Genomic DNA, 63,690 nt, shown 5'->3' with positions numbered 1-63,690 from the left:
AACTGGACAGCGACTTGTATACGTGCTATTAACCAATATTTTTATTTTCAGGCATACTCGCCTCTCAAGTAGCACTTCTTTCCCACCCATTCCTCGATACTCATGAAGAGAACGTTTTAATCTGAGAAGTTGCAAGATACGTGTTCCAGGCGTTGGACCAATCCTTGATTCTGAAAGGTAACGTCTATGCATGTGCTTCTGGAGGTCGTCACAGCAGTGGCAGGAGTTGCGATGGAGAGAAACTACGCTGCCACACGTGACGTCACAGGTTGGGAGCACGCAACATATGGCGAGTTGCCATGGCCGCGTTCCAGTGGCGTCAACCTCCGCTTACGCCGACTATTGCCACGACGCTCGACGCAGGCACGGATATTCAACAGCTGTCGCTGTAGAAATCTAGTTCAGCCTAACGCCTCCAAGGTGCCCTCAATGCCAGCGCAGAAAGGTTTAACTGGGATGTTTTGATGGCAGTGACGCTGGGGCTGTTTGTAACGTAGTTTCAGTTGTTGCAGCAGATTGTAGCACGCATGCTGTTTCGGGGCTCGATTTTCGTAAATTTTTATCCAATAGAATCAGGAAAATAGAATATACAGTACGGGCATGCACGGTCACTGTGTTAGGTTAATTAGGTTACAGGGGTTTTAACGTCCCAAAGCGGCTCAGGCTGTTAGGGGCGTCGTAGTGAAGCGCTCCGCAAATTTCGACCAGCCAGGAATCTTTAACCTGCACTGACCTCGCACAGTACATAGCCTCTAGAATTTCGCCTCCATTGGAATTCGACCGCCGCGGCCGGGTTGGAACCCGCGTCTCTTGGATCAGCAGCTGAGCACAATGACGACTGAGCCACCGCAGCGGTGTGGTTTATATACAGGGCGTCCCAGCTTCTTTGGACGAAGATCTTGAATAAACTTAAACGTTATTCAGAAATGATTAGTTTGGTTTATTAGGGTTTAACGTCCCAAAGCAACTCAGGCTATGAGGGACGCCGTAGTGGAGGGCTCCAGAAATTTCGACCACCTGGGGGTCTTCAACGTGCACTGACATCTCACAGTACACGAGCCTCTAGAATTTCGCCTTCATCGAAATTCAGCCTCCGCAGCCGGGATCGAACCCGCGTCTTTCGGGTCAGCAGCCCAGCGCCGTAACCACTGAGCCACCGCGGCGGGGCTCGTCAGAAATGAAATCGCGCGGATGTTGTTAGGGTTTATCTACGGTTCCAGTACCGTTTTTTCCGGGCTTTCGTTTTTCCCGAATAAAAACGGCCACGCTAAGTATATCTCGTTGGAAGTGCCTGGGTTGGACAATATTTGTGGAGCTCCACAACTTCCCTATGGACGCCTGAATGTTACAAGCTATATTAAAAGTTAATTTATTTATCTCGACTAATTCTTGAAATAGGACGAGCAAACAAATAGTACTATAACTTTAGATAAACCCTAAAAACATCCACGCAATTTCAGTTCTGAAGAACGCTTAGGTTTCTTTTTTAATCTCGGTCCAAGTTAGCTTGGACACCCTGTATATATGGTGTTCCGTATTTATCTGTCTGGGCTGTAAAAATGTCTCCTGCGCGAACTATTGGCTTATTTGGTCTCAAGCACAGGACAGCTTATGATAGTCTTTGTTTTCCGATTAATAATTATCATCGGAATTTACCTGGATTGATTGAAATCGGCGAAAAACTGCAGTTGTCTGCTTGGAGAATATTTGTCAAGGCGAGCGGAATAGAATATTTAGAGCTACATTTAGTAGCATATACAGAATATAGAGTCAGGTTGTTGAGGGCAACCTCATGGTAACTCTAAGCAGATTTAAGAGGCTACGCCATCTTGCGAACTGAGAGGCAACCAATAAGACTGCTTGGAGCTCGGGCAGGTCTCGCCAGTTCCATGCAGGCTTATTGCTTGCCCCAGATGGCGCATCCTCTCAAATCTGCGGCTCCCATCGCCTCCACGAAAATTCTGCGCGCAGACGTCTACAGTTATTCGCCGATTCCGAACAGTCCATAGAAGTTCAATGTTAAATTACTTATAAAACAACACACTATTAAGAGGCACCTTGTGGTCTGTGGTTGAGCCCAAATAGTCCAGTAGTTTGTGCAAGATAATTTTTTACAACCCGGACAGATAAATACCAAATATCCTGCGATAGATTATATTATCATACGACTTTCCATCTTGAGTCTCATATGCGTCGTAGTCTACTTCGATAGATATAGACAAACCGCTCGATAGACAAGCCACTCGCGTACGAATGGCTTAAATATTGCTTGCACTGATGTCATGGCGCCCGCCGAGTAGGAGACTACGCAGAAAGTACGTGAAATATCTCTTGCATTTTTGTGTTCCCATACCCAGTAATTCTAGACAAAAGCATTTTACAACGGGAAACCGTTTATGAACGCAATTTTTTCATATTATGTAAGATTTTATATATCCGCAGATAACCCCACGGCAGTCTCGATTTTTTTCTATTAACGAATTTGCTATTGTGAAAAGCCTTCCCCATTGGTTTTCTATGGCCGTCCCAACTATGTGATACAATCGTTAGAAACATCCTGAACATGCAGCGCTGGCAGACGAGGGACGAAGGAAAGCCGACACACACAGGGCTCTGAACCAACAACTTTAGTTTCGAAGGAGGGCGATCCGCACGTTTTATACTGCACCCAAAACCCGCGATTGTAAGGCACTTGCGCAAGTCAAGGCAACTAACAATAAAACCAAAGAAAACAGGGTAAGCGCGCAGGCGCGTATTGACCCACACAGCACAAAGGAAAAAAAAACGAAGAAGGATTCAGTCATTCTGGTCGGCCAGGTGCCAGGTACACCGCTGAGGACACAAACAGCAAAGATCGGCAGTGAAGGGGGCAGGGTTAAAGACATAATGACAACACTTGGTGAAAAAGGGAGATTACACGCGCCGGGAGTCCTGTGCAGCTTAGTGATGACAGAGATAAAAAGATAAAAAACGATAAGATGCAAAAGTCAACGACACGAAAGACCTTAAAAACTCATAAGACGGTGTGAAGACGCACATAAAGGGAATGAAGTGAAAGGGTGGTTGAAATGAAATGGGGGAAGAATTGATAGTCTAAAAGCATGCGATGAAAGCCAACCGAACAAACACGGCCTAAAAAGATGCGATGCAAGCTAACAAGGAACTCGGCTAAAAAGTGGGGATGACGGTAAACCATAAAATCGGCCTAAAAGAACAAAGATGGCTAAGGCGAAGAGAGGAATGAAAGCTACGATAAAAGAATAGAAGTGGTGTCCCCAAAATATTAAAAGAGAAGTGGCGAAAGAGCTGTGGGGTGACAATGAGCCGCGTAAGGAACCAAATCGCTAAATTAATGTCCTGTTTCGCAGTAACCCATCCAGGAAAAGGCCTCCCCTTGACATGGCTGTGGCCTACTTCAGAAGCAATAATCTATCCCTTCTAACCGCCGACAAGGAGGGTGGCTTCGTAATTTTGCCTAAAGATGTGTACTTAGCGAAGGCTTTTAGTGCGACAGAATCGGGCTTTGTAAAATGTCAAGGTGTATCATTACCGAAGGTTAAATGCGCTGAAAAAAGTTTATGCAAACGATTAAACCTTGATAAACTCTCCCGCCTGATAAATGATAGCAGCAAGTTGTCCCTTACTATGTCTTTCAGTGCAAAAAAGCATAAACCTGAATGCCCACTTCGCGTAATTGTTTCAGAAGCCGACACTTGGCAAAAATGTGTTGCAAGGTTTCTGCAAACAAAACTTGACTTGCTCTCGGTTAATGATCCTTTTCTTGTAAAAAATCGAACGACACCATTCAATTTCGGCAGCAAAACCGAGACAAAGCCTTCCTTGGGTTCTCCATAGTTGTGAAAGACCTGTACTACTCGATTCCTCATAATGACCTCATCCAGTGTGTAAATGATTCTATTGAACATCATAGTGATATTGCCTTTCAAAATGCATGCGGTTTTTCTGTCGGTGGCTTTTTAGAACTGCTTTCTACCTACCTGAAATCCACCTACACCTACTGGAATGGGTCTCTGTTCATCCAAAAACAAGGCATTTGCATAGGGTCTTGTATCGCACCCATCCTGAGTGATCTGTACCTAGCTATGCATTACAGAGCATTAAATGAGAAGTAAGTGCCGTTGCCGCTTACGGCAGAGTTTCGTGAGACGTACCCGCCGTCTGCTATCCCAGTGTTGCCATACTGTAGTGTTGCCAGACTTGCGCGACTCCCAGTGTTGCCAGGCTATAAGGTTGCCAGATTGTGAACTAAAACCCAGTGTGGCCAGACTATTTGTTCCCTCTCCCTTTTACATTCTCCTCCGCCTACAGCTACGCTGTCGCGCCGGAACAGCCCAGCTCGTAAGAGCAGCCTTGCCCGGAGTGGCCGCCGCCTGTTCGCCAAGCGAAAGAGCACGTCCGCGGCGGTTAGGAAATTGTTTTTTAGAGCGCAGCTCTTTGGCGTCCGTTCCTGGGTTTCGCGTCGTCGTCGGCGTTGTCGTCGGCGTCGGCCTCGTAACCAGCTCCGCCCCCCTTTCATCCGCAGCTGGGGTTGACTCACTATCGTCGTCAGCGGCATCAGTCAGTCGCTGCTATCTCTTCCCTCCTCCCTTTATCGTGTTGTCCGCTTGCTGCGCGCGCTTCTGCCCCCATCGTTTGCCGCTGGGTGTACACGCCGCCCCCCTCCCCCCTCTTCCTGCGAGTCTCCGGTTGTCAAAGCGCCGGCTCGAACTTAATTCCTTTCTTTGCTCCTCCTCCAATGCAACCCCTGTGCGGTGGCAATCAGAGAGCCAGATCGGTGGCGGCGGATCTGTATATGTGCACCGCCCGAGCCGAAATTGCCGCTGCCGTTCGCCCTGTGCGGTGGCAATCAGAGAGCCAGATCGGTGGCGGCGGATCTGTATATGTGCACCGCCCGAGCCGAAATTGCCGCTGCCGTTCGCCACTGCGAAATTATCTGCCAGTTCTTTCTGAGCCATGAGCGAGACGACCGATGGAAGTCCTCCGTCTGCTAAAAAAAAAATTCTGTGATAGCGCATACACGTGTTGCTCGATTTCTTTGCCTCAATCTATCAAAAAGGTGAAACAGCTTATTTGCTGCGCTCAAATTTCGCATTAGGAAGTAACGTAATCGTCGGTAATTTTTTTAGTGACTTGTCGAGCAGACGGGTACCACAGACGAAATCTGCCGATGCGTGGCCCCAGTGATCGTATTAAGACGAGAAAAACGCGCGATTTTCTTGAAATAAGCGTGCTATGCTCAATTCACTTGTCGAGCAGACGGGTACGACAGACGAAATCTGCCGATGCGTGGCCCCAGTGAGCGTATTAAGACGAGAGAAACGCGTGATTTTCTTGAAATAAGCGTGCTATGCTCAAATTCACTTGTCGAGCAGACGGGTACAACAGACGAAATCTGCCGATGCGTGGCCCCAGTGATCGTATTAAGACGAGAGAAACGCGAGATTTTCTTCAGATAAGCGTGCTATGCTCAAATTCACTTGTCGAGCAGACGGGTACAACAGAGGAAATCTGCCGATGCGTGGCCCCGGTGAGCGTATTAAGACGAGAGAAAGGCGCGATTTTCTTGAAATAAGCGTGCTATGCTCAAATTCACTTGTCGAGAAGACGGGTACACCAGACGAAATCTGCCGATGCGTGGCCCCAGTGATCGTATTAAGACGAGAGAAACGCGTGATTTTGTTGAAATAAGCGTGCTATGCTCAAATTCACTTGTCGAGCAGACGGGTACACCAGACGAAATCTGTCGATGCGTGGCCCCAGTGAGCGTATTAAGACGAGAGAAGCGCGTGATTTTGTTGAAATAAGCGTGCTATGCTCAAATTCACTTGTCGAGCAGACGGGTACACCAGACGAAATCTGCCGATGCGTGGCCCCAGTGAGCGTATTAAGACGAGAGAAACGCGTGATTTTGTTGAAATAAGCGTGCTATGCTCAAATTCACTTGTCGAGCAGACGGGTACACCAGACGAAATCTGCCGATGCGTGGCCCCAGTGAGCGTATTAAGACGAGAGAAACGCGTGATTTTGTTGAAATAAGCGTGCTATGCTGAAATTCACTTGTCGAGCAGACGGGTTCAACAGACGAAATCTGCCGATGCGTGGCGCCAGTGAGCGTATTAAACGAGAGAAACGCGTGATTTTGTTGAAATCAACTTCTGTTTTTCCGTATCTTTCCTTGCAATAACAATAGCAATAACACTAGATTCTCTGAACAAAACAATATGCTTCTACCAAAAGTGAGTACAAATTATGGAAAACAAACTGCTTATATCCCGGAATCAAAACCTGGAATTCATTACCACTAGCAATCAATTCCGCACGTTCGCAGTCCGCTTTCTACACTTTACTAAAAAAACATCTCTCATCAACCCATTCAGCTTCATGCCATGCTTAAGTTTGCCTTAATCTTATTTTCTGTTCCCCACTCTGACAGCAAACGGTCATATTCTTACTCATCTGGAACCTCTTTTTTTTTTCGTCCGCCTATGTTTTATATCTGCATTTATTCAATGACCATTGCTATCCGATGTCTTTTTGTGTTCTTTCTCTTGCTCTTATGCTGTGCTGTTTTATGGCATTTTTGTTAAATTATGCCCGCTAACTATTGTATAACTTATTAATTGGCGCAAATTACACTAATAGGTTTTAACTTAATTGTATACTTTTGTTCCATCTCCCCTGCCAAACTTGTGCACTTTCTTATGTATTCCTGATGGGAGGTCCCCCAGACAGTTTTCACTTTGGGACCTCCTACTGTACTAACTTTTTTATGAAACTTACAACTCATTTGTATTTCGTTTTAATAAACCTTTAAAATCTGCGCGAAAAAAAAAACCGTTCAAGAGGCGACATGTGGAGTCATGGCACATCCGGTTCACAATGGCGGCGATGAATAGGACTCCAGGAACGCTTCCCTCCTCGTGCGTTAGTGCACTGCGCCACGGGCTAACAAAGGCAGAGCGAAGGCAGCACCCCGCTGCTGCTGGCACACTGTAGTCACCCCTGAAGAAGGGACCAAGTTGGTCCCGAAACGGTGGGCAAAAAAGTAAAAATATTGGTTGGCGTCAGTTTCCTCTCAACTATCTCAAAAACCCATCAAGACGGACTTCGGTCGAAGATGTTTTCGTTCCTACAATTACTGTTCTGAATGCGGCTTTCAACGCAGCACGAGCTGCAGAGCATTCTTAACTGCCAGAAGAAAATATCTAGCCACTACGAAGTGACTGGGCAATAATAGGATGCGCGCACATGAAGTAATTATTTCTGCAAGGCTGCTTCTGACGACGCCTGAATTTCGCACTTTTTTCGAAGCTCACCAAGCACAGCCTACAATTTCGTTGTTATCAGTTATTCAGTTCAACACTGCCTACCCCAATTAAAAGTGTTAATGTTGCGTGAATCTGAGCACACGTCGTTGGTACCTGTTAAGCTAGACGCCTACGGCGCCAGTAGGTTCCTTCCCCCTCTCGAGGGTAACTACCGTGTCCATCGGAAGTCTAGAGGGGTTAGGAATGGTGACAGCGCGTCGCGCGCTTCGGACGCTCTCCAAGGCCGCGGGAAACGGGGACCAAGGGGCCGACGACCGTTTCCTATTAAAAAGAGATTAGCTCTCAAGTGGGTGGGGGTCAGTAAGGTCGGCGACTTCTGAAAACCCGGACTGTCTAGCTAAGCAGCGGACATTACTGGCGCCTCTAGAGTCGGGTTCTGGCGAGCACTGGCCGCCGCCCACTTGTACCTACAGTGCCACTCCAGCAGTATTGATTGAAATTGCGCGAGAGCAGATTTAATAAAGCTCCGCCCAATTATCGACGGTATTAAAACCAGCTGCAAACAAAGAAGAGGAGCGCGCCGAGTCCCAATCTCGGCCGCTTTTCTACAGCCCTTTTTCAAACCGCCTTTTTTTTAACCGCCTTTTTTTGTCCTGTTGCGTTTATTTTTGTTTCCGTCTTCAAGAAACTAGTTTTGCTTCTCAAGAAGTTTGGAGTTGCTGCCCCATCCGGCAACGTGTCGCCGGACGAGTGGACGAAGGCGCGAAGCAGTGGCGGTCCGAAGGGCGGAGGGGGCGCTCGCCCCCCCCCCCCCCCCCCCCTTCCCCAAAAGCCTTTGCATATCTTCCCGAACGTCCGTTTTCGGGCTCTCACAGGGCGAGATGTGATTTTTGACGTAAATCAGCAAACCTTTTTCGTCTGTGATGTGTCCAGTAGTCCCCTACCTTGTACGTTCAACGTGTTAGCGGCAGTTTTATTCCACACAATTCTAAAATTCGTAGTTATTGTCGAGGCATCGGGGCCCTGCCATGCCCCGCTGTTGTCTTGCCTTGGCGCCGGCGCGGCGACGACGGCGGTGCCATTCACATGCGGTTGCGGTGGCCAGCAACCTCGTCGGGGCGACGTGGAGCCACTCATTCATGTCTTTATCCCACCGTGGGCGGGCAGGCGGGCTTGACTTCCCGCTTGCTCTTCGGTAGGTAGTGCACGCGTGGCATGCACGCTCCTTAGGTGATACCTCGGACTCTACGAGGCCGGGCGCCCCACCCCGGCCGCTCGTGCAGTGTGCCACGCGCGCGATTAGTTAGAGACAGGACGCTACGTACAATTTGTCGTTTTCTGCAAACGATTGTGCACAGTGGCCGCTCGCGTGCTCTTGCTTTCGGACAGAGCCCGGACATTTGCGCGCGAGCGGCGCGGATTACTTTTTGTATTTTATAAATAGCATACAAAGCTCTTCCCTGTCCTTCTCCTCGCTATATTTTCCCTTTCACCTCCGCCGGCTGCAGCTCGCGTGCTTACGATACTAGATGGCAATTGACGCGGCCGGCAACCTTCTTTTCCTTCGCCTTTTTTATTTTTTCTTTAAAATAAACCGCTACCACCTATCCCACCATGAGACGCAGCGACGCCAGCGTGGGGATCGTCCCTTCGGTTGGCTTCACAAGACGCACCGCCCAGCCGCCTTGTCAGAGGTGACCAAGGGCGGAACAAAGCCCCTTCCCCGAACTGGGTAATGAGGGCCGCCAATCGCACTCGTGAAATGCCCGGACAGGTGCATTGACCTTGCTAGACCCACCGTGGCGGGATGTTTCATCCGACGACCTGTTTCCCCCTGGCATCGAAATGAATATTGCTCACGTAGCCGTTAACATTCAAGGCAAGAGTTATGGTATAACATTTATATCGTTCATCATTTAATTTTCAAAAAAAAAAACGCGCAAAAGTTGTACAAATAAAATGTAGATAAAAAAAATGTTGTGTCTATTTTTTTTTATACGAAAGTTCGTCCGCACCCCCTAAAACCAATCTCTGGGACCGCCACTGGCGCGAAGTGCCCTTCGAACTGCTAACCACATGCATAGACGAGCCGGTCATTTCGACGACAATCCGGAGGAGAAACTTAACTGGCGCCGTGACCAGGAGGATCAGAGTTTCAAGTTAACTGATGCCGTGACCAGGATGAGTATGACCAGTGTTTCAAGTTAACACGCTTATTTCACCAAAATCACGCGTTTCTCTCGTCTTAATACGCTCACTGGGGCCACGCATCGGCAGATTTCGTCTGGTGTACCCGTCTGCTCGACAAGTGAATTTGAGCATAGCACGCTTATTTCACCAAAATCACGCGTTTCTCTCGTCTTAATACGCTCACTGGGGCCACGCATCGGCAGATTTCGTCTGGTGTACCCGTCTGCTCGACAAGTGAATTTGAGCATAGCACGCTTATTTCAACAAAATCACGCGTTTCTCTCGTCTTAATACGCTCACTGGGGCCACGCATCGGCAGATTTCGTCTGTCGTACCCGTCTGCTCGACCAGTGAATTTGAGCATAGCACGCTTATTTCAACAAAATCACGCGTTTCTCTCGTCTTAATACGCTCACTGGGGCCACGCATCGGCAGATTTCGTCTGGTGTACCCGTCTGCTCCACAAGTGAATTTGAGCATAGCACGCTTATTTCACCAAATGCACGCGTTTCTCTCGTCTTAATACGCTCACTGGGGCCACGCATCGGCAGATTTCGTCTGTTGTACCCGTCTGCTCGACAAGTGAATTTGAGCATAGCACGCTTATTTCAACAAAATCACGCGTTTCTCTCGTCTTAATACGCTCACTGGGGCCACGCATCGGCAGATTTCGTCTGGTGTACCCGTCTGCTCGACAAGTGAATTTGAGCATAGCACGCTTATTTCACCAAATGCACGCGTTTCTCTCGTCTTAATACGCTCACTGGGGCCACGCATCGGCAGATTTCGTCTGTTGTACCCGTCTGCTCGACAAGTGAATTTGAGCATAGCACGCTTATTTCAACAAAATCACGCGTTTCTCTCGTCTTAATACGCTCACTGGGGCCACGCATCGGCAGATTTCGTCTGGTGTACCCGTCTGCTCGACAAGTGAATTTGAGCATAGCACGCTTATTTCAACAAAATCACGCATTTGTCTCGTCTTAATACGCTCACTGGAGCCACGCATCGGCAGATTTCGTCTGTGGTGCCCGTCTGCTCGACAAGTCACTAAAAAAACAATTTCGTAACCGCCGCGGACGTGCTCTTTCGCTTGGCGAACAGGCGGCGGCCACTCCGGGCAAGGCTGCTCTTACGAGCTGGGCTGTTCCGGCGCGACAGCGTAGCTGTAGGCGGAGGAGAATGTAAAAGGGAGAGGGAACAAATAGTCTGGCCACACTGGGTTTTAGTTCACAATCTGGCAACCTTATAGCCTGGCAACACTGGGAGTCGCACAAGTCTGGCAACACTACAGTATGGCAACACTGGGATAGCAGACGGCGGGTACGTCTCACGAAACTGTGCCGAAGCTTACAGATCTGCCAGTTCTTAAAATATTTCGATATGTGGACGATTACCTGATATTCTTAGATTGTCAAAATGATGCCTTTCTGCCTGGTCTTGCCGCACGAAGAACCAGAAAATGGCTCTATCCGCTTTATCGAGCTACAGCTGCTTTTTTCGCCGCAACATGTCTGCTGCTTGTTCCAGCCTAGGGCGAACAAGCCAGTTCTGCCATACGACTCCGCACATTCGAAGCTTTTTAAGCGAAACATAGTCCAGTCTGCTTTTAACAATGCGCTCACCAAGTCCTGTGAGCACTGTCAGGAAACCAGTTTTCGGAACCAGGTGCAAAGACTGAGTCAATCCGGATACTGTCACGATATGTGGGCGGCTTGATTTTTGGTTGGCGCCGAAATTATAATTAATCGGGCCAACCTGCCCACCACTGCACTCTCCGTAAGTTAGGAGGGGGTGGAGCGACAAACTTCTCCACCCCGTGTGCGGAAGATGAGGTTTGACTGCTGACCGGCGATAGGGGCCACGCCTGATTAGGCGTTGACCGGAGGCATGAGGCGTATAGGCAAGTTTCTTTAGCAACCCTTTTACTTGGGTAAGAACAAGAACCAACGGTTACAAAACAAACCAAGCAATATTGTGAAAATACACAAGCGCGACGAAAATTACAAACACAGAATGAGAAAGCAACACAAACAACTATTAACAAGAAGAGGAAAACAGCAAGGCGAGACTATACAGCAACGCTACACAATTAAAGCAATGTACAGAGAATAGGACGAGAACAGCGACAGAACAAAGAAAAGAGTAGAGCGAGTGGTGACAGACGGTGGCTTAGCTGCGTAGTGGCAAGGTCCGGTCGCAGGGAGCGTCGGGCTGCGGAAGCGCGCGGTGCTGATGGGGGGTTGCGGATACGGGCGAACTTGGGCCACGGGTCACGCGTCTTCCACGCGTGTTTCGGGGCCACCGTCGCCGCGCTCTACGCGTCAGACACCCGCCTAGGCTCGCTTGCCGACCACTTCCCTGGCTGACCACACACACGTCCGCACGCACCGAAATCTCCAGGCCAACTAACTAGGCCGTAATTTTCCCGCCACCGCGTTCCCGTGACAAACAACAAAAAACAAAAACAAAAGCAAACGATTCCTCTCGGCCCCGTGCACCAACGATTTACAGATGTTGAGAAGGGGGAGAAGAAACACGGAGAAACTGAAGGGGACGTGAAGGAGAGCTATGGTCCTAACGAAAAGCCTTCGAAGGTCGGGAATAGGGGGTGGGGGCATTCAACCGGCCGCTTACCGTCTGTATCTCGTGAAAGCACTCGCTTCCCGGCGATCTTGAGGAGGGGGCGGGCGTAGCCTTGACCCCCCACCGTCGCGAGGAGTCAACCGCTCACGCGGGGGGAGGCAAAATCATCGCGGCTGCGTGGCGACATGCCCGCATACAACCGGCACCGTGGCCAGCCGCGGCCACTTTGGTCGGAGAAGAAAGAAGAAAAATAAGGCATGCGCGCACTTTGTGACAGATACCCACCGTTGCTTTTAGTCTCGGTGGCTGAAAAAAATTAAAAAAAAAAAGCAGTGTACAAACGCTTTGTGCACAATGGTACACAATGGTGTACACAATGGTGTACAAAATACCCCTCACATGTGGGAATTGCTACATAGGGCAAATTGGACGTTGCCTGAATGTCAGACTTCAGGAGCATCGCGCTGCTTTTGAATCATTGGCGGGGGGCGGGGAACTGGCAAAACATTGTCGCCATCGTAGTAACTCCACCCCCAGGTTCCGCGGCACTATTGTCTTGAAAATTTGCCGACCCAGCTTAGCAGGGAAATTTTCGGAGCCTACTGCATAAAAAAACAAAATCCCGTTGCATTACCTCTACTTCAGTATCTTTATCCAAGAAAGAATTTAACTATCTAATGCCAGCTTGTCCCACGCGCGCCCACGTGCCCGTGTTATTTGATGCTGTCGGCTGTTTATCAGGTGTTATTACGATTCCTGTATAAATGTGGTTTTCCTGTAGTAAACTTTAGTTGAAGTTCCGCGTCTTGTCCTGTGCTTTCCTCTCTTCGTCCTGCGTCGTTTTGCGCGGTTGCAATATGCACTCCATTATTATTAGTTGCCTTGACTTGCGCATGTGCCTTACAGTCACGGATTTTTGGTGCGGTATAAAACGTGCGGATCGTCCTCCTTCGAAATTAAAGTTGTTAGTTCAGCGCCCTGTGTGCGTCGTCTCTCCTTCGTCTCTCGTCTGCCAGCGCTGCATGTTCAGGATGTCAAACCAACTTGCCCAGCAACACACCCTGCTCACGTTAGAAACACTTTAAAGGACTGTAGACCTCAAATCTTTGCTTATGTGTTTTCTTCTTTCAAATTATGCGTTAGACATTCCTGTACGTGGAGGAACCTGTGGTATTCGTGTACGACCGCTAAAAAATAATTTATTGTTGAATTTCTTCGTGACGCTGTTTTGATTTCATCAGTCGAACAATGAATGTGACGTGTAGTTGGTGTTCAGGTCACATGAGGCATAAAATCGGCTATATAAATGCTGACAGGTTATTTTTTGTCATTCCAGGTCTTGGAAGAGGCTGGATTAAATGCCGTAGAATGAAAACTACATATCAGCGATTATATTAGCTTTTCTAGTAGATCACGTGACAAAAACATCAACTTGACGTCAAGTCGTCGTTCGGTCGATGAAATCGAAACAGCATGAGAGAAGAAATTAAATTACAAATTATTTAGTCGTTGCAGGCAAATACTGCCGGTAATTCATGTATTTTAATGCCTAATGCATCGTTTGACAGAAGAAAACGTGCAAAAAATTAGTTGTCTATAGTACTTTGAAATAAACATTTCGCTACCTATCAGAAGAGAGGACCATTACCTTCAATATTTTCATAACCATACCTTAAAACATTCCAATATTCAAAATGTTTGCCCAAGAAAGCTGGATTTGAATCTGAAATAAGGAAGCTATGCCCAGTGCATTATCGTGCCGCCTGCAACTTAGCGTGCAGGCCATCTGGAACCAATGCACAGTGGCTTGGCGTCGACTCCAGCGGCCACCGCAGCAAGTATCAGTGTATCACGAACTGTTCAGCGCGCTTGTTTCCCGAGAGTCGAAACGAGAAGACCTTGACGCTACCAGAGGGTTATTAGACAGCTCGCGGGGAAGTGAGGGGCCAGGAGGGGAGGAGAGAGCGGTCTAATCTTGCACATCTCCAATGGTGCAAAGCTTCTTCCACAAAGCCGGGCTGGGGGAGATGCAGGGACAGGGGGAGGGAAGGTTGTCGGTTGCGGCATCCCAAAGCAGACGATATGTTCCAAGCGCAAAGGGTTACCGAGCACCACGCAAGCTGTTATCTTTCCCGACTTTCAGTAGGCGCGCTCCCAGCTGCAGGGTGGGTGTCTTGTCGAACACTGCTCGTATTCTCCGGTGCGTGTGTGTGTCAAACGCGGCGAGCAGCGCGCGGAGAACGGTTCGGTATAGACGTCTTTGCGGGAGCGCCCTTCCGGAGTTGAAGCTTCTTGGCTCGCGGCTCGACGAATATTTCGACGGTCGCAATGGACAGCCTGCCGCGATATCCGTACGAGCCTCTCAACGAGGAAATTATTAGGCTCCTGGGTACACCAAAGCCAAGCGTCAAGGGTAAGTGCTCTACTGCTTTTATTGATGTTTGGTGCTTGTGAAAAAGTGCTTGTCATAGCAAATTCACGGGTGCAATTTCTCACGTCAGTGGCGCAGACGGCAACGCCGCGAAGTAACGCGGGGGGGGGGGGGGGGGGGGGAGAAAAACAACACTTTATTTAATATTTGATGTTCCGAAAGCTAGGCCCATTGTCTATAGTGCCTGTCCCGTTATTTTTAGCCCTGCTGTAGTTGTAACGCCCGCCTAATGTGTTTAACCAAAATCGGCCGGTCTGCCAGAGGAGCTGTCGGTACAGTCCGCCGCACAGGTCCGAAAGCCAAGACTGACCTTCCCGATTTTGGCAGTTATGTTCTTCGATTTGGGGTAATACCGTAAAATATGTCACGTGGGAAATAGCTCATTGAGCAATTGACATTTTAGAAAGTTCTTGAGAAATGTATGCAAAGTTCTCTTTTATGCTTGTACCAATTATGCTTGTACGTCAGTGATGTTATAGGTCACATGAGGCATGGAAAAACTGCAGTAATAATCGGTGCTTCTACATTCGTTGTCATTCCGGCTCTTGAAGGCTGGCTTCAGCACTGTAGTGAATTAACACAATGAAGCAGCGATTATATCGGCGTTCTTCCATGCCTCAGGTGACCTATACCTCTCTTTGACGTCACAGCCATCGTTCGGCTGTTGAAACCAGGGTGTCGAACCGGAACTGAACCCGAACCCGAAACCGGAACCGAACCCGAATTTTCGCCTGGAACCGGAACCGAACCGAACCCGTATTTTTTTCGCCATCTTGTAACTGAACCGGAAGCGGAACGATTCAAAGGAACCGTTTCGAACCGGTTCGGGACCCGGTTCAGCCCCACTTTTTTGCATCCCGGCATACGTCTTGTTTTCCGACAAAAAGAGGTGATCTATCGCATAGATTTACCCACCCGTAGCTGTCTACGCTGGGAAGTGCGAAAATGGTACAAAGTATATGCGGCAGCAAACTTACAGGAGGTCTGGTGCCTGGGAAGAAGCCTAATTGACGCTTTTGTGATGTACTACCGCCAATTCTAAACACTTGTACGTCAGGTTTATGTGAAATCTTGAGTTATTACTCCTCCCCTTTTACATATTTGCGTAAATCTTTAACCAAATGTCAAGACTGCTCTTACTCAATAAAGTACTATAGACACCAAACTTTTGTTTGCGTGCTTTCTTCTTTCAAACAATGCGTTAGACGTCGTATACATTTAGCACCGCGTGGTATTCACCAGCACATAATAAATAATTTATATTTGAATATCTTCTTAACCCTGTTTCGGTTTTACCCACATTACGATGGCTGTGACGTGTAGTGGAAATTAGGCCGCGTGAGGTGCTATAAAACGGCAATATAACTGCTGATACGTCGTTCGTTGTAACTATAGGTCTTGAAGCCGGCTGATTTAACTGCTACATTGAGTCAAAACATCGTGTCAGCGTTTGTATTACTTTTCCCGTGCCTTATGTGACCTAATGTTGAACTCAGGTCACCGCCATCATTCGGTTGATGAAACAGCATGAGAGAAAAAATTATTTTCTAAATTATTTAATGGCAGTAGGCGAATACCACACGGTGATCCATGTATTCTAATATCTATGGCGTCATTTGAAAGGAGAAAACACGCAACAAAACTGGGTGTCTATAGTCATTTTAGTACCGATTGAGAATGCCTTCATTTTCTTTGCGTCATTTCCCACCAATAGACGAAATATTAGCGCAAGGGCCCAACAGTGTTGTGATGGTGGTTTTTGAGGAAAGGAAATGGCGCAGTCTGCCTCATTTCTTGATGGACACCTGAACCGCGCCGTAAGAGGGGGAGGAAGGTGGGAGCGAAAGAAAAAAGAGAAACAGGCGCAGTAGGGGAGGGCTCCGGAATAATTTCTACTAGCTGGGGATCCTTAAAGGGCAATTCCATAGGTTTTAGAAATCGACGAGCTTAAAAGGGTCGAATGTGTGAAACTTCCAGCAAAATTATGCGAACTCCTTTTTGTCTAGCATTTGAAACGGTTACGTAATCACCAATTAAAATTGCGACGGCCTTCAAGCTTCTCCGCAGCGCACAACGCTAAGGGGGGGACGCATGATGGCGTCATCGAAAGCATCCGAACATTTCCAACGCATAAACGCCTGCTTTGAAGGAAAAAAAACCTACGCGACCGAAGTCCAAACCCGCCGAACGTTGTTTGGCAGCGTCCAACGCGGCCCGGCAGGGTGTGGCTGACGGCAGCAGTAATTTGAAATCATTTTTTCCGTGACATCACACTGGACTTCCCCGCAAGCCTTTGTTGCTTTGAGGAGAAGTGCAAAATTTAATCGTCGATTACGTCCTTATTTTAAATGGTAGTGCAAAAAACTTAGCATGCTTTACCTACAGCCTGTATAGATTTAAATTTTTGAGTATCGCGAAATTCTCAAGAAGTGGCGCAGTTGCCCTTTAACGTGCACTGAAATCTCGCAGCACACGGTGCCTTTTGCGTTTCGCCTCCATCGAAACGTGGCCGCCGGGGCCGAGTTCGAACCCGGGTACACCGGATAAGTAACCGAGCGCCTTAACCACTGAGCAACCGCAGTGGGTGGTGCAGCATTTACTTTTGTAGGCGCTCATTGTCTTAGACAGCAAGTTCTAAATAAAACTCCTTACGATGGGTCTGTAGGGCAGTAAAGAAAAAAAATGGCTTAATGACTGTGGAGCTCGGCTTATAATTCCAAAAATACATAACCAGGGTGCTCTGTCGCACGTCGAAAATCCCCAGCTGGTCTGGAGCCCCACTACACCGTCTGTCATATAGCCCCAATGTCTACTAGACACGTTAAACCCGAGATATTACTACTAGTATTAACAAAACAAGGATGTATAAATTTGGTGCAGCTTCTTTTTTTTTTATAGAATCCGCATATTTTTGTTTGCGCGCGACGGAAATAAGCAACGAAAGGCGGGTTCTTGGCAACGGTGGCGATGTATTTAAGAAAAAAATTGGCATGGATCCGGCTAGCGTAACTTAAAGATGGCCGCCAGATCAGTACCAATGTTGCCAGACTGCATGCGTCCGAAAGTGCAGACGAGTTTGACGACCACAGTGTTGCTCTCAGCGACCGCGCGGCGTCCACCCCCACTTCCTCCTCTCCACCTTCCTCCTCATATACCATGTTAGAGACTACGTAATGGGCGCGCCCGCTCCCTCCTTTCCCTTTCAGATACCCCGTTGGGCCATGTTGGGCGCGCTCGCTCCCTTTGAGATACCGTGTTGGTCGCTACATAATGGGCGCGCCTGGCTCCGGCCCCCTTTCAGATACCGCATTGGGCGCACTCGCTCTCTCCGTCCCCTTTGAGATATCGTGTCGTACTCTACGTAATGGGCGCGCCCGGCTCACGGCCGTGTCCGGCTGGCGTTGCATAATTCTACAACGCTTCCGACCGCCTTGGGAGCTCAGAATTTCGGCTCAACTGCTCTGCCACGACTGAAACACTGCCTATTCGCGGCCAGTACAGTCGGCATGCATAAGTGTCCGGCTGGCGTTGCATAATTCTAGAACGCTTCCATGCATGCCGACTATGCCGAAGCGTTCTATGCAACGCCAGCCGGATACTGGCCGCGAATAGCAGTGTTTCAGTCGTGGCCGAGCAGTTGAGCCGAAATTCTGAGCGACCAAGGCGGTCGGAAGCGTTCTAGAATTATGCAACGCCAGCCGGACACGTATGCATGCCGACTGTACTGGCCGCGCATAGGCAGTGTTTAAGTCGTGGCAAAGCAGTTGAGCCGAAATTCTGAGCTCCCAAGGCGGTCGGAAGCGTTCTAGAATTATGCAACGCCAGCCGGACACGTATGCATGCCGACTGTACTGGCCGCGCATAGGCGTGTTTAAGTCGTGGCAACGCATTTGAGCCGAAATTCTGAGCTCCCAAGGCGGTCGGAAGCGTTCTAGAATTATGCAACGCCAGCCGGACACGTATGCATGCCGACTGTACTGGCCGCGCATAGGCAGTGTTTAAGTCGTGGCAAAGCAGTTGAGCCGAAATTCTGAGCTCCCAAGGCGGTCGGAAGCGTTCTAGAATTATGCAACGCCAGCCGGACACGTATGCATGCCGACTGTACTGGCCGCGCATAGGCAGTGTTTAAGTCGTGGCAAAGCAGTTGAGCCGAAATTCTGAGCTCCCAAGGCGGTCGGAAGCGTTCTAGAATTATGCAACGCCAGCCGGACAAGTATGCATGCCGACTGTACTGGCCGCGCATAGGCAGTGTTTAAGTCGTGGCAAAGCAGTTGAGCCGAAATTCTGAGCTCCCAAGGCGGTCGGAAGCGTTCTAGAATTATGCAACGCCAGCCGGACACGTATGCATGCCGACTGTACTGGCCGCGCATAGGCAGTGTTTAAGTCGTGGCAAAGCAGTTGAGCCGAAATTCTGAGCTCCCAAGGCGGTCGGAAGCGTTCTAGAATTATGCAACGCCAGCCGGACACGGCCGTGAGTCGGGCGCGCCCATTACGTAGCGTACAACACGATATCTCAAAGGGGACGGAGAGAGCGAGCGCGCCCAGCGCGGTATCTGAAAGGGGGTCGGGAGTCAGGCGCGCCCATTACGTAGCGAACAACACGGTATATGAGGAGGAAGGTGGAGAGGAGGAAGTGGGGGTGGACGCCGCGCGGTCGCTGAGAGCAACACTGTGGTCGTCAAACTCGTCTGCACTTTCGGACGCATGCAGTCTGGCAACATTGGTACTGAACTGGCGGCCATCTTTAAGTTACGCCAGCCGGATCCATGCCAATAAATTAAATACCGATTACGCAAATGGGCAATGCGGAAATACATACGCTCGCTGGCATGCGATAGTGATTACGCCCATAGAGATGCTACTGCGATGAAATGTAACTACGATGAAGTGATTTCGTTATGCCGATTCGCTGAAACCGTTCTGCTTCTAAGAAAAAATTGCTGCCAGTCGCCAGCGTGTGGCTCCATCTGCTGTTCTCGCACTGCTCGATCTTGAATTCTCTGTCTGGCGACTTATATCTACTTCTCGCAGTCATATTTCCCGTTCTTAGTGTCTGACACGACAGGCATATGATTGTTAGCGTTTTTTTTTCGTGGAACGCTTGGGTGACTGAATACGTTGAGCCTTCACAACAATCTGCCTCGGCTATACCGGGTACAGGTGGGTGATGGGGGGTGGGGAGATGGGTGAAAGTTTTTGAAGGTGCACTTTTACCAGTGAATACCCTGATGTGCACCCACGTGAGTGTGCATCAAGGATGGAGACTGCACGCACGCAGCGCGGTTATTTTTAGGAAAGCAGGCTATACTGCTTACGCAGTAAAAAGAAGAACTAAAAGAGTATGCATAGTCGAACCTCTGACTCCGAGCGGGATTCGTACTAATGGCGGCGCAACAGAAAACTCTGTTTGCAGGTGCTTTAGGCTATTTGGCTATCTTGTAGGCTTCTTTTTATGGTTGTTGCATGGAATATTTGGAACCTCTCTGACCCTCCTCATGCCTTACTTGACCGCTTCGAATTCAGCGATCTCGGCATAAGGCCTCATGCCACCATAACTCCCTGCCTCCGCCCGCGCATGAAAATTCCAGACGGTGCACAGGCCATGAAAGGGGAACGAGTCAGGAGGTTGAACTTGCGCAGCATATTCCTCCTGCGTTCAAGTGCACTGCTGTCTGAACAGTGACCTCGTGGAACGCAGCGGTTCTGCGTCCTATGAACACGAAGAGTTCGCGCGGAATTCCCGAGTTTTTCATCGCAGACATAAATGTTATAACGAAATGTATGATTTCAATGGGTTTTTTAAGAGACTGCTTAAGTATGTCCCAAAAGAATACAGCATCATGACAAAAATGTCATTTTATTGCTGAAATTGCTTCTCGTTGCTCGCACAGGTAGAAATGCACTGACCACAGCACAAACGCCCCTTTGGCGCGGAGGTACAGTGGTGAGCAGCCTTGTCTAGAGAGCTCGGGCGGTGCACTTCCTTGCATACAAATCCAGATTTTGTGGCAGCCTCTAGGGTCCAGCTGGAACGATTGCACGGAAGTAGCGCCAGATAGCCTCGTAAACAAAGCAGGCATGAAAACTTTGCCCTGTAATGAGGGGCTGCTCTCTAATTTCGGTTTTTGTTACCAAGTGCGCACTGCTCAAGCGCTCTAGACAAGGCTGCTCACCACTGTACGTCCTAACATGTAAGGTGCATGTCTGAAGGGTGAAAAAGGTTTTTGCGGCCGATTGAAACTACAGTCGAGGCCACTTATAATGAACCTGACGGTCACGTGGGTTCCATTCGTTATATCTGATGTTCGTAGCAAGTGGATTCTTCTTACAACAGCCAAAAATACTAAGGCCGCTAAAAGTGGCAATTATTTCTTACAACACTCCGTTATGCGTGCCTACTTGTGCAAAGCAGAGCCTGCCGCGGCTGTTTACAGGCTATCTAGGGCGGTCATTTAATCATCGTCGAGACCTTGCTGCCAACTATCAAATTTAGGGAGGGGTATAACTAATCGTGGTTGAAGTATACACGGGAACTGGTGGCAGGTTGGCCACATAAATGAGATTGCTGGCAGTAGGGAAAGCTCGCACTTGGTGTTCAACGTCTCCGTCAGAGCAGGCGCTTCTGCGATTTTGTGGTCTGCAGGAACGTAGTTATCCGAGGAAACATTCGGTCGGCTATGGATCAACGAATCGTTGCCAGAAATCTGCAAGCATCTGGTCACGCGTGTTTTCGAGATTCTTCTGCCGTTACTATGCTTATGCAACGACGAAGTAGTGCAGCGCTTGTAGCACAGAATGGGTCCGTTGCACTGTGCGCTATATAACAATGCCTGCACATGGCAGCGCTGCAAAACATGGAGACGACTGGGCAGGCTATGCATACCACGTGACTGGCATGGCCAGCAAGGATTTCAGAATTATCTAATCGCTGCTGTTAGTTGATACGCGACCATGGTCAGTAGCTTCGCTTTTGACGATGCCCCTTTCTCACGCGCACCGCGCTTCTTCTACTCGACATGCTTTGCCGAGCCGGCGAACGCGTAGGCAATGATTGCCCTCGTTGGCCATCGACGCGGGCTTGGCCGGCGGTTACTTACTATTTCAATAGAGAATTATAACATATCGTTACCGTGTTTACTTTAGCGTTTACAGTGTTACCGGAGGACGGCTTTCCGATTAGCGCTGCGCACAGCAGTACCGCTTTTTACTTCCAGTTCTGGGTTGACATGTTCTTTCCGAGGCGGTGTCGTCAAGGTTGAGAGGCGCTATTTCATCTGCGTGCTGAGCGGAAGGACGACCTCTACAACCCCGTGGTAGTTCACCAAGCCACCTCGTTCGCTATAACCAAGTGGTGTGGCCAGAGTTGTTCGCTGTGTCTGCGACGAATTTCCGTTGCCCTTATGCATATTTTCACAGTAGCACCACACCCGCTCGTAATAAGCGAGCGTTCGTTATATCTGTGGCCATTAAAGTGGGCTCCACTTTACATCCCTGACTTCGCTGTAATACACTAGTATCAAGAAAGTCTAAGTAAGGCTGTAGATGTATGGGTAGAGGAAGTAATGACCGATCGCAACATTTGTCATCTGCCTTGTGGAGAGGCCGTACAGGTAAGTAAAAGCCAGTGCTCCCACGAGGCTCTCGTTGGATGGGGGAAGGGCGGTGGAGGGATTCTCGAACATTTTCTTACCATGTAGTAAAGGAGGAGGGGATGGCTAGTCGGTTTCGGGTTGACGCTAAGGTATCTGTCTGTATGTATACGTGCCGATACATGACAGTTTCATTTCTCAGTAGTGCGCGGGAACGTAGAAGGCGAGTGCGGCAGGAATTTTGGGGCCCCGTAAGTACACTGCATACGAAAAAGTCCCAACTGACTAAAGCTTCAAGGGAGACCTATTACTCGCGCTACGGGGTCTCCCTAACTGCTCAAGCAGGAGGGTCTTGTAGATGCAAAATCCATCGGCTTTTCGTCCTACACCTCATAAGGTGTATTATAGCGTACATACATAGCCGATTTTCAATAATTTCGAGTTCATTTCATTTTGCTGCTCTTACCATAAATTGGTATTTTTGCTGCGGACAATAAAAAAAATTGGTAAAGTGAGAACATCTCGCATTAAACAATTTTTTCCTGCTCAAGTAACGCAGTGAACACAACAAAAGGAAGCCGGGAGACTACACGAGCGCTGACTAACAACTGGTTATTTTATTGTGGGAAAAGTATATAAAGGCGCAGGACACAGGAGACAACCCCAAAAAACAGAACAAACGTGAAAACTTAAAAACCATACTGCGCATGCACATCACAGTCGAGTCGTGACGTATTTTTCAACGAAATTCGAAGAGTATCTTTCATAGTAGATGGCACTCCCCTATCTCCTGGACCTCACACAATGCCACGAAAGCCTGACTCCTTATGGACCAAATTGATAGATGGTGAAGCAGCCCACTCATCTGCTTCCTTCCTGATCCCATTGGCCTCGACCATTTGCCTACAAATGCAAACAGGGTTATTAAACAGGACACTTGTCTTATCTACTGGAGGGAGCAATCGTTGCACTCGCTCCGATGGAAAGCCAAGTTTTACGACACCGCTAATTTTTTCACCCATCTTTGATGTTCGCACAAATGCTCATTGCTTCCCCACTTAGAAAGACAAGTCTCCTGTTTAATCACCCTGATTGAATTTGTAGGGAGACGGTGGAGCCTTTTATGATCAGGAAGGATGCAGATGAACGTGTTGCTTCACCATACATCAATTTCGTAGATAAGGAGCCAGGCTTTCTTGGCAACTGTGTGAGGTCCAGGACAAGGGAGTGCCGTCTACTGTGTATTATAGTCTTCGAATTTCGTTGAAAAAGATTTCATGACTCGACTATAATGTGCATGCGCAGTATGGTTTTTTAGTTTTAATCTTTGCTCTTCTGTTTTTTGGATTGTTGACTGTGTCCTGCGCCTTCATATAATTTTCCGAGAATGTAATAACCAGTTGTTAGTCAGCGTCTGTGTCGTCTCCAGACTTTCCTTTTCTCCTGTTTACTGCGGTGCTTAAGCAACCGTTACAAACTAGCCTAGTTTTATGTTCTCGTAAACAAATCTTTGCATTTTTTTATTTTGTATAGAGATGTGCAAGAAAAAAGAAAACGCCTAGCAAGGTTGACTGAAACCCATCTGCGTTCTAATTTTTTTTTGTCCTGAACCCGTTTGAACCGGTTCGAGACGGTCCGAACCGGTTCGAACCGGAACAGAATGGCCCTCTGGAGCCGAACCCAGAACTGAACCCGAAAGGCGTGAACCCGAACCGAACCCGAAAAAATGCCGGTTCGACAGTCTGGTTGAAACCGAAACAGCATGAGAGAAAAATTTTATTATCAATTATTTAGCGGTCTTAGGCTGATACGACATGGTGATTCATTCATAGCAGTGTCTTCCGCGTCATTATAGAGAACAAAACATCCCACCAAAATGTGTAGTCTATACGGCTTTAACACTTTTGCGTGAAAAAAAACAACATAAAAGAAAGAGAAAGGGAGCCTGGACCATCAACGCTTTGCCAGGCTTACCTCCAGTTGAGAGAAATGAAATGGAGCTAAATGCACCAGCGAAAAAAAGGAAAATCAGAGGAGAAAAATAAAAAACAAAACCAAAAAGAAGAAACAAAAGGCACATCATAATCAAAGTCACAGGCAAACAGACAAAGCAGAGTGTACAAGGCACGACGCGAAAAAAAAACATGAGAAAACCAGTCACATTATACACAAGATCTCAGTAACAATCACAAAGCACAGTGAGCAGGCCAGGACGGAAATCAGGGAAGTAAAAACAAGATCAAAACAAAACAAGTCAAAACCAAAGTCACAACGCAGTCAAGGTCACATCCAGAGCACAGTGTACAAGCCACGACGGAAGACGCCGATGCTATGAGCGCGTTTTCGGTGCGATGGGATGGCGATGGGTCGGCAGGGCGAGACCGTCGACTCCTCGCGTTGCGGCAGCCTGTTCCCAGACAATACTCGGCGTCATTTTAAGCTGCTCGATGTTTTCTGCCAACTTTGAGGCCCTCGCATGAAAGCTTACAGACGGTTACAATCGTGAATATCTACTTCTCTATAGTGCGTGGATGGCGATCTTCTCAGCAGAGCAACTGGAGGAACACAGTGCTCCTGTTTGGAGCGGTCAGCGCAGAATATACCTGCCCGCAGGGTGGTGGGCAACCTGTCCACGAAACCCGATTTTACGAAGTTCTCAATCTAAGGAACAAATTTTGAATCCCTGACAAGCATGAACCCCAAAAAACGAAACAACGACCACTAAACACGATTTAACGAAGCTTTCTCTGCAGAAACGAGCAAAATAAAGAGCTTACTTCTCACCTTATTTGTCCACGATGTCTCGCAGCCTGTTGGCAGCGTGCCAGCAGTAACATCTAGGCGCACAAGTCACGCCCCCGATGTCGATGACATCACTGCAAGCTGCGTCGCTGCATGGTGGCGCTTCCCACCTTGGCTGCGAATCCGTTTTCCCAGATGCAACTTTAACGCACAAGCGATTCAGGCGGGAAGGCGCAGGTAGCTTTTGGCTGCCGCTACGTTACGATTCTACATTTCAAAAGGTGTAAAAATGCCTTTCTCGATTTTACGAATTTGCCGATTTAACGGAATAATTCGTAGCAGCTCTTCGCTTCGTTAAATCAGGTTTTAGCTGCAAACGTTCTAATATGTAGCTCGTCCGTAAATCTGCTCGTTTGATGACGCAGGATTTTTTGAACGGCCGCAAGACGGGAGTGCTGCAGAGGGCGCCGCTGTTCCCGAGCAGAATCTGCAGACGCCCAGTGCCCGCGCGATTCGGGGTTGCGGTGATCCTGGAAAGCGAGAGGCTGCCTGCCTGCAGATGGAAGAGAATCCGGGTGAATATATGCATGCGCATACATGTTCCTTTCCTTACAGTTCCAGTAGCAACGTGCGGACATCCGAGGTGAACTCAAATTATCTCTGCCCCCTCCCCTCTCCCTCTCGACCAGGGGCGTAGTCAAAAGGGGGAACCCCCCCCCCCCCCCCCCTGAAATTTTTTCAAACTGACACCGACCGCAGCATGGCCCCAGTACATATCGCGACTTCTGCTACCATAGTTTTGCTCTGCCTGGATCGTCTGTCTTTCCGTGTGTAAAGTTTACTATCTGTGATTGCGCAATATGTTTGCCATGTTTGGCGCATTATATAGAGTGACTTTTGCTTAGTTACGTAGATTTAATGGAGACGTATACGTGTATTTAAATATCTTGTTGCGAGGTTTTGTGTATACATAGAGTGACCCTGTTTCCAGTGGCACTTTTTTGTCCGTTGTATTTTGCACATTTTCTCATTTATACATGTGCTCTCTCTTGCGACTAAAATTTCGGTCCAATTAGTCGCAATACATGACCGGTGACAGCTGCTGCTGCGCAGTGCACGAAGGACAGCATTATTGAGATCTTTCCCTGGCCGTTGCATATGTGCAAAAATGTGGAGGTTTTTGAATGACAGAGAGAGATTAAAATATTTGTCCTCTACTTGCTCATGTCATGGCCTCTACGTTTTTCATAGCAGCTGCATGCACTGCTTTCCTGGTTTCGGACTGATATAGTTCTACACCGTGTGATATTTTCTAGACTTATTAAATGCGCAAAAACATGGAAGCATTGGTATCAGTTATTTCTGCCACGATTTTTAAGATATTTGATCCCTTCACCAATTCTATGAAGAGGCTGCGCTGCAACGCTAGCCCCCCGCCCCCCTTAGCAGGACAACGCTATCCAATTATTGTTCGCAGCAAAAAAAAAAAAGATTCTCTGTCTCTTTCTGGGTATGTCAACGCTCCACCGGACGAAAAAGACCCATTCATGACTGAGAGACCTCAATTCGAAAAATTTTCCGCCACGTGTGGGATACAGCGTACTCCCTGTTGTCCTCCCCCAGTCAGCGGCGAACATCACAAGGCGATCCGCGTGCGCCACCAGGGAGCGGTGGAGGACACACCCGCCTAGAGTTACTGTATATGCTACCAAAGGTAGCAGAGTTGCGCGTAGGTCCGCCATCTTGCCTGTCAAGCAACCGAAGTTATGCGGCGAAGCCGCACTCCGTTTCTGCAGGCGACATGCCTGGCGCATCACCGATCGACCATGGGCGCTTTTCCGAGGTTCTTAAACCACTTTTTCGATGGATCGCAAACAAAAAGCATCTAAAAAGCTGACCGCGTAACCTAGTCAAAAAATATAGCCAAAAAAAAACGGTGCTGTTTCTAGCGCGCGCCGTGAGCTGCGGCAGCATGCGATTCCCACAATCACCTTCCCCGAACTATTTACCTGATAACCTAAGGGCAGACTTAGTATTCTAAATACGCCGTGCAAATGCAGCATTCATTCATCTTTGCGGCAACATTTATTCACCGGACCTGCGTTAAAAAACCTGTTTATAGTCTCCTTTACTAAATACGAAACCCTGCAAAAAGTTATGAGCCGGAACTATAAAACGTTACCATCTGAAGTAAACAATCAGATGCCTAAACATGTTTCCCTCGATTAAAAATTGTTTGCCATTCAGGATAAGCCAACAGGGATAAATACGCAACGCAGAGCTCTATTTTAGCGTTTCAACAGTGTACACGAAAAAGCGCAGAGCCGCAAGTCAAGCCTGTTTTCGGTAAAGAAACCTCCATGCAACTTTTAGCAAAAAAAAAGGCGACACCCCACAGCAGCGAACGTAAACAGCCGTTGGATAGTAGATCCGGTTCGAACTTAGCCGGCTGCCAATCCAGTTCGCTGCCGGCCTACGTCATCAGCGCACGTGTTTCTGGTCTGATGGGCAAAACATGCACCGTACCGAGGAGGCTCTCACAGGGAGAAGAAAGGCTGCAGGGTGTCCCGAATCGGGGAACAGAGGCGGCGGGGGAGCCCTCGACACCGGTAAAACCGGTTCAGAACCGAAAGTGGAGGATTTTGCCCATCGAGCGTCGTCTTCTCCGCAGTACACGGTTGCTTGGACACCACGTGATGGCGCTCTACCAATGGAGTCGCGAGCGGCGTTTATCAAACAGACGCGCAACTCTGCTACCTTTGGTGGCATATACAGTAACTTTACACCCGCCTCTCCTCCCCCTTTTCCTGGATGCCACCGCGGTGGCCGCCCACGTAAGGAGAAAGGGAGCAAACACTGCCCAAGGGAGAGCGAACGATTGCCACCCGAGCATCAATCGGGAGGCATCTCTATTTACCCTTCTTTTCCCCCTCCTATCTGCACGCCGGCACATTTTTTTTATTTTCTTAACAAAACTGCAGCTCTTTGAGTGTACGACTAGAGTTACTGTATATGCTACCAAGGGTAGCAGAGTTGCGCGTCTGTTATTAAAACGCCGCTCGCGACTCCATTGGTAGAGCGCCATCACGTGGTGTCCAAGCAACCGTGAACTGCGGAGAAGGCGGCGCTCGGGACACTTCTGAAGTAAAGCCCCTGGAAATTTTTAAAGTAACGACAACCTTTGCAGAACGCCGCCTCTCCGCTCCGGCGGACGCAGTTGTTGCTGCGACGCGCGTCTTTTCTTTCCTTTTTCTCTTTCCTCTGATCTCTTACCTCTCCTCTATCTGCACGTGGCAGCGGTGGTGGCTTGGCTCGAGCCAGTAGGCAGGCCCGTGCAATTTCCTTTTCATCCTTCTCTCAGTCACAACAACACAACACTGCGCTTTTGCTTGCTGTGAAGAACAGCGGCTTTTGTTTTGCTCGGAACGTGTGTCAGTCACCTAACTTCAAGCCGTCTATCTGTGCGGCGTGACGGGCTGCTGCGCCTTCGGGTGCGAGAACCGTCACGACAGTGGAAAGCGGTTCTTCGCGATCCCATCATCGAAAACCGACGCGGGCCGGAGGAAGGTTTGGTTACACAGAATTGGCCGCGCGAATTTTAACGCAACGCCATAGACCAGACTTTGCGAGGTCAGTGACGTGCTTTCAATAGCTGCTGAGTTTTCCTTTTTTTTTTCAAGCTACGCTGTGCAGTGGTTTGTTCGCAATCGAGCGTATGGCCGCAGTAAGCTCTACATAAGGGCGCTTGCCTTGAGCGCATCGTGATTGCTCGCACGCAAACGTGTAACTGACGCGAGGCACACGTCTAAGTGTAGAGTGACGTTCCTTAAATTTGAACGCATGCCGCAGTTAGACATACATGCGTACTCTATAAGCGCGGATCAAACTGCGCTCTGACATGGTGAAGCGCACGCGTGGGCGCGTGCGTGCTTGTATATTATATATAGATATATTACAGAAAAAGACAAAAATAGAATTATCGCGCCGATATGCATCGTCAAGGCACCGTAGGCACCGTTGGTGGAAACACCAGCTAGCGCACGCTGGCTTGCGTTTACTCTCGAAATATGACCAGTAGCTGTGGGTATGTGTGATAGTGCCCATCGTAAGTGGGTCGCGCGTTTCCTGTCACATACTTTGTAGCATCACTTCCGCGTTCTCGCTTCCCCTTGACGCCTAACTAGTTAGGAGGAGGCTACGAATACGAGCAAATCTGTGATAACCTCTTTTATTAATGCTAAAACGTTTTATTTTTTTTTGTTAACATTGCCCACAGTGAGGCCTCCATTATCTCCAATTTTTAAAAGTTTTGTAGCCACATTTTTTTTAAATGAGATCCGTATAACAAAAGGCTTCGGCTTTACCGATGTGCATTTAGTACTCGGGCTGTTTTCGAGCCTTAGACGGGCATGTCTACCTCGCGGGCCGGGCCGGGGTTCGGGCCTGTATCGAAAAAATCGGGCTGGGCTGGGGCGGGTAACGAAAAAGGTTGACGGACTCGGGACGCGTGAATAATTAAGGCCGGTGCAGTACTCTAATAGCAACGATACGAATATGGAAGATTATCGGACAGATGTGTTAAAAAGCGAGCTAGGTTTTGCTGCTCACTAAATGACTGATGCCGATGAAGCATTTACGTAGAGCTTTATTACCCTTTGCTGGCAGGTGAAGGATATTTGCGAGGTAGGTTTTCTCTTTACTTAGTAACTATTCCAAAGAAAATTTTAATGCGGGAGTCTATATCGTTACAGTTCATGCACGCGAGAGAACATTAGGGGAGGTACAGATAAGTACACACGTAGCGTGGCCTTCATACCGTATTTCGAGCACTCCCTCAAGCGTCTTACCTGGTCCGCGATACACTGCAGCGACCAAAACCTAAAGCCACTAGGAGAGCGGATGAACTACGGGCATTTAGAATGCCTTCACTTGCAGGTGTCTTGTCGAATGTCAAACCTGCGCATCCGTTGTAGCACGTCCAGCGTTCCGGCGGGGGCGGTCTTTCTGTTTGCACACTCCTCTTCACCAAAACAGATCACCGCAAATTCATTATACGGCCTCGTGATTCACGGTGACGTTCAATGCATGCCCCACTCTCGATATCAAACTTGGCATGCCGCGTAAAGCCCGGCGCACCCATACACGGTGCGCGTGCGGCTCTACCAAAACAATCCATCTATGCGTGCTCATTTTTGCCTTTAGACGATTCAGTGAAGCATGCAAATGTTTCTCCTAAGTCACCGATGTATTTATGCAGCGGAACGCACGAAGAACTCGGCAAGTACGGGAATCCAGCGCAACCAAAGGGGCGTTAGTTCCTTCGGAGCGGGCTAGAGGTCGCCACCGCAGTCACATCAAATCACAAAGAAAACAAAAGTCGTTCGCCCGGCGCGCGGGGGAGGAGGAGAGAAGAGGGAGGGCGTCGTGTCGCTACTTTAGTTTTTTTAGGGGCTTTATTCTGAAGCGAAGAGTTTCACTTCGCTAGTCAACACCGCGCTTCGCGTGAGCCGGCCTATGTCCATAGAGTAATATAGAAGTAAAGAGCGGACACTCCCGTAGGCCCCAGCGGCCGACTTTTGTGCACAGCGCACCTAGCGGACCCGGGGAAACGCACTGGCCTCAGAGATGATAGGCTTAAACAGGAATCTTGGAGGCTTTACTGTCAAAACCTGGTGGTGGGCATCTGCCCTTGACGCAGCTTTGTTGCCTCTTTGGAAGTGCTTAGGAAGAGCCGCCGCCGCCGCCTTTAAGGCCGACAGCTGCAGCTTCTTGTTGGACAGTTCACGGGGTGGAAGAAACAACCGTCGCAGCACCACAGCAGTACACAAAACGGACGTGCCCACGAAGCTTGCAGACGCCGCAAAAAAATACAGCCGCTCACACCGTCGGTCCGTCGCACACTGCCGCCTGGGCGTGCTTGCCCGTTGGCTTGACGCACTTAAAAGACGCCGCTGTTGCTGACGTAACTGCGACCGTAGGCGCGCAGCGCACGTCACTGCAAGCCAAGATATGCCAAGACCATACTCTTTTTCTTTTTTTATTTGCACGTTCAGTGCCATCTGGCGGAAACGGGGAAGCGCCGAACTCGGCCGCGAAAGGGCCCGAGTGTCCGCTCTTTACTTTTATGTTACTCTATGCTATGTCGAAGCACGAGTGACGTCACGCACGGTGCAGGCTACTGCGCATGTGGCTTTTTGATGCGCGCCGCCGCTTCTCCTCCTCGCCACCGTTTGACGTTTCACCGCGGCCGTGCGCAGAGAGGGTGTCGGCGCAGTGCACATTTGAAAGGAGGAGTATATAAGGCGCACTTGCCCATAGAACAGGCGCACGCTGCCGCGCACTATGCGTCGTTTGACGTTCGCCGCAAGCGCGTGTTTATCGTGGAGGTCGGCTATATAACCGCTTGCCAGAGATTACGCGTGCGCATTCAACATGGAAGGAGAAGAGAGTGACACTACCGATACGGAAGTGCTAAGCATCACCGCAGCTTTTCGCTTCCAGATATCCAGGCTTAACCTTAGCTAAGCCCCAGGCAATTTTTTTTTTTGTAATTCCCGACGTCCCGCTGCAGCAAACTGGATTGACAGCCGGCCAAGTTCGAAGTGTATCCACTATCCAACCGCTGTTTACGTTCGCTGCTGTTCACGCGCGTAGCTCTCGCGTTTTTTTTTGTTTTTTTTGCTACAAGTTCCATTGAGGTTTTTTTACCGAACACAGGCTGGACTTGCGGCTCTGCGCTTTTTCGTGTACGCTGTTTAAACGCTAGAACAGAGCTCTGCAGGTGCCTCTTCTGAGCACCCAAACCACAAACGACCCATTGGCGCCGCATCGCGTACCGATCAGCCATCGTACACCTGCGTCTTCACAGTAAGCTATGTATGAGCAGAGCGAATGACTCAAGCCTGTTTCACATGCAAGCGAAAATGCTAGCGAATCCTGTCGCCGCGGCGGAAAAACCTGTTTTGCGTCGTCGCTGCGACGAGCGGCGAGGTTTCAACAAGTTGGAAATTTTCGCTGCGACTCGTCGCTCAATCGCTCAGTCGCTTGCATGTGAACCGGCCTTCACACGTAGGGAAACGAGAAGACACACAAAAAAACGTCCACTGGCCACAAAATTGACGACTGCAGGCATTCAAACACCGACCAGTGCACAAAGCTGCGCGCTGGAAAGATATCTGTGGTAGGAAGGCAAGACAGAGACGGAACGAGCGCTCTGGCTGCCGTGCCGCCGGCAACAATTGAGCAGCCACCGAGCCTCCGTCGAGCGTCCGCGGTCCCACCAATTTGGTAACCCTTCGACCGGGGACAGGTGCACATCTCAAAGTAGCTACCTCACGCCGGACACTCTGCTGGAGAGTGAATGGCGCATCAGAAAGCTCAGCGAACTTCACACTGCCCTTAAGTTATCAGGTAAACAGTTCGGGGAAGGCGACTGTGGGAATCGGCTGCCCCCGCACTTCACGGCGCCCGCTAGAAAGGGGAGCACTTTTTCTTGACTATATTTTATGCGTAGCATATTGCAATCACTCAGTTCAGCCCTTGGGCGCGGCCGGGCAGCCACCAAACCACGTGACGTGACGTCCCATGGTTTGGTGACGTCACGTCACGTGGTGACGTGACGTCACCAAACCACGTGAAAAACAACAAAAAAACAAAGAAAAAGAAACAAAAAAAGAAAAGAAAAACAAAAAAGGGCTAAGCATGGTGGCGGTTGCCACCGCCCCGTTTCGAAGGGGGCGCTCCTATCCATCCCTCCATCCATCCATACGTCACGGAGGAAAAGCTGCTGAGAAAATCGAGTGCCGCCAAGCAATACCTCGCGCAAAAAGACCGCGCAATATGCAACGCATTCTTGGCCTAACCAAGCTAAGCCTGGGCATCTTTTTTTTGACTGGGTTACGCAGTCAGCTGTTTCGATGCTCTTGCTTTGTTTGCGATCAAGCGAAAAAGTGGTTTACAAACATCGGAAAAGCGCCCACGGTCGATCGATGATGTGCTAGGCATGTCGCCTGCAGAAACGGAGTGTGGCTTCGCCGCATAACTTCGGTTGCTTCACAGGCAAGATGGCGGACCTACGCTCGACTCTGCTATCTTTGGTAGCATATACAGTAACTCTATGTAGGACGCGAAAGCGCTGGAGCTTCTTCACACGTGATGTCGCACATCAGGAAGCGCAAAAACGGCGAACAGCACGTGACGAGCGCGGAATTTCGGCGCGCCGTAAGAACAGAAGTAACACGCGGACGGATTCGAGGGAAGCGCGCATTGGTCTCAGAGCCTTGCCGCAGCGCCAATTAAGACGCCTTCGATAAATAAACGAACAAAAAAAAATTACCGCCACAACTCAATCGTTCTAAACGGCGCGTGACTGACTTACAAGCGCATCCGATAGCCGCCGCCGCTCCGGCCTGGCGACGAAGCACGAAGCTCCGAAAACGAAACTAAGCAGCCAGGCTCTCTCAGTCTATCGCCGGGTGCCTGCCGGTCGTCAAAACACTTGCAGTTTCGAAAATACGCAGTTCAAAGCACGAATATTTGGCCGATCGGTTTGTCGAGCATGCCATACCGCGACAAGACACCACTTCAGGAACCCGTCCATATTGACCGATGCCAGTCCCTCGGCGTACGAATAAACGAGCTCCGGAGGTCACATAGTCACGGACGGCGGGCCGGACTCAGGCCGCAGTCCGGATTATCTGAATTAACGTGGGTTGAGGAGTAGGAAAAAAATAGAGATCACTGCGGGGACCCGCATTGGGAGAATGCGGAAGCACTGACGCCTCCTCGGCACTCGTCGCCTCTCTTTTCTTTGCTAACTTGTGTTTGTTAATTTAACTACTTGAGTAGCGTAATTATCTTATGCTTTAATAAGACATAGATTTATTTACTCTGATTATACCTTCTTTTATCTCAATCAACCATATTGGTTTGCAAATTAGGCGCCATGGTTGCTTTCCCATACACTTACTATATCTCCGTCCAGCCTAGTCAACCGTCCACTGTTTCTTGTTGATAATTAATTACCTAATTTATTTATTCAATGAAACTTTTTGTTCGTATATTTATCACTCATCAAACACATTTCAATTCATTTCAAACTTTATTTTCACTCCTTTGCCTGCTTTTCCACTATTTTTCTGTCCACGGCTGTTTTCCCGTCCGCTCACTATATCGACGTCCGCTCTATTTCGACATTTTTGCCTCAAATAACTAACTAATCATCCTATCGACAATCTCTTTTGCGCAGCATCCTCACACCGTCCTATATCGATCACAACCATTCCTTTGACGCTACCTCTTCTGCATTAGAATGTCACACATGCTGTGTGCACGACCCGGCCGACATAGCCTAGAAATTTCTTTCGCATTAATAAGCGTTTATACAGTTGGGCCGAATTAACGATGTCTTACTGTACAATGCTTTAGCTCCTGGTGCTAATTTCGCAGAAGGTATATATTCCTCTCTCACGGTGGCGCAAGGTACCGCCGGCAACAGTGTTTTTTTTTGACATAATTTCAAGCGATCTTTGCAAATTGTGTTTAATTTGCACAAAATATGAGGCAATATTCGTAAAATTATAATGTGGGTCCAAATTTTTGCATTTTACTGAAAATTCATAAGAGCTGGCAGGTATGCAAGTTTATCTTAAGCAGAAGCAGGTGAACACGTCATACAAAAGATAAACGTTATTTTGAGATAAACGTACTGCAGGATCACTACTGCAGGATCATTGATCTAACAAAAATAGCGCATCAAGCACAGCTTGAAAAGCACCAATATATATAGTGGGAGTATAGATTATGGAGCAATAGGTATCTGAAGACAAAGAAGCTATAATAAGAAAATAACCAGCCTCGAAAACCATGCACATTTCAATATGCAGAGCTGTCCTATAGATACAGCATAAGCGAAAAAATAGTTGCGTGATACTAAAACCTGCAGAGAAAGTGATTACAAAGCACATCAGCAGGCACACAAGAGATTAAAAAGACAACTGATTTACAAGTGCATGCATGAATGGAACATTCAGTAGCGTCGACGCCTAGCGCATTCCAGTAATGTGCTATCCAGGGGAAAAAAAGGGGTTCTTGGGTATGTTGGTTTTACATGAAAAATCTCTAACCTTTCTGCTGTGGAATGATCAGGTCTTATGCACAATTGTACATTGAATGCACAAGCTTCTGTCTATCCCTGTTTTATTATTGTACCGCAAATAAAAATTTTATTCCCTCATGGTATCGACTTGTTTCCATTTTTTCCAAGTTAGCAGACTGCAAAAGACAGGTGGGGGACTCCTACAAGCCTTAACAGTTGCAAAAAAAACTTACAGATTTGTGCTGAACATTTGCTAGTTACGCTATGTCCTTCAGCTTAAAAGTGCCCCATACAATGGTAGCATATTCTAATATTGATCTAATGTACGTTTTTTATGGTAACAATTTTAATTTGGGCAGAGACTTCCCAGGGTTCTTCAAAGATATCGAGGCATCAGGATTGCGTAATTTTTAATATTATCTATATGCTGATTGCAACTAAGATGACCACTGGAACTTAATTCTTGGTGCTGCGACTAGATATCTGAAGCTTAGGGACTGTTCTGAGTTTGCATTGATGGTCATTTGCCTCATAAAACACCAAGTTTGTATTTTAGTGAGTGACGTTTCTAATGTTTCTCGGTGATCTAAAGTAGATATCTTGTGGAAGACTGTGCAATCATCTGCAAAAAGCCACATTTTTAGAGGTATGTCAGCAGTGATGTCATTAATGATAACCAGAAACAGGACCGGACCCAGGACTCAACCCTGTGCCCGATTCTACTGGAGTAAATCTTGAATGCACATTGTTGATGTTAATGGTATGGTATCTATAAAAGTTATGCTTTAATCCATGCAAATATGGAGTCATTTTAAAGGAGTGTAAACATGAAATTTCTGTTTGCATGTTTTCTTCTTTCAAATGATGCATTAGACATTGATATACATGGAGCACCCAGTTCTATTTGCCTACGACCTCTAAATAATGTACAATTGAATTTATTCTTGCTGCTGTTTCGATTTCATCAATCAAATCACAGCTGTGATGTGTAGTTGATGTTTATGTCGCATGAGGCATGCAAAAACCAGAGCAGTATAACTACAGATGCATTTTTTATGTCATTCCAGCTATTGAAGCAGGCTGCCTAGAGTTGTAGTGAATTAAAACCACGCATAAACGATTATATTGCAGTTCTTTTCACGTCTCACGTGAACTACACATCAGCTATATGTCATAGACATTGTATTGTTGATGAAGCCAAAACAGCACCAAAAAAAAAATTCAATCATAAAATATTTAGCAGTCCCTAGTGAACACTATGTGGTGAATTATGTAAATTTTAATGCATCATTTGAACGAAGAAAAATGCAACTAATAATTGGCGTTTATAATCCTTTAAAGATTGCCTTTAGGAAATAGATTCTTTTGGAATATGTGATCAAAGGCTTTCACAAAGTCCAGGAAGCAAGGTCATGGACTGTTTCTAAGAGTTGCGTTACAGTTGACAGGCCTCGGCGGAAACTGTGTTGCTCGCTGCTGATATGGTCATGTTCAATAAAGACTGAAATATGTTGATATAAGTTCAAGCATTTTGGTGACGTGCCCTCTGGTGTTCTTATAGTTATGTTTTAACATTAACATAACATTTTTGAACACAGCATCACCATTTTGTATAATTTCATGTTTACGATGCAAGGTATAACATTGTTAATTTTGACATAATTTTATAACATTATTCTATGCTCGCTGCTATCTGGTGTGTGCTCCGTGTTCAGTTGCACTGAAGCCGGTCGAGGCTCAACCTACGGCATGTTTGCGGGCTCTCTCCTAGCGGCAATGTGCAGCATTTGAGAGGTGCTTCAAAGTGTTTTGGCGGCGCCTTACGACTATGCGTCCCACCCGATGGCAATGGACAATGGTTGCTTGAAGCACGAGGCTTGGGTGGTGGAGGGTGCTTCCAGAGGTCCGTCACATGACCACCCGAGAGTGTGCACCCCGCCCCCAAGATGAAGGTGGTAACATTGGTAGCACCTGGCTATGTGCAGGGGCGGTCACCTGATCTCTGACATCACGGTTGCGTTCAATCGAGCAAAGTCCCAGATACAGGTCTGGCAGTACACCTCACTTCTGACGCTGTTAATGTTCTGACTGTTAGAGACATAACCTTTTCAGTGTGTAATGTGTAGTGTGTACAATGCCCATCTGAATCATCTTCCCATCAACACCTCAAGAATTAACTATTTAAATGACAGCACCTCAAATAAAAAGCACGCCATTCCGAATGACTGATTTGTAATATTCATGACCGATATATAGACGCCATTCTTTACCTGAATCATTGATACCTTGCAGGTGAGCAGCACACGGTCGAGATGGGCGCAAAGGGCAGTTCTCCAGAACAAGCAACATATTTGCCGAAACCTATCGGCAGTGGCAGGCCGAAGGCCACTTTGCCAAGACGACAGCATCATAAGAACCATGGTGACCAGAGGCCTGGCGAGCTGAACCATGGTGACCAAAAGCAACAAGAGCAGGGCCTGAGCGAGACACACCCTTTCACCCGCACTCACGTGCTACGTGACCCGCTGAACAACGCCGTGGTGTGCCTCATCCCGCGCGAGCATCACTACGAGATCTGCGGTGCTACTGGTGACAACAGCCACACGCGCTCCTACTGCCCCCAAAGGCCGAAGGACACATACAACATGGGCCTTCTCAAGAACACACCGCGCAATAGCACTGGCAAGAGCTCCATGTAGAATGCTCTTGGCAGTGTATGCCTGGGCAAACGCTGCTTAATTTTACCGTTACAGCAACAAAGACGCTGTGATATGCCAATATTAGCTGATTAGCTGTAAATCCTAGGCTATGCACCTTCATTATAAGATCTCGTTCAGGTGCCAGTTTTTTCAAGTTAGTTCAGCTTCAGAACTATCGCATTGCTTGGATAATTCAACACTTATTGGTTGATTTCACTACAGTTGGTTCCCCCACGCTAAAATCTTTAGTTAAATTCTAGGTAAAACCAGCAGAGTACCATACTGCCCGTAATCAGAAGTGCACATTAGCTGAATCATAAGGTAGTAGAATAAGGTCTACACAAAATAGTCTAACACACTGCCATTAAAGTTGCTGCAAGAACAGTACTTTTGGCTGGGTCGTTGCTTTTTTGCATTATTTGATTAGCCAGAAACTGCAGGGAAGCTTAGGGGCATAAGTGGACACTGCAAAGGCATGTATTTCTTGCATCATGTAAAGCCATTTAAGCCTACCACATAGCTTGTCAACCTTGTAAGTGCATGACCTTTTTACACTAGTGTGTCAGCTGATGTCAGAAATTAAAAGCCTTTCTGAAATACATTTCACCAACTTGGAGGGGTAGCACTAATAACATAATGCTACTTCCATGACTATTGGTAGGAAAAGTCAACTGCTCCAGCTGATGTTAGTGCACTACCTTAGATATATCTAAGGTATGCTGAGAAAAGAAAAAAAATGTGCCACACATGATGATTAGCTAGTGTTTTGTAGGTCTTGGCTGGCACAGAACGAGTTTTCTAAATTTACATGATGTGAAGACAGTGCTACAAGAAAACCCTGTCTGATTAGATGCTCTTCATGATAACAAGGCTATTCTTTGATGTTTTTGAGCTCCGTCAATTACTCCGCAAGCAAGTCATATCAGCTCCATGATAACAAAATTGTGTGGGCAAATGGTACAGCACAGTGTATTTATTAGGCGAGTTCATTGCCACAGTTTTACTTTTCAGAACTTAGATCATCATGTAGGAAAAGAGCTTCACTCCTGCGACTGCACTCTAGTCCTACTTTTGTGCTCACTTGCATTTGTTTGTTCCATTTTTTGTGTGCGTATTAGACATTTCAACGACCCCATTTTCTACGTGTTCAGACTATCTCCTTTTTCCATCACACTATTCTTGGACCACTTAGAGCAAAAGTAGGAGGCCCTACCACCCTCTCCCTCCCCCAATAAACTGTGTTTTCACCCACATTATAACTGTACCAAAACAAATCAATACAAAGCAAACACGAATAGTGCCAACAGTTCAAATGCAGCTCAAAATGAATCGTAGTTGATTCAAGTGTGCCTCCATAAAATTCGGCTTCGATGTACATAACGTCGATTCTCAAACTGCCTTTCAGATGTTCCTAGATGTGTTCAGATTGAATAAAAGCTGCAGAAGAGGAAAAAATAAAAAGAGGTGAAGTCATTCTTTAAACTGTTTTTGTTATACTCTCACCAAGTTCACCCACAGGCAGCAGGCTGACTAGCACGCTTGGTACCACCGCTGACCCTTGTCAAATAATTTACCCATTGGCGCTTGCGAAAATGGACAGGCAGTGTTCACATGCTGAAACACATGCGACGACGGAACACGCACATACGTCTCTCGACACTGGAAGCACACGCATCACACCTTGGGAAAAACCCCGATAACACACACATAGAGCAACCACAGAGCACAAAAAAATCTAGTACAATGACTATCCAGAATAGGCAGATTTTACGGGTGCATACTAGAGGGAGATCAGACAGCGGAAGTTCCCGAGGAACAAGATGGGATGTTAGCAAGATGAAAACTTTTACCTGAGCGTGGCAATGGAAATGAACATTTACGTACATGAGTAAAGCTAACAAAATCGGAGCTTAAGGGAAGAGTTGTGCAAGCCACCGATTACAAATTTGTGCAAAAATCACTGTGGGTCATGTTGCAACGTTCCAAGATGCACCCAGGAGGTGGCAAAATGTTTTTTAGGAGTCAGCCTGGCCAGCTACTGGCAGATTTCTGCAGCTAACACAGCATTGCACATTTTACGCAGAGCAAGCTCGAGCTTAATGCACTGATATGGATTCATCGATAGGCAACAGCTTATAACACTCTATACTTTGTCTCATTAAAGCCATGCAGTGCGCTGGAAACAAGAAGTGGTGTTTATCAATTATAGGCTCAACGCACAAACCCCTTCACAGACTGGAAGAGTCCAAAGCACAACAGTTTGTGATTGGCTAGTTCGTCGCCTGATTGGCCATCAGCAACCAGCTCAACAATCGTGGCAACAAACTATACAAAGCTATACTACAACAAGGAAGCTGGGTAACTGTGAGGTGCTCTTGAGTAGGAACAACTTGTACTAAGCCCGGTAAACGGGAACTAACTCGTTTCCGCAGTGCTGCATGGCTTTAGCAATGCTCAGTTTTAATGCTGTAGCTCTCAACTAAGGATATCCTCTCACGGCCAGTTCATGTTGCTTTAGTCAGGTCACGACAGGGCCCCTGACGTTCCTTATTCGGAGCTCCAAGTTTTGAGAGCTCGGACAAGGCTTGGAAACAGTTTGTGGAATGGAGACACTTATGAGACAAATATTTAGTTTTCTTGTTAAGTTAAGCCCACTTTGCAGCATCTGCCATGCACAGCATCAGCGGTACTTCGAGAATAACTGTTCTTGGCCACGAAGAAATATCCACGGGTGCAAGCCGCCAACTTGCAGACCTGTGCAATAGGCTTGTTAAAACAGCAGACGCGTGAAAGCCACCCCTTACGAAAATGGCAGATATGGGCCGGATATATTTTATATGTGGCTGTATATACTCACATATGGGATCATATACAGTTATATAGGTCCATATATGATCGTAAATACGGCCAGATGTGACCATGGGAAGCCTGATATGCCGCATATACTGCTATATAAAGGGTGTCCCAGCTAAATGTAACCAAGATTGTAAAAAAGAGGATGTTCTCTAGCCCAGTGAGACCAACTGAGGGTTGTTGACAGTCGCGTGTCCTAGTCCGCGGTAGTTTTTCATTATACAAAAGTAATTAATTAGCAGATACTAATTAGATAACTTTTTAATTATTGCCTTCAGGAAGAAAGTGTCAATGCAGGAGTTGTAGATCCCATAGAAAAATGACCATTTGCCGTGTTTGTAACCAGGCACCGCTGATACAGCTTCATTTATTTGCCTTAAAAGAAAGCTCGCGAGCCGCCGCGGTGGCTCAGCGGTTATGGTGCTCGGCTGCTGACTCGGCTGCTGCTGCGGGTTCGATCCCGGCCGCGGCGGCTGGAATTTCTTTGGAGGAGAAATTCTAGAGGCCCGTGTACTGTGCGATGTCAGTGCACGTTAAAGAACCCCAGGTGGTCGAAATTTCCGGAGCCCTCCACTACGGCGTCTCTCATAGCCTTAGTCGCTTTGGGACGTTAAACCCCATAAACCAAACCAAACCAGAAAGCTCGGGAAATACAAAAGGAACCACGTGATAGGGAACCAGTTTCAGCGCTCCCAAATGACCGGTAAAGCAACGACATCCGCTTACGTTTGCAACGCTGTCCCGTACAGGGTTCGGCGTTTTGAGGCAGTGGCGAGATATGCGCCAGGAACTGCTTATGCGTCGTGGAAAGTAAGCGGGCGCTGCTTTTCAAGCAAGTGAAGCGCGGCTCGCATGGAACGCTTTTTCACGCGGAGCCTCGCCTCGAGTGATAGGTATGTGGCCGTGCCGCCGAACTTGCACTGTCACGCGCTGAAGAAGCGGTCGCCCCCCTTTCAGCCAATCGCATGGCGGCTTGGCGCTCAGCCGTATAAGTTGGCGAGTCATCATCGCTTGACAATGAAATTGGCGACATCATTGGTAAGTACGCAGGACTTGGGCTACACCATGAAATATTGGTTGCAGTTGGAGCCATTTTTTTGCTTATTAACTCATTCAGGCTCTTTCAAAGCGCAATTTCCTGTAGCGAAAAGAAGCTCCAAGCGTTGCATTAACTTACAGCATAGCAAGAGCTCCAAAAATTGTCTAAATGTGCTCTAATATACCTGGCTTAGACGCAACCATTTCTTAACTGGAGAACTGTAGTTTCCTCCTACTTTCACTTGTTCTGTAGCGTGCAAGAAACTATCGGGACACGACCGCAGGTGCACCTGCAATGCCCGCAACGCTTGTCCAAGCACTCGCAAACGTCCTACGCGCGAATTCACTTCCTTCAACATTACGAAGTGAACGCTCCTTGTTGCGTGAACAATGCATGGTGGCAAGGAGTGGCATATTCGGTGTAACCTCCCAGAGCTGCGCGTTGGCGGCAAGACACAATGTATACTGGAGGCATCCGGAATAACGTTGGCCACGGCGTCTTTTTGCACGCGCTCACCTCCCGCAGTAAACGGGCATTCACTTCACCTGCACCAAAATGCCGACTCCCCGGACGGCATTTTATTATGCGACCTTCTCCTCAGCAGGCTCACGCAACTGATTAGGGACACAGAGTTTGCCACGGTGCAGGTATCAAAGTTTTGTCCATTTTTCACGCACTGGCATCTTTACTGAGGTGCGGATCCTTTCATATTCGCCCCTAGCCGAAATAAGTCTAATACCCCTTTCTTCACGTCAAGTCTGACTTCGCACTGAACCTTTAATACAATGACTTGAACTATGAGGTGCGGGGGTGTAAAGTGCCGCCCACGGCTGGTGACTAGGAATAGCATAGAATAAAAGCACTACATTACTGTGGCTACACCCTTTCATGTTTCAGGCAATAATTCGCAAAAAAAGGCGTGGTGTCCTGAGTGGCCTTCATCACGCAACCATGACTGCTGCTTCTCACACGTGATGTTCAAGTGGTCATTGCATTGTGAAGGATATAAATCAATAAAAGAAATAAATATTAACACACACGAGCACACATTCATGCGGTCCTTGTGGAAGCCGATGTGAAGAAAAAAAGAATGCATAGAAGAAAGAGTTCTTAGCGAGCTTCTGCAGCGCCTGTGGGTCGGTGAAGGGCATAAGTGGCATGCATCGGGCGTCCACTGTCTTTAATGTTCTCCAGTGAGCTGGGTGAGTCGATGCTGAAGCACATCAGGATGATGTCCGTGTCCTGGTAGGACAGACACCGCAACCTGTCGCAGCCATCTAGCCCCGCTCTGTCCACCAGCCCAACCGCTCAACCCTCGACCTCGATGCTGATGACGTTCTTTCTAAGGACTCTACGCGCGTAGACACCTGGGAGGTGATGCTTCCTCAAAACTATAAGGAGGCACGTTTTCCCGCAGGCACCCTTCAGAATATTAATGTTTTGTCCCGGATCGCCGACATCGGTGGCCATTTTTACTGCAAAAGAGAGCAGTTCGGCGACTGGCGGGGCCTCGGGACTCTGCTCTTCTTGCCACAAGGACGAGGGGACAACGAGGAAGCGTGTATTCTGAGCATGACCCTCCTTCATGGTGGCAGCGAAGGTGACAGTGTCACAGGGCAGATTATTCTGGGAGAGAAGGGGAGCAGAGCTTTCGTCCGGGTGCTGCTGACATAATTTAAGGAGGTTGTAGCGGCGCTCGGGTTTGAGGCTGATCTTGCGAAGCGACGGACGCGGTTCGAGCAAACCGATAAGCTCTTCGCAGGAGTCTGGAATGAGGCTTGGTCTGTCGACCGCGACTGCCTGCAAGGTGTTGCCTTCCAGGGCGTGGACCACTGCGCTGACCTCACTAGATTCCACGATGACTTCCGGAAGAAACCCCTGAGTCAAAAACGTACGAAGAAAGGGAAGGACAAAACAATAAGCACTAGGCCTAATCAACCCTTCTGACAATGTCCGTTTTAGAGGCCAGCTGAATATTGCTCACTCGAGTGAATTTTATCCTACTTAGTTGCAAAGTTTCCGGCGTCCCACTGTTTCAGCTATTTCAGCGTATGACCTAAATCGAGAAATGTACAGGTGCACGGCGCCTATTTACCTCACTTGTCGCAGGTATGTAAGTGGATGCGAAACACCTGGTTTTAGCTAGGCCCTCTGGCATCGAGTACACTTGTACGTCTGATTTTTACTGTGCAATGTCAACACCTTTTCCTGCAGTCCATTCGGAACTTACAATCGGGGCACCGCCAAGGTGTGCTCTCGTTAAGCTTCATAAAATTGTTGCTTTTTTGATTTTTTTAGTTTTTAGCGGCTTTCAAAATGACGTACAGCTGCTCGAAACGGTAGGTTATTCCACATGTCTGTTAGAATCTGCAGCAAACTTTCTTAAGAAAAGGCTCCGCTACGCTTGTGCCATATAAATAGAAAAATAGAAAAAACTGCACTGCTGCAACGCATACATATATTGTCCCATAACCTAACAAGGGTGGGACTACATGCTATGTGATCTATGTGTTGCCTGCTATGCGTTCTCTGCGGTCGGGAGGCCGTAAAAACTCTGCAATACGCTCAACTCGTGCATTAAGATCAAGATAACCAGAAGAAACACCGAGAGCACATCGTGAGTTGCACCGTGTTCTATATTCTGTGCCTTTGACATGCGGCAGGAGATTCTCATGGGCAAATGGGCAGATGCGGAAAGCTTCGATTGCGAGTGTTTAAACATGAGCAGTGCGGTTCTTGCCTATCTAGACCCAGTATAAAGTTTTGCAAACCAGCTAGCTCTTACAAAACAATCAAATAAGTAATCGAGGCATGCATACTTGAAAAGCACCAAATTGGGAGTCTGATATAATAATAATAATAATAATAATAATAATAATAATAATAATAATAATAATAATAATAATAATAATAATAATAATAATAATAATAATAATAATAATAATAATAATTCTGTTTTTGAGGAAAGGAAATGCCGCAGTAACTGTCGCACATATCTCGGTGGACGCCTGAACCGTGCTGTAAGGGAAGGGATGAAGGTGGTAGTGAAATAAGAGAGAGAAGCAGGTGCCGTAGTGGAGGCCTCCAGAATAATTCGACCACCTGCGGGTCTTAAACGTGCACTGACAGCGCACAGCACACGGGTGCCTTGCGTTCCGCCTTCATCAAAAAGCGGCCGCCGCGGTCGGGTTCCAACCCGGGTACTATGGCTCGGTAGACGAGCGCCTTAACCACTAAGTCACCATGGCGGGTAAGTACTGTGTTTTCTGTCGAGTACGATAAAGAACTGTCATTTCTGAGTGGCAGTTTCTAATAACAACACAAAGTTTTTATTCATGCGCCATTGCTGTGATAGCTGTCTTATCTTCTTTATGCACGTGTACTGTCTAGGGTGTTTAAGGGAAGACTAAGTAAGTTTTAAAAATAGCCTTTTCACGGTAACATTCTTCGTGCGCGATCAAGACCGTATTGTGTAAGATGTTATCAAACGGGTTCCGAATGATAACTAGTGGACTAATTGGCTGCCATGTGTAATTAAATTTTATTAATGGCAGTTAGACGCTTGATTATTATGATTTATTGGTTTATTGGCGTTTAACGTCCCGAAGCAACTTAGGCTATGAGGGACGCCGTAGTGGAGGGCTCCGGAAATTTCGACCACCTGGGGTTCTTTAACGCGCACTGACATCGCACAGTACACGGGCCCCTAAAATTTCTCCTCCAAAGAAATTCAGCCGCCGCGGCCGGGATCGAACTCGCGTCTTTCGGGTCAGCAGCCGAGCACCATAGCCACTGAGCCACCGCGGCGGGGCTGATTATAATGAGGAAATTGTAAGGATGATCGATGCGCCCGATATGCGTTGTTAGAACTAGGAAATATAATTGCCTGCAGCGGCATGGTGCTCAGAATTCCAGCTTGCCAGATGCGCACACCGGACATACCGCGGCCGCAGAGCCGCGCCCACAGGGCGACGTCACCGAGAAGTGCACGCGTCACACGCACCCCACGGTTTTTCTCCTGCTCGAGGAATGGCATGCGGCGTGCCGCGGCCACCGTCTGCTGCAATCTCCTCGGCTGCCGAAATGTGACTTTCGTCACCTCCCCTTAGCGCGACCGCGAAGCACGAAAAAATAAAAGTGAAACCCTTTTTAGGCATGAAAACCCGCGCCATGTCAATCTCTTCGAGGGCAGTAGTATCGGATGCTTTGTTCTTTCCGCCAGTTACAATCAATGTAGCTGCGTCTGGCCATTTTTCGACGGCTGAGAAAGTCGACACGGTTGTTGGTTATTTGAACGCGGGGGAAAACCCCACCTAAATCTATTATTGCGATGTAACCCCCCCCCCCCCCCCCCCCTTATGTAATGCCCCACCACCCAGGGGTCTCGAAGGGTCAATAAATGCTGATGATGATGAAGTCGACCGTTTCTAAGCAACACGGCGTACCTGTCGGCGCGTACCATCACTTCGTACTTTCTAAACGGTGTTCAACCGCCTTCGCAGTACCGTATATTTTCAGCCACAAAGGAGACGTGGCCATGCCCTGGACGAACACTTCGTGACCGGCGTCTGGGCTTACAGCGACTGGAAGCCACCGGGGAGCGTAAGAGAAGTCGCTTACGCATCTCAAGCTAGTGTCGGTTCGATTCGAAGTATCCTCTCTAAGCACCAGTTTTATCCCTATGACGTATTACTGGCCTTTGTTTCACCGACAGCGACTTCCAGCGGATTCCGGAACTGATTTTCCATTCAGAGCGACGGAGGCGAAGATTTCTAAAATTATGTGTAGTCAGACACGAATGAAATACGACCAGCGCCTGCAAAAATAAAATATTTTACCTGTGTATTAAGCTGCACTCTACAATGAAATAAAGCAGCGCAAGGAACAGGACGAAACACGAAGGAGCAAAACACAGACACGTGTCTGGGTTTTGCTCTTTCGTGTTTCGTCCCGTTCCTTGCGCTGTTTTATTTCATTATGCAATACCAACTAGCCCGGCATCTTGCACTTCTGCACTGTATACAGCTAACCTGAGTCATGTTTCTGGGCAAACGGTCTGCCAAGGTACACATTCACAATTGGGTGCAACGGAATACATCGCTGCCGGGTAGAAAAGCACGACATGTGCGTGGTTGGGTTTGATTCCGGCCTCACTGCACTTTGGACCGACGAGGCGCAGCTCGACAGAGGAGCGGTAGTGAAGTTGCACAAAGCGCATAGCTGGTCAGTCGGCAACCCGCACTGGCTGCGAGAGCAAAGGGCAAGAAGCCATGGTGTGCAAAAGTGCAGTGCGGAATGTTTCGCCGCCGCATTGTTGGTCAATAATTTTTTTTTTTTCAAAAATACTTTACAGGAAAGCGGTACACAAAACGCATTTTGAATGCTTGCGGTAGGGAGACGCTTCGACACAGTATTGTGCGTTCGATACAATAGCAACGCTATTGAGCGCCGCCCCATTCGCCTTCCGATACTGTGCGCTTTCTGGACTCTAACTTTAGTTTCCAGTAGATGGGATGCGCCGGGCCAGTTCCATAGGGGTAGGTTCCATAGAGGTAGGTAGGGGTAGGTAGAAGCGATGTAGTAAATGTAACAATGGCGGCTGAGCCCAACAAAATGGCCACTAGGAGGCCCAGAATGAAAACTACGAAAAAGAAATTTAACGCCAGGATCAGTTACATAAACATGAAAGGGGGTAGAAAGAGAGCGAAATGGCTAGAAATAGAACAGCAGTTAAAGGACGAAGCAGTAGGCGTGTACGCTCTATGCGAGACACATCTGAGGGATCTAGAAGATCCACCTTTAATCGATGGTTATATCTGGGAAGGGTGCAACAGAACAACAACGGAGAAGAAGGGAGGAGGAGTAGGTATGCTGATACATCAAGGAACAAATTGGCAAATGATAAAATCAACTTGCAAAGAACATGTCTGGGTATCAGGTACAATTGCTGGCAAAAGGACATGGCTAGGGGTAGTTTATTTAGGGACCGGGGACAAATGCAGGCAAGAAAACAAGGATCTAGTTAAATGCATCAATGACGATATAAAGCAGATTGGAGACGGTGTCGATATTATTTTGCTTGGAGACATGAACGGCCACATCGAGGATTGGATGGATACACAGATTGTAACGGGAAGTTAATGCTAGACTTGTGTGAGCGGCACAACCTAGTTATTGTCAACAGAGAAACTAAATGTGAGGGACAAATCACGTGGGAATCCCGTAACAGGCAAACAACCATTGACTACTGTCTAATGTCGCAGGGCATCTATAGCAAGCTCGCAATAATGGAAATAGACGAAGAGGGGAAGTACAGCCTAGGAAGTGATCATAAACGTATTAGTCTACAGTTGGGAGCCCTAGTCAAAAGAGAAATGCAGCGAAGTCAAAAAGACAACGCAAAATTAAACGATGAACAAATAGCGCTAATATCAGCCGAAATAGAACAAGCAATCGAGAAACGCCCCATGGCAAAGTGGGATTATAATCAGTTAGAACTGCTCATCGCTACAAAAATGAAACAAGTGAAAGGAGTAAACCGCTGGGGAGGAAAGAGGAAGCCACGAAGCTGGTGGAATGTGGAAATTAAGGAGGCCATCGAACAACGACGGGTGGCTTCAAGGGAACACAGAGAAGCAAAGAAGGCGCAGTTATCTGAAGAGGAAATAGGCGAAAAATGGGAATCTTATCGACAAAAGAAACAGCAAGTTCAGGCCCTAGTCCAGGCTAAAATGAAGCAGTCCTCTGATAAATGGCTGGCTGAAGTTCGCGAGGCAAATAAAGGGGGGCCAAGAAAATTCTAGAACCATATAAGCTCGTTGGGGAAGACAAATCAAAGAAAGCAGGAACAGATTAAAGATGCTGAGGAAACATGTTTAGCGGGAGACGGTGCTGCGAACTACATTACGTCATTTATAGCTGCGTCTTTTAGCAACGACAATGGGGTAATCTCCCCAGGTGAGGCGGCAACACAGGACAGAAGAATAGAGAACAGCTTTGAACTGACTAGTCTTCACTGAAAAAAGGCGGAAGCAAATATTCCTAAAACCACATCCGCAGGGATAGACGAAATTCCAATTAAGCCGATTAATGAACTTGGCCCAAGAAGCAAGGAAGCGCTGATAAAAGCATTGGAGACAGTCATAACAAATCAGCATATTCCGCACAGCTGGAGACAGAGTAAAATGAATTTGATTTATAAAGGGAAAAGAGATAAGATCAACATCAAATCCTACCGTCCGATTACGATAACGTCTGTTATGTACAGGCTGGCCATGCAGGCAGTGAAATTAAAAATGCAGGCATGGGTAGAAGATAATCGGATACTCGGAGAACTTCAGAATGGGTTCAGAAGGGGTAGGTGTTTAGATGATAGCCTGTTCGTGCTTACCCAATGCATAGAAATAGCTAAGGTGGAAAACAGACCTCTGTTTTTAGCCTTACTGGACATAAGCGGTGCATACGATAACGTGAACAGGGAACTCCTGTGGAGCATATTGAAAGATTTAAGTATCGGTCATGACGTAATTGATTTTCTACAGGAAATCTACCGAGATAATGAAGTTGAAATTACATGGGAAGGGAAAAAAAGTACCACAACTGTGGGGCTGCACAAAGGATTAAGGCAAGGTTGTCCTCTATCACCGCTGCTGTTTATGCTTTACGTGATAAATATGGAAAGAAGGCTAGAAGAAAGTAATCTAGGTTATAATCTATCGTACAGATTAGGCGGAAATGTAGTTGAGCAGCGACTCCCGGGTTTAATGCATGCGGACGATATTGTACTGTTAGCAGATAGCCAGGAAGATTTACAAACTTTGGTTAATTGCTGTGGAGAAGAAGGAGACGCTCTAGGATTCAGTTTTAGCGCAACTAAATCAGGTGTGATGGTTTTTAACGATACAACTGACCAGGTGCTTACAATAGAAGGCCACGAAATACCCAAAGTGGCCGCATACAAATACCTCGAGATATGGCTAAACGAAGGGCAGATATACACGGAAAAGTACGAACAGGCTCTTAGGGCAAAAGGACGAAGAGACGCCGGGATAATGAAACATAGGGCATTATGGGGGTACAACAAATATGAAGTACTAAGAGGTATTTGGAAAGGAATAATGGTGCCGGGACTTGCTTTCGGCAATGAGGTTCTGTGCTTAAGGGCAGAAGTTCAGTCCAGATTAGACGTAAATCAGAGAGCTTTTGGAAGATTAGCACTAGGTGCCCACGGCAAAACCACAAACGAGGCAGTAAAAGGGGATATGGGCTGGGCATCGTTCGAAGCACGGGAAGCTAAGAGTAAAATTCTATATGAAGAACGCCTGAGCAAATTGGACGATAACAGGTGGGCAGCTAAGGTATTTAAATATTTATACAGAAAGAGCGTTGACTCACAGTGGCGGAAAAGAACTAGAAAACTAACCAGTAAGTATGCAGGTCATGAGGACGGAGAAAGAAAGAGCATTAAACGACAGGTTAAAAACGCGGAAGTTAAAAATTGGATGAATTCAATGGAAAAGAAACATAGTGTAGAACTATATCGATGCTGGAAAAGGCAGATCAGGAAAGAATTTTTCTATGATAACTCAAGAGGCAGTGCCCTACTTTTTGAAGCTATAGGTCAGGGTGTCTTAGAACGCGCAGCTACAAAAAGAAATTTAACGAAGAAGATGACACATGTGCAGTGTGTGGTAGATCTGTGGAAACAATTGAACACCTCTTAATCAAATGTGACGGTATCCATCCGGATGTCGATGCAGGCGCAGTCACTCTTCCTGAGGCCCTAGGGTTTAAAGATAACAATGGTCATGTAAATAAATCTGGAGTGGAAGTCAGCAAAAAGCGATTGGAGGATTGGTGGCTGAAAAGCAGAGATGTGGCATAAGGTTAAAATTGTAGGACACCGTAGGTAAAGATGGTGGCGATTCTTAATGAGAATTGCTAACACAGTAAACAAAAAAAATAAAGAAGAAAAGCTGAGCATGGTGGCAATTGCCATCACCCCGTTTCAAAGGGGGCGCTCCTATGCATCCATCCATCCATCCATCCATCCATCCATGGCTTCCGAGGTCACGAGTCTCCACCGTGACCCCTATGGACTTTTTACTTTGGTGTTCAATAAAAAATTATGTGTATCACAGAGTGCCCACAAGACTGCAGGATCTCAAGGACAGAATTACCACAGCGCTAGCCAGTATTGCAGACGAAATGATTTCCTGCTGTGTGCGTGCGGTGAAATTGTGGGAGCAGATATGTATCGGCATGCAACGACACCATTTTAAAGAATTGGCATTCGAGTTCGTCAGGAGTAAAACTCGCCATAAAATGTGCTGAAATTCCCTGGTTGGTTGACAGAGGTCACCTGACCCATTGACGTCATCACAACCTGCCCACTGGACGGCGTCCAACCTGATGCCCCCCCCCATTTTCTCATTACAACAAAATACGTAACTGCCACAATTAAAAGGTAAACAGATGCTGATAACTTATTATGCTAATTTTCCGATTTTATAATGTCAAGATGGGCCACGGTCACGGCCACGCAAGAAGAAAAATGTTGCCTCAAAAAACCTTTCCTTTAACTAGCCTATGGATTCCCAGAAACACCCTTTGTGAAATGCGCGAATTTCTAAAAAAAACTCAGCTCATAATTTCAGCGTCCTCCCTCTGTGCTTCTGATGTCAGTGTCCCTGTGCTTTTTTCGCAAGCGTGAGGTGTTACCTTCCCTTCACATCAAAAAAGAGGAACATAATTAGCTTGCAGTAATATGCCAACCTTTTTATGTTGAAGCCCACCCAATACATAGTTATGAGGTTAAATCTTGTTTTCAACAATTAGAACATGATTATAAGTAGGTATATCTACTGTGGCGCCCACTCCTGGTCAGCGGCATTGAGAAGAGTAATAAGGTTGTAATCTTATTAGGCTACCATGCTCGGAACGGAACACCCGGAACTGAATCAGCCGAACCCGGGTATATCAAGCTCCAAGGGAATCACAGAATAGTGCGGCGCGTCGATCATATGATATACTAGCGACTCTTAGCCTAGAATTAAGACTACTGTGCATCCACGCAAGTAACGTGCTTCTTGCACCTAGGTCCAGCCCACCGGCGTGCTTTAGCGCAAGTACCGCTCGTTAGGCGTTGTTAGGCCTAACCTCCTTCGCATATAAGCCGCAGAGGACACTGCTTTGTGACCAGCCACTGCCGATCATGAGATGTGGGATCCTGTTACAAGTAGAGGGTAAATAAAGTAATCTCATTACAATTAAAGAAGAGCTGGTTTCCGCAATGGCCTCGGCATCGAAGGACGCCATGCGGGCGTCGCCGCGAGCCTTTGATAGTTAGGCAGGCTTCACTGCATGACCACTATGTGGCTTGAAAAACGAGTACAAAAGCCGGAAGGCCGCCCTCAGGCAGATCCCACGTTCACCTCGCCATGGTTTCACAGCGCTAGGGCTGCCAGCAGGCGCCAAAGGACTAGCAGCCTACCCGTCTCCGCGCTCGAAAAGTGAGTGAAGAACTGCGTCACATGCAGAGGTGCGGCGGAAGTTCAGAATACTCTGCGACTTTCCCATGCTTTTACATAAGATTTGCAAGGGGACAATTTCTGTGTTTGGTATAGCGAATAATTCTGAATAGACGGGTTCTATATATCCGGGCTCGACTGACTAAACGACCCGATTATGCTTTTAGTGTATTAAGGCAGCAAACAGTCAGCGAAACCAAATAGCATAGCTATAATTTCCTGGCTTAATCATTGGGAGAATAATAGTGTAATTATTGTATCGCTGAAAGATAACCGATTAGAAAGCAGAAGAAAAAACAACCATATACGCCGCAGGTGGGATCCGAGCGCACGACCTCTCAGCCCTACGCAAAGGCAGATGCCCTACGTTGCTTCGCGTTCTACTGCGTTTCGTTGCTACGCACGCGTACGGTTGAAATACGCTCCTTGGGAGCGAAGCAACGACACGAACTTATTTGGGTGGCCGGCAGACAGCAGGTAAAGTCGTTTTCAAAAATACACTGCCCACGGCTTCAGCCGGCGGAGCGGCCGCGGGGCCGCGCCGCGGCACGGCTGTCTCCGACCGGCGCTTGCTGCGAGAGTGCCCCGCGTGACGACAGATTTCGCCCTCTCTCTCGAGCTGTTACGTAACGCGCCTGATCAAGTCTATGTGCGGCGTTCGCCCGTTTCGCCGCTGGGGCTCGCTTCGAAACAGGGTGCCTGGATATTCGCGGGTGTCTGCGCACGCCGTGTGGGCGCTGAAATCGAGTGTCATGGTAAGGTGCTCCCGCTTTGCCGCTGCTTTTCAACAAGTATAGGCTCGCGCAGCGCTGAAATACTGCGGTTTGCGCGGCGAGGCTTTGCTTCTCTGTTCTAATTGCACTTCGCACGTATAGTTGTGTCAAAAGCATAGTTTAAAATTTAACACTACAAGCCCTACATAATATACCGTAATCAAACCTAATCTCACATCACCCACTCCTAATAACCCAATTCAATGTAATCCAACCTAATCTCATAATCGAGCCTTAATCCATTGCGGTCCGCCAGAATTCACCGCAATACGCCCGTAATGCAACTTAATCCGTAATTCACAGTAGAATCCACTGTTCCAAAGCAATAAAACATAACCCACCCTAATGCAGCTTTACTTTTCTGATGTAGGCAATGCCGATGAGGGCACCCTCCTTTTTGCACCATCTGCCTACACAGACGCGACCGACTTTTCCCGTAATGGGCCATTAAAGCGCCTTAAAGCGAAATGAAAAAAATTTAAACCGTACTTTTGGCACAACTATACGTGCGAAGTGCAATTAGAACAGAGAAGCAAAGCCTCGCCGCCGCAAACCGCAGTATCTCAGCGCTGCGCGAGCCTATAATTGTTCAAAAGCAGCGGCAAGTGAGCGCGGCAAAGCGGGAGCAACATGCCATGACACTCGATTTTGGCGCCCACACGGCGCGCGCAGACACCCGCGAATACCCGGGAATATCCCAGCGGCGAAACCGGCGAACGCCGCACACAGACTTTAGCTGCATTCGATTCAGCCGTGGTTCTCTGCACCGCCGGAACCGGTTCACGGTGCGCTGCACCAAAGCGCTCGATTCACAGCGCCCCCTGCACCACCATCCGCGATTGATTTTGGTGCAGTCGTGGTGCCGCTTCGGTGCAAAGAACCGCGGCACCGTCAGAGACGGAGGTGCAGGATAGTGGTGCACGTGTTTGACGGCGTAAGCAGACGACGCGCGCAGCCGACGTTTTGTTTGTTAACATCAATGGCCAACTAAAGGAAGTTTTTTCCCGTTTCTCGCGATAGCCTGAACAGCCTCTTGAATTCGAAGCTGAAATACCTACACTCTTAGAAAAAAGGGGCGAATAGGGGGCGAGAGGTTAGTCTTTTTGGGGACTAACTGACCTGCCACTGGCAATCGTCCTTTTCGGGACTAACTGCAAAGGGTGTAACTGTTGGTCCCCTTCGAAAGGGTGCAACCGTTAGTCCCCGGGAGCAGACATTTAATGAAAAAATGCAAACGACGCGTGATTTCCAGCCTAATTTATAGCGGGATAGTTTCCGACAGAACTTCACACATATAACAACGATAAAGGAAACAGAAATAAACATCATGAAAACACCAGGATTCGAACCGACAACCTTTGGATTATGAGCCGAGCGCGGATATGACTACGCCACCACAGAGGACAGTCCACGGTAGAAAATAAAAGCCTTGTATGCGAAACACACACACGGTCTGTCTGTACCGCTCAAATTGTTATCACAGTGTGGTGGTTTTGGTGTCATATGCTTTTGAAAAAACTGCGGTAAGCTTTAATGCGCACGCACAACGGTCTAAATCACGTTTTGGCCAAAAAATAAGTGCTGAACTGTGTATACATTACGGCCGGTACTTCACAACCACAACAGTGGTTTTCTTTTTGTTTCTTTTTTTGTGTATAAGGTGGTCTTCTTCCTTGCAACTGGCAGCTGCACATTACAGCCTGTTGAAAACAAAGGTAGAAGGCGATGGTTCACTTCGTTTTTTGTTACCGGCGGAAAGCGGTGACAGGGAATTAACTGCTAAGTGTCGCCGATACTTACACAGCATCACATAAGCTCGTAAACAACGGCAACGGTATGAAACTACGTGTACTTGCTCAACCGTAACTTTTACAACTCACATTTGACACGTATTGAAGTTCGTAGTAATTGTTTATGCACTTGCACAGCTGCCAGCCGTTTCGGTGGCACGAAGCCTATTTCTCACGGAAAAGGGTATCCGCCTCGTCACAGGCAGCGGCGGTGCCCCCAGTGGCCTTAGACGACATCCATGCGCTTCAAAAATCGAGTACTATTGCAGTCAGGGTCTTCTCGCGCAATTTTCGCGTGCTGTTGCGCTGCGATTCGCCTCCCGTTAGTCTCTTTCTCGGCAGTTAGTCCGTTGAGTTTGCGCACGGCGCGCATTTTTGGCAAGGAGTGTGTCGTGTGCAAATTTAGGGACTAAAGAGCCCTTTTTAGGACTAAAGTTGTCTTTACTCCCCCCTGGGCCGGTTTTTTTCTGAGAGTGTAGCTACTACGATTTCGTAGTAGTTGGGGATTCTGTTGCGGTCTGTCCGAACTGTGTTGCTGCAAAAGAAAGCACCACGTCGGCTTCATCTTCGCTGTCTGACGACTCAGAAAATTCCATAAAAGTGGATTCGGCGATGTCGTAGTGCATGACTCCACGAGGCACGAAAAACAGACGCGACGCACCGCAACACAACACACCACGACGGACGAGAACCGGATAGCAGACGACAAGGCATGTGCGTGCACGCGCTCGATTGAAAATCTCCGCACCAGTGATTTGTGACGCTGCTGACGCGCTGCACCTGCACCAAGAAAGTGGAATTGCACCGCGCCGGCACCAACGGAACTTTTTCAGAATTAGTGCAGAGAACCAGTTCTGAATCGAACAGACCTTTTATCAGGCGCGTTACGTAACAGCTCGAGAGTGAGGGCTGAAGGCTGTCGTCACGCGGGACACTCTCGCAGCAAGCGCCGGCGGAAGACAGCAGCGCCGCGGTGCGGCCCCGCGGCCGCTCCGCCGGCTGAAGCCGTGGGCCGTGTATTTTTGAAAACGACTGTACATACGTAAAATGGCTGATCGCCCTCGCACACGTAAGGTCAATACATCGGCTACGACGGCAACAGCATTAGGCCTTCGGTGCGTTGTGTGCTGTCGTGAATTGTGCACGCAAGCCTCGACATATCCTCAAAAGCGTGCGGCCAGCAGTCAAACTCATGTGTCTTTCATTCGACACCATATTAGAGGGGGAAACTCTGCGAGCATTGCTCATCAAACTACTCGCCGTGCTGTCAGATTATCGACTATCGCGTTTGATAACTATACGCTCTAAGTATGGCCGCAAACTATCGACGCAGCCTGGCTATTTAATCTGCAGTGGTCGTTGCGATTTCTACTTAGTAAACTGCTTCCTGTGGCGTTGACAGCAAAGCATCCCCGGAAAAAAATCAGGGCATACGTTCCGCCCCGTAATCTGTCACCTGGCGGCTATATAGCTTTTTCAGGAAATGCAGCGCCACGCCATCCCCTGTGTGAGCACTTCGCGCACTCAAGCGTGCGTTCTCAGATACGCTTAGAGCGTGTGGGGGTAGCTGTTTCGGACACAAAGGAGATGCCCTCTACTCATCGTGGCAAGCTCAGCCAGAGACCCGCTACCAAGTGACAAGGGGTTTGGTCGTTTGGTGCCCAGCTTTCGCCGGTCGCAACCCAGAGAATGGGTCGAGCCAAAGGTTCACAAACAAACCAAAACTTATACAACAATCAGACGATATAGAGGATTTCACAATCACTCGTACGAGCATATACAAGGTGATTAACAAAACAATGCAACTCGTGCGAAGTTACGCTCTAGAGAGATTACAATACAAATGAATTATTGCGCCTAAAGTGCACCAACACAACAGAGAGGCAACAAACTAAAAGGTTCAACGGGCGCTGCGACAGTCCGACGACCAGAGGTACACGAGAGTGCCGTCCCGCAGAATGGTTCGCGCTGCCTCGTTGGTCCGTGGCTGGGCGAGTGGTGTTGTCCCGGGAGTCGAGCGGGAGCCCTTCTCGGAAGCCTAAACGGCGGCTCGGGTAGGCATACAGCGGTCAACGCCCTTCTTATACAACCGAGCTCCGCGTCTGTTCGTTCTCCGTGCCAAGGCAGGCGCGCAGATACGCAAAGTATCTACGGCATGATCTACGGTATCTCCTTCTCGCGCCGGGCGCGTGTCCCCATTGGTCAGGCGCAGAGAGTGGCTTCTATACTCCGTTTCATACATCAGGTGCAACGCTGCCAAAGCTAGCGCGCTCCTTTTTGCTCAACCTGCATCCGTGACACAAAAGAGTGCGTTGCTTGTGGTGAGCGAAAAATAAAAAATGCTTTGCCGCCAGGCTTCGTGAATAATACTTTTGTCATCAGCGTGACAAAAAACGCTTTTTGTATTTTGCGTTTGTCGTATTTTTCCATTTCACGTTTTCGCTGTCTCCGCAACCCTGGCTACCCTGGCCGTGTTTAATCTTTCCGTCCGGCTCGCTTTCACTTTTGAGAAAATGGCGTCCTGCTCAGCGGCCGCGGCCACCTCTCCTGTACGCATTTTCGCGAAGCTTCGTACATCCAAGCTGTCAAGGCACTCCCGTACCAGGATCCGTTTTCCGGAGAAGTCTGTTCGGGAAGTACTGAGTGCTGTGAGTGGGGACACCGGAGTATCTCCCCGTACCGTTGCCAAAATCAAGGCGGAGCGTCTGTGCGGGCCTGTGGCGTCTCCGAAGAAAAGACCTCGCGACGTGAAGATTTCAAGCTCGCGAACAGTCAAGAATGACAGCTTCACAGTCCATGCCATCCGTCTGAAAGTGCACAGTATGTACCAGCCCAGCTTTGCGGAACATGGCCGTTTAGTTCGGCAGACTGCCACCACGGGCCGCTTCACCCTGAACTCCTCCTCTCTCTTTTCTTTTCTCCTTTCCTGTATCGCGTAGCCGCTCGCGGGCAGACGGGAGGGAACACGGCGTGGTGGGGGGGAGGGGCGGGGGGTGGGGCAGTCGGGTGAACCTTTGTGCGGAATACCTTCAACATTGTGGGAGGAGGGGGAGCAGGAAGGGCTCTGCGGGCGAAAGAAAAGTACCAATGCGGCGTGAAGCCTTCTCCGCGCCTGACAAACGCGTGCTCAGTAGTCGGATACTGAAAAGGGCGCCTAGTGGGAAGAGAAAGAGGGGACAGAAAAGGCAAGATGGTTGACGGGCTTGTTGAATGGCTTGAGGGGGCGACGATGCTTTCCGCGATTCTTTCTGACAAGTTGTAAGGTTTCCAAAAGGTGTCTCCAGGATGTCGAGAAAAGAAAAAGATACATCCCAGTACAAACATGAAGCAGTGGTACACAATGTGCAATGTCACTCCTGCGCCGTATTTTTCCCTACACATGCGCTATGCTACACATACGCACGCACCCACGCACGAACGCAAGCTGGAGCACAGAAAGCACACGTAGCGTGCGTCTGCATATCTTCGCCGTGTCATGTGGCCGATTGAGCAAATATCGCACTGGCAATATGCGCTGAATTTTGAGAAAACAACTATAGTCGCAAAATCAAGAAACAAGAGTGTAAGAGAAATATTGTTAGCCTTCTTTATGGCGACAGAGACTGAGGAATAACTGACCACGCTGTCTGCCTCATCGACAAAGTAAAACTATAGTAACAGAAATCAGTGAGTGAAGGAGAACGAGGAATTCGTTTCCTACACTTCGGCCATGCGATGAGGTGATATATTTCGTTTTTGTGCAATGCTGTTCACTTGTGGCCATGAGTTTATTGTTCAAGCGTGTATTAATACAGGCATGCATTTCGAGGCTACACCTTCGACTTGACGCAAGAAGTCACCTGAAAAAAAAGTACATCTGGAATAATTTTAAGTTTCATCGTGTTTCTAACCTTTTTTAAGTGCGCAACCATCAAAGTGTGTGGCTTTGTGAACAGCTCGACTATAACCATAAGTCACCAGTGCATGTCTCTAGGTGTTATTTATACTTGCAAGAATTAGCGCTCTACCCTGAGCGGCGGGAAGCGACTGCGTCATGGCAGAAAAGCAACACCAAAAGTCTAGAAACGAAGCCAACAGACATAAACACTAAATGGATGGCCTAGGCTCTACAGTAAAGCGGAGATGGCGACATGAATGAGAACAGAGGAGGAATTAGTAGTCCGAAGAGGCGCACTTTCGCCTGGCTCCGCAAACGCCACGACAAAGCGACAGTGGGCCGAGGCATCTGTCGCGGTGAAGAGGCGCCGAGATCACCGTCGCAAACAGCGACCGAGAGCTGTGAAGCGACGTTCATTTCATGCAGTAGCGTTTGCAGCATGTAGTCTAGCCAAGCCATCACCACACGCCCTTGGACACTTGTTCATAGAAGCCAGAACACTAAATGAGGTTCCTCTTGAAGTTTCCCTCACGCGGAAGGCATCCTGGGCGACAGCACGTAATGCAAGCGCAACGAAACAAATTCATAAAGACTTCCGTAGTGACAACGCTCGATATATATACATTGCTACAAAACACAGCACACTACCCATGCATTTATGCAATGTGGTAGTCCAGGTGTAGCACGGATTGGAACAGTTTCTAATGCGAGAGCATTATACTCCTGCCATACTGGAGCGTTCAGAGCCACCTTCAACAAGTGACATTTGCTTAAAGTGTCATTTGCGCACTGTCACACGATGAGCTTTAGTGACACTCGCTGCAGAACGCACTTTCCTCGCAGTGAGTTTGGTGGGCTCCCTCAACTTGGTCCGGCAAGGCGAGAGTGTAGCCTCAACAGCAGTTCTCCGGCATTCAAAAATTTGCTCTGAGAATTAAAAATCTCCATCTTATTTTCATGATTGCGCTTTTTAATGAAAGCTTGTTTTAATTCATATGCAAATAAAGATAATGCGCACACTTGAACAGCTACTCTCGCTTTGCTGACGGCGACCCCCTTCCCCGGTAGGCCTGATGAGTTCACTGGGTGTGTGTACGCAATTTCGGTGATTGGGGAGAGCGAATTCTCAAGTTTCAGCGAACCCAAATGTACAGCGAGTGTAGTTTTGCCAGAGGTGACCTGAAATCGACTGTCGCTTACATTACAGGGCGCGCATGCACTGAACGGGAAGCGCCGCTGGGACTCGGACTGCCGCTCAATGTTTTAGGCAGCCAGCAGCAGTCGCTGCCGTCGCTTGTGGATGACAAATAAGGCCGTTTCGTTGAATGCGAACGGTCACCGAATATGCTTCTGCGTAAACTGATCCAAAATGAGGTATTCGTCTCATCGAAGAAAGCAGGGACGATTACCGAGAAGCGCTAAAAAGGAAGAAAAAAAAGCGAACAACGCACATAAAAATATTACATCTCCGAATGATTGTCTTTGGCTTCGTCATTGACAAGCCGAAATTAAACTATACTTGTTTTTTTTCGGCCTGTTACTGCTTTTTTTTGTTCTAACCTACTTTCCTTTCCGTTAAGTCCTTTCTCCTTGTGACCACGCTTGCTTTAGCCGTTTTAATTGTATAAGCACTGAAGTCGTTTCCATAGGGCGAGTGAACTTTTATTGGTTCAGTGAATTTTTGGTTTTATTTTCTGCCTTACAACAAGCTAATTCCATGTGCTCTATCTACTCTCGAAGAGTGGAATTTCATTGATCAGGGCATATTATGTACTGTATTTTTTTCTTCAAAGCAATGCCACTGTACCGCTTTCTAGTGCTCGGGGGCGTGCGGCTCTGTCAAGCTCTCATTTATGACAACTTTTACTGCCGGCCTCCACTGTTCTGTACCCTGTGAGACGCGAATAAAAGGACTATTGTTATTAAAATCAATGTCCACACAACCAAAGCAGTCCGGCGTTGCTGTAGGGGGAGGGGGGGGGGGGGGGCGAAGCGATGGCGACGGCTGTTGTTCAGTGCGGGTAGTGCTGGCTGTGTTCGAGCTTCGGAGTCATCCCAAAATCTCGAATGAATTCGCGCAGCTTCGTTGACTGGAATGTATCTCAGCCGAATGCTATTATAAATTTTGTCTAGCAGCATTATGCTAGTTTTATTTGTGTGCATCTTTTTTATAAGATAAATATTCCTCGTTCCACCAAAGAGGAAGAGATTAAGGCCCAATGAACGAAATCTCTTGTGGGAAGTGTCTGACGACGTGGACTGGTGGAACGAAAAGCTGAAAAATAAAATCAGCGCAAGAACTACTTTCGGAACTTCTTGAGGGAGCGCACGGAGCTACCGGTCATCCAGATTGCACCGACCACGAGGGTACCCTGAGAACACGACCAAAATTTCAGTCCAAGTTTTAAGTACCAACTCCACGGGCCCTTCCTGGGCGTACGCCAGAACCAATGTGCGCATGCGCACTGCAGGAGACGCCAGCGAACCTCGGCGAGGCGCCGATATCTGTCCGTGCTAGATATCAGCGCACGGGCGCTCGCGTACGCGTCGGAAGCCGGGTCCGGTTTGCAACAATCGGAGGACCGCGGGAGTCTCGGTGACTCTTTTCTTCAATTGCTTGAGCCTCCTTCAGGTTCCCCGAACTTTTCTTCGCGGTTTAATCGGTCCTTTCAGCGCCCCCAACCCCTTTTCTTCACGGCTTGAAATTCTTTCCCCCGACTCGAGAGGGGTAACGAGCCAGCACCAGAGACATGGAGATGCATGGCCCTTTTGGACGCCAGTTCCGGCGTACGCCAAGAGCGCCGACGCTGAGCGCGTGCGCCCAGGATGTGTCGTTGGGGCTTTACACTGTTGCAATCCACTTCTCAGCTTACCCAAACACAAACACTAGACGAAGTTCCGAGACCTGCCTCATGCTTCGCGGAAACGAAATAGGGAACAAGTGAGTGCATGGTATGGCTCACAACAACACAAGGCGTCGCCACGCTCCTTCCAGAGCCCCTTCTCCTCCCTCCTGCAACCGGTTGCCCCCGCACCACGTAACAATTGTGGCGTAGAATGCCCAAGGCTCGTTCCTTCCTTTCTCACGCGCATCTAGAGCCGCCTCTGTGTGCTGCGCATTTCCATAACTGCTGAGGTAGGAACCAAAAAAGAAAACGTCCACTTCGAATAGACCTCTCCCGGCAGTCGTCATCGGCGCACGTGTCTCTGGTGTGGCGGGCAAATAATGGGGCTTCTGACCGGGAAGGGCAGCAGGTGCTACTCATACCCTCTTCATACCAAGGCGTCTCTAATCGGGAGAAGAAAGGCGGGGGGAAAATGATCGACACATACAAAACCAGTTTAGAAGCAAAAGTGGGCAATTTTTCCCACAAGGACTTGTCCCTTTGACGTCATGCTCTTTGTCCAGGAGAGTTTCGTTTTTTTTATTGCCTATCCTAACATTTTTCCAGTTTTCATTCTTTTAAGATTCTGAACATAGTATTTGCACGGCCGCTCAATGGAGGCGCACTTGGTGCGGCCCGCCGCGTCGCGCCTCAATGGCTGGGGGAGCGCGTATTGGGAGAAGTTGAAGTTTCCGCCGTTTTTATCCGCGGGGGCGCCACCTTTCCGTGACAAGCCGCCGCCGGCACGGACGGCCAGACGACGCGGAAGGAGTGCGCTGGCTGTGTTGGCACGTGTTTTCGCTGTAACTGCTCTGCATGACCACGTGGTTCAGCTAGTTCTGCGTGCTTGTCATCGGTGCCTGTGTCGACAGCGCCCTAAGCGCATGCGACACCATGCCACGCTACTGCTGCGTGCCGCTGTGCACCACAAACGCAAGGAAAGATCCGAAGATCGGTTACCATGAGTTCCCGCAGAAGCAGCAAGTTATGCAGCATGGTGGTTTAGGCCCTTCTTCCCTATTTTGAGCAATGTCCGGAGTTGATTTGCGAGAGAGAAGACCGCAGTAACACCAAGGACATCTGCAAAGCCTTTCTAACCAAGCTAATGCGACCACTGCTGACCAATTGGGTAGGAAACATCAATCTTACGATTAAAAAAATCATACTTGCTCGTAAACCGCTTTCGAGGAAAGTTCTTCGCTTGTAAAATAGGCTTGAATTCCTTCGGTGCATCACGTGGCTTCAAAATAAAACGCAAAACATTGGCTGAGCCTGCTGGAGTCTGGTTGAACTGGCTGTCTTGTGTTGTTTCTTTTCCAACTGTTTGTGTCAGTAGTATATTTAAGAGGGTAATCCCAAAAGTAAGGTCTCCAAAGGGCTGCGACCGCAGGGAAACTATATACGTGGCTGCTCGATATATACTGCTGTGTTCATTGTTCCCAGTCTTCCAAACAAGCGAAGACTCAGCGCGAAAGGGACTGTCAGTCTTGGCCCGACAACCATTTGAAATGGAGCTCCCGTTTGTCGCTACCGCCAGGAGCGAAGTTCACGCAAATGGCGTTCAACCAATCGAAAATTATTGCCAGTTGATGGAAGTGTACGGAGAGTCTTGCATGGATGTTAAAAACTTCCGCAAGTGGTGTAGGGAGTTCGCAGCTGGTAGCACTGGAATTCACGACGAAGAAACGGGAGACCGTCAATTTCTGATGAGACAGTCGCCAAGGTCGAAGAAAATGATGCGGCAATTTCGGAGGATCACACTCGACGAACTCTGCATTTCGGTTCCTGGCGTTTTTCTAGAAGCACTATTCATAGCAGTTTGACAGCAAAGTTGAAATATCGGAAGGTGTGCCCAAAACGGGTTGCGCGAATGCTCACAGACGACCATCAACCACAATGCGTTGACTCCTCCCGCGAATTTCTTCCGCGTTCTGGAGATGAAACGGAGACATTTTTGTATTGTATTGTTACGGGTGATGAAACCTAGACATTCCACTTCACACCTGAGACCAAACAAAAATCACGTGAGTGGCGGCGCTCATCTTCGCCCAAGCCGCGAAAATTCAAGCGGGCGCAGTCTGCCGGCAAAGGCAACTGCGTTTTGGGATCGAAAATGGGTATCGTTGGTAGACTTCATGACTCCTGGCACCACAGTAAACGCGGACAGATATTGTGAAACCCTCAAGAAACTCAGACGGGCGATTCAAAATCGCAGAAGAGGAACAACGCTCGCCGCCACGTTGCCTGTCAAACCATCGCTCTCCTAGAACAGTTTGTACGGGACGTCATCAGCCACTCACCCTACAGTCCGGACTTGGCACC

At 48.1% G+C, this 63,690-nt stretch overlaps 1 protein-coding gene across 1 annotated transcript; it reads left to right on the top strand.

Annotated features, from left to right (window-relative positions):
- The first annotated feature begins 14,393 nt into the window (after positions 1–14,393).
- Positions 14,394–43,506, top strand: LOC149356165 (uncharacterized). The gene is given in 5 exon segments (XM_089576266.1): positions 14,394–14,478; positions 25,235–25,402; positions 37,216–37,618; positions 40,285–40,408; positions 43,477–43,506. Coding segments are annotated over 5 exon segments (810 nt in total).
- Positions 43,507–63,690: the final 20,184 nt, after the last annotated feature.

Source organism: Amblyomma mixtum, chromosome 3, assembly GCF_055824585.1.
Source record: "Amblyomma mixtum isolate Tamu chromosome 3, ASM5582458v1, whole genome shotgun sequence".
NCBI classification, from domain to species: Eukaryota; Metazoa; Arthropoda; class Arachnida; order Ixodida; family Ixodidae; genus Amblyomma; species Amblyomma mixtum.
The sequence above is the reverse complement of the archived record's forward strand: the minus strand, read 5'-3'. Positions and strand labels throughout refer to the sequence as shown.